The sequence below is a fragment of the Triticum aestivum genome, chromosome 2A (genome assembly GCF_018294505.1).
Source record: "Triticum aestivum cultivar Chinese Spring chromosome 2A, IWGSC CS RefSeq v2.1, whole genome shotgun sequence".
In the NCBI taxonomy this organism is placed as follows: domain Eukaryota; kingdom Viridiplantae; phylum Streptophyta; class Magnoliopsida; order Poales; family Poaceae; genus Triticum; species Triticum aestivum.
This window is the reverse complement of record NC_057797.1, coordinates 639,632,475-639,704,563: the sequence shown is the minus strand read 5'-3', so window position 1 is coordinate 639,704,563 and position 72,089 is coordinate 639,632,475. Positions and strand designations below refer to the sequence as shown.

At 45.5% G+C, this 72,089-nt stretch overlaps 1 protein-coding gene across 1 annotated transcript; it reads right to left on the bottom strand.

The window, feature by feature from the left end:
- Positions 1-24,712: 24,712 nt before the first annotated feature.
- On the bottom strand, positions 24,713-26,785 carry LOC123185784 (COBRA-like protein 7). Its single transcript, XM_044597608.1, has 6 exons — positions 26,516-26,785; positions 26,334-26,413; positions 25,762-26,221; positions 25,510-25,666; positions 25,126-25,406; positions 24,713-25,056 (listed from the first exon to the last, which is right to left on the bottom strand). The coding sequence occupies exons 1-6, from the start codon at positions 26,574-26,576 to the stop codon at positions 24,767-24,769; spliced, it is 1,329 nt and encodes a 442-aa protein (XP_044453543.1). The 5' UTR covers positions 26,577-26,785; the 3' UTR covers positions 24,713-24,766.
- Positions 26,786-72,089: the final 45,304 nt, after the last annotated feature.

Sequence of the window (72,089 nt, the reverse complement as noted above, 5' to 3'; positions counted from 1 at the left end):
CTAAGCCTGAGACTAAGTGCTTCTACTACAAAGGGACTGGTCACTGGAAGCGGAACTACCCCAAGTAATTGGCGGATAAGAAGGATGGCAAAGTGAACATAGGTATATTTGATATACATGTAATTGATGTGTACTTTACTAGTGTTTATAGCAACCCCTCAGTATTTGATACTGGTTCAGTTGCTAAGAGTAGTAACTCGAAACGGGAGTTGCAGAATGAACAGAGACTAGTTAAGGGCGAGGTGACGATGTGTGTTGGAAGTAGTTCCAAGATTGATATGATCATCATCGCACACTCCCTATACTTTCGGGGTTAGTGTTGAACCTAAATAAGTGTTATTTGGTGTTTGTGTTGAGCATGAATATGATTTGATCATGTTTATTGCAATACGGTTATTCACTTAAGTAAGAGAATAAATTGTTGTTCTGTTTACATGAATAAAACCTTATATGGTTACACCCCCAATGAAAATGGTTCGTTGGATCTCGATAGTAGTGATACACATATTCATAATGTTGAAGCCAAAAGATGCAGAGTTGATAATGATAGTGCGACTTATTTGTGGCACTGCCGTTTAGGTCATATCGGTGTAAAGCGCATGAAGAAACTCCATACTGATGGACTTTTGGAACCACTTGATTATGAATCACTTGGTACTTGCGAACCGTGCCTCATGGGCAAGATGACTAAAACGCCGTTCTCCGGTTCTATGGAGAGAGTAACAGATTTGTTGGAAATCATACATACTAATGTATGTGATCCAATGAATATTGAGGCTCGTGGCAGGTATCATTATTTTCTAATCTTCACGGATGATTTGAGCAGATATGAGTATATCTACTTGATGAAACACAAGTCTGAAATATTTGAAAAGTTCAAAGAATTTTAGAGTGAAGTGGAGAATCATCGTAACAAAAATAAAAGTTTCTACGATATGATCGCAGAAGTAAAATATTTGAGTTACGAGTTTGGCCTTCAGTTAAAACAATGTGAAATAGTTTCACTACTCACGCCAACTGGAACACCACAATGTAATGGTGTGTCCGAACGTCATAACCATACTTTATTAGATATGGTGCGATCTATGATGTCTCTTACTAATTTACCGCTATCGTTTTGGGGTTATGCTCTAGAGACGGCCGCATTCACGTTAAATAGGGCACCATCAAAATCCGTTGAGACGACGCCTTATGAACTGTGGTTTGGCAAAGAACAAAAGTTGTCGTTTCTGAAAGTTTGGGGTTGCGATGATTATGTGAAAAAACTTCAACCTGATAAGCTCGAACCCAAATCGGAGAAATGTGTCTTCATAGGATATCCAAAGGAAACTATTGGATACACCTTCTATCATAGATCCGAAGGCAAGACTTTTGTTGCTAAATTCGGAAACTTTCTAGAGAAGGAGTTTCTCTCGAAAGAAGTGAGTAGGAGGAAAGTAGAACTTGATGAGGTAACTGTACATGCTCCCTGATTGGAAAGTAGTACATCACAGAAACCAGTTTCTGTGACACCTACACCAATTAGTGAGGAAGCTAATGATGATGATCATGAAACTTTAGAACAAGATATTACTGAATCTCGTAGATCAACCGGAGTAAGATCTGCACCAGAGTGGTACGGTAATCCTGTTCTGGAAATCATGCTACTAGATCATGATGAACCTACGAACTATGGAGAAGCGATGGTGAGCCCAGATTCCGCAAAATGGCTTGAAGCCATGAAATCTGAGATGTGATCCATGTATGAGAACAAAGTATGGACTTTGGTTGACTTGCCCAATGATCGGCAAGCAATTGAGAATAAATGGATCTTCAAGAAGAAGACTGACGCTGACGGTAATATTACTGTCGACAAAGCTCGACTTGTCGCAAAAGGTTTTCGACAAGTTCAAGGTGTTGACTACGATGAGAGTTTCTCACTCGTATCTATGCTTAAGTCTGTCCGAATCATGTTAGCAATTGCTGCATTTTATGAAATCCGGCAAATGGATAAACAAAACTGCATTCCTTAATGGATTTATTAAAGAAGAGTTGTATATGATACAACCAGAAGGTTTTGTCAATCCTAAAGGTTCTAACAAAATGTGCAAGCTCCAACGATCCATCTATGGACTGGTGCAAGCATCTCGGAGTTGGAATATGTGCTTTGATGAGATGATCAAAGCATATAGTTTTATACAGACTTGTGGTGAAGCCTGTATTTACAAGAAAGTGAATGGGAGAACTACAACATTTTTGATAAGTATATATGAATAACATATTGTTGATCGAAAATAATGTAGAATTATTCTGCAAAGCATAAAGGAGTGTTTTGAAAGAAGTTTTTCAAAGAAAGACCTCGGTGAAGCTGCTTACATATTAAGCATCAAGATCTATAGAGATAGATCAAGACGCTTGATAAGTTTTTTCAATGAGTACATACCTTGACAATATTTTGAAGTAGTTCAAAATGGAACAGTCAAAGAAAGAGTTCTTGGCGTGGCTGTGTTACAAGGTGTGAAATTGAGTAAGACTCAAAGCCCGACCACGGCAGAAGATAGAAAGAGAATGAAAGTCATTCCCTATGCCTCAGCCATAGGTTCTATAAAGTATGCCATGCTGTGTACCAGATCTATTGTATACCCTACACTGTGTTAAGCAAGGGAGTACAATAGTGATCTAAGAGTAGATCACTGGACAGCGGTCAAAATTATCCTTAGTGGAATAAGGAAATATTTCTCAATTATGGAGGTGACAAAAGGTTCGTCGTAAAAAGTTATGTCGATGCAAGTTTTGACACAGATCTGGATGACTCTAAGTCTCTATCTAGATACATATTGAAAGTGGGAGCAATTAGCTAGAGTAGCTCCGTGCAGAGCATGGTAGACATAGAATTCGCAAAATAATTACGGATTTGTATGTGACAGACCCGTTGACTAAAATTATCTCACAAGCAAAACATGATCACACCTTAGTAATCTTTGGGTGTTAATCACATAAATGATGTGAACTAGATTACTGACTCTAGTAAACCCTTTGGGTATAGGTCACATGGTGATGTGAACTATTAGTGTTGAATCACATGGCGATGTGAACTAGATTATTGACTCTAGTGCAAGTGGGAGACTGAAGGAAATATGCCCTAGAGGCAATAATAAAGTTATTATTTATTTCCTTATATCATGATAAATGTTTATTATTCATGCTAGAATTGTATTAACCAGAAACATAATACATGTGTGAATACATAGACAAACAGAGTGTCACTAGTATGCCTCTACTTGACTAGCTCGTTAATCGAAGATGGTTATGTTTCCTAACCATAAACAAAAGAGTTGTTATTTGATTAACGGGATCACATCATTAGAAGAATGATGTGATTGACATGACCCATTCCATTAGCTTAGCACCCGATCGTTTAGTATGTTGCTATTGCTTTCTTCATGACTTATACATGTTCATATGACTATGAGATTATGCAACTCCCGTTTGCCGGAGGAACACTTTGTGTGCTACCAAACGTCACAACGTAACCGGGTGATTATAAAGGAGCTCTACAGGTGTCTCCAAAGGTACATGTTGGGTTGGCGTATTTCGAGATTAGGATTTGTCACTCCGATTGTCGGAGAGGTATCTCTGGGCCCTCTCGGTAATGCACATAACTTAAGCCTTGCAAGCATTGCAACTAATGAGTTAGTTGCAGGATGATGTATTATGGAACGAGTAAAGAGACTTGTTGGTAACGAGATTGAACTAGGTATTGAGATACCGACGATCGAATCTCGGGCAAGTAACATACTGATGACAAAGGGAACAACGTATGTTGTTATGCGGTCTGACCGATAAAGATCTTCGTAGAATATGTGGGAGCCAATATGAGCATCCAGGTTCCGCTATTGGTTATTGATCGGAGACATGTCTCGGTCATGTCTACATTGTTCTCGAACCCGTAGGGTCCGCACGCTTAAGGTTTCGATGACAGTTATATTATGATTTTATGAGTTTTGATATGCCGAAGTTAGTTCGGAGTCCCGGATGTGATCACAGACATAACGAGGAGTCTCAAAATGGTCGAGACATAAAGATTGATATATTGGACGGCTATATTCGGACACCGGAAGTGTTCCGGGTGATTCCAGAGAAAACCGGAGTGTCAGAGGGTTACCGGAACCCCCCCCCCCCCGGGAGAAGTAATGGGCCATATGGGCCTTAGTGGAGAGAGAGAAGGGCAGCCAGGGTGGGCCGTGCGCCTCTTCCCCCCTTGGTCCGAATTGGACTAGGAGAGGGGGGCGGCGCCCCCCTTTCCTTCTCCCTCCCCACTTCCTTTCCCCCTCCTAGTAGGATTCCTACTCCTACTAGGAGGAGGACTCCTCCTTGGCGCGCCAATAGGGCCGGCCGGCCTCCTCCCATTGCTCCTTTATATACGGGGGCAAGGGGCACCCCTAGACACACAAGTTGATCCACGTGATCCTTTTCTTAGCCGTGTGTGGTGCCCCCTTCCACCATAATCCTCGATAATATTGTAGCGGTGCTTAGGCGAAGCCCTGTGACGGTAGAACATCAAGATCGTCACCACGCCGTCGTGCTGACGGAACTCTTCCTGACACTTTGTTGGATCAGAGTCCGGGGATCGTCATCGAGCTGAACGTGTGCTAGAACTCGGAGGTGCCGTAGTTTCGGTGCTTGATCGGTCAGGCCGTGAAGACGTACGACTACATCAACTGTGTTGTCATAACGCTTCCGCTGTTGGTCTACGAGGGTACGTAGATCACACTCTCCCTTCTCGTTGCTATGCATCACCATGATCTTGCGTGTGCGTAGGAAATTTTTTGAAATTACTACGTTTCCCAACACTATACACACCTTAAGCCGGACAAAGCCGACTCCTCGCTCTAAGCAGCATAAGTCTTTAGGGACTCGAGACCTCTCGAACAGCGACCAGCTCTCGCCTTATCATGACAGTCAGTTTTAGCTTTCTCTACTGAGGTGCTTTGCCTAGATGAACCGGGGCACAATCGCAGTAGTTCTCCCAGTGCTACCTTAGCCGATATAGCGGAACGTAAGGTACCAAAACATGGGAGCCGGGCAAACCCAACTATTGACCCAAGACATGATTTGGAGCTGATGCATATAATGTTATAAGTTTGGGGTACCGCACTGTCGAAAGTGTTCGGACTTCTCACGCCGTATTATGGGGTACGCTTAAGCCCCTGGCGTATTGGCCATACCAGAGTGTATGGGTGTTGAATGTCATGAATGAACATATATATATATAAGAAAGAATAGAGAATGCGTTAATAGTCTAGTGATATGCATTGTTTATTCAAAAAGGTGCGTCAAAGCAGAATGATACAAGTAGTGCGATAAGCAAAAAGTAGGACTATTTGACATGTCCCCTCCTAGGGCAAGCTGAGGAATGGTATTTAAAGCAAGTATTTCACTCGTTATCGGAGACCACCTGGGAGTTCCGTGGTGCGACGTAGCTTTTTGCCTCCTTGGTTGTTGCATCGTGTGTCCGGCAATCGTACTGCCAGACGGGGTTTCCAGATATTAAAGTCCTGAAAGAGAAAAAAAATAACAAAGTGGGAAGCCCCTAGTGCGGTTGAGCCGCGTCTTGGGGCGTGCCGTAGTCGTGTCCCCCTCCCCACCTGTGCCCATGGTATTTTCAATGCGTAATTATGTACGCGTGGCACGGATTTCGCCGTTTGGCTGGTACTGGGGTGGGGGCTGCATTGCTATGCAAGCTCGGAACGTGCCAGGCGGTCTTGTTGCCGATTACTCCGGGCACGCTTGAAGGTGTCCGGGTCATTAATTGCCGAACTGGTGGATTGCCTTAAGAGGTTGCTTTGCGCTTCTGCTGCGAGGGCCACAGTGTGCTCCTCCATGCGGAGAGAGCGCTCCGTGTTTCCATTGACTGTGATGACCCCCCGAGGTCCTGGCATCTTGAGCTTGAGATGTGCATAGTGCGGTACCGCGTTGAATCTCGCAAATGTGGTTCGCCCGAGCAGTGCATGATAGCCGCTGCGTAACGGGACTATATGGAAGATTAACTCCTTGCTCCAGAAGTTATCCGGGGATCCGAAGACCACTTCCAGTGTGACTGAGCCTGTGCAATGGGCCTCTACACCTAGTATGACGCCTTTGAAGGTCGTTTTTGTGGGTTTGATCCTTGAGGGGTCTATACCCATTTTGCGCATTGTGTCCTGATAAAGCAGGTTCAGGCTGCTGCCGCCGTCCATAAGGACTCGAGTGAGGTGAAATCCGTCGATGATTGGGTCTAGGACCAGTGCGGCGAATCCGCCATGACGGATACTGGTGGGATGGTCCCTGCGATCGAAGGTGATCGGACAGGAGGACCATGGGTTGAACTTTGGGGCGACTGGCTCCAACGCACATACATCCCTTAACGCACGCTTCCGCTCCCTCTTGGAGATGTGGGTTGCGTATATCATGTTCACCGTCCGCACTTGTGGGGGGAACCTCTTCTGCCCTCCGGTGTTCGGCTGCCGGGGCTCCTCCTCGCCATCGCTATGTAGCCCCTTATCTTTGTTTTCGGCGTTTAACTTGTCGGCCTGCTTGAACACCCAACATTCCCTGTTGGTGTGGTTGGCTGGCTTGTCGGGGGTGCCATGTATTTGGCATGAGCGATCGAGTATTCGGTCCAAACTGGACAGGCCCGGAGTGCTTCTTTTGAATGGCTTTTTCCGCTGACCGGGTTTAGAGCCTCTGAATCCGGCATTAACTGACGTATCCTTGGTATTGTCGTTGTTGATGCGGCGCTTGTGTTTGTTGTGACGTGACCTGCCATTGCCATCCTTGGTATCCAAAGTACCATGGTTCTTTGATATATTATTGTTGCGAGCCAGCCAGCTGTCTTCTCCCACGCAAAAGCGGGTCATGAGTGTCGTGAGGGCTGCCATAGATTTCGGCTTTTCCTGGCCAAGGTGCCGGGTGAGCCACTCGTCGTGGATGTTGTGCTTAAAAGCTGCTAGGGCCTCTGCATCCGGACAGTCGACGATTTGATTTTTCTTTGTCAGGAACCGTGTCCAGAATTGCCTAGCCGATTCCTCTGGCTGCTGAATTATGTGGCTCAAGTCATCGACATCTGGTGGTCGCACATAAGTTCCCTGGAAGTTGTCGAGGAATGCGGCTTCCAGATCTTCCCAATAGCCGATGGATTCTGCTGGCAGGCTATTGAGCCAATGTCGAGCTGGTCCTTTGAGCTTGAGTGTGAGGTATTTGATGGCGTGTCGATCATCACCGCGGGCCATGTGGATGTGCAGGAGGAAGTCCTTGATCCATACCGCCGGATCTGTTGTGCCGTCGAATGATTCGATATTTACGGGTTTGAAACCCTTTGGAATTTGGTGATCCATTACTTTGTCTGTGAAGCATATGGGGTGTGTGGCGCCTCTGTAGTGGGCTATGTCGCGACGCAGATCAAATGAGTCTTGTCCGCTGTGTTCGGCCCGAACGGATTTACTTTTACTGTATCCGGCGTGACGGTTATCGTCTCGTGTAGTGGCGCGCCCTCGTGATCCGTAGATCAATCTTGCGTGTTTTGCTTTGTCCTCCAATACGTCTCGCAGGTCTAGCGTGTTTCCCCGTGCCTTGTCATTTTTATTTGAGTGGCGTCGAGGTGCGGGCTGGGTTTTTGGCTGAAATGCCTCTCTGTCGCGGCCACGAAGTGGCCGATCAGCCGCGTCATATGCTGGAGATGTAGGTTTTAATGCTTCCTCCTCCAGTCGGGGTAGCAACCTGCGCTTTGGGTAACTCTTGGAGGGGTGTTCGAGTTCATATTCCTCGGCCGCAAGGACTTCAGTCCATCTTTCAGCTAGCAAATCTTGATCAGCTTGAAGCTGCTGCTACTTTTTATTAAGGCTATTTGCCATGGTAAGTCGGCGCTTGAAGCGCTCTTGCTCAGTGGGATCCTCCGGCACGATGAATTCGTCGTCGTCGAGGCTTACCTCGTCTTCGGAGGGAGGCATGTAATTATCATCCTCCGCCTCTCCATCTGCCGCTCTCTCGAGAGGGCTGGCTTCTCCATCCTCCTGCTCTAAATCTTGCTGGAGGGGATTGTTGTCATCTTTGGCACTGTCTGGAGTGTTGTTATCTCCTGTGCCGGTGTCACTGCTTTTGCTTTGGTGAGACTTAGAGCGGCGCCGCTGACGCCGGCGCTTGGGTTGCTTCTTGGAGGGGTCATCCTTCGTTGTCTCGTCGCCATTGCCTTCTTTGGGTGTGTCCACCATGTATATATCACATGATGAGGTGGCTGTCTAGTGCCCTGTGGGCAGTGGTTCCTCTTTGTCTCCCGCATCGTCGTCCATACCGTCGATGTCTTTGGAGTCGAAGTCGAGCATGTCGGTCAAATTGTCGACAGTGGCTACTAAGTGGGTGGTGGGTGGGCGGCGAATTTCTTCGTCATCCACATCCCAATCCTGCTGAACATAGTTCGGCCAGGACTCTCCTGACAGGGAGAGAGACCTTAATGAGTTCAGTATGTCACTGAAGGGTGAGTGTTGAAAGATATCCGCGAAGGTGAACTCCATGATCGGCGCCCAGTCGGATTCGATAGGCACGGGCGTAGGCGGTTCGGAGTCCGTGGCTGGGGAAGAATCTGGCAGTTCGGCGTCATGGCTCCCGTGAAGGGTAAGGTCAATACTCGGCTCGATCGCCGCTGAGAATACGGCCTCCGTGGCGGGGTCTATCCACCTGTCCATGGATGGCGCAATTGGCTCCGAATTGAGGGTCGGAGCGGTTGCCGGTGCGGTCTCCTGAACACTATCCGATGGTAGAGCTAAATCATGCTCATCGTGACCGTGCGGCGCACTCGGCAGGGGCTCGAGTCCGTCGAAGATCAAGTCTCCGCGGATGTCGGACGTGTAGTTTAAGCTTCCAAACCTGACCTAGTGGCCAGGGGCGTAACTCTCGATCTGCTCCGGATGGCCAAGCGAGTTGGCCCGCAGTGTGAAGCCACCGAATACAAAGATCTGTCCGGGGAGAAAAGTCTCACCCTGGACTGCATCGCTATCGATGATCGAAGGAGCCATCAAGCCTAACGGTGAAGACATAGAGGAACTCTCAATGAAAGCACCAATGTCGGTGTCAAACCCGGCGGATCTCGGGTATGGGGTCCTGAACTGTGCGTCTAAGGCGGATGGTAACAGGAGGCAGGGGACACGATGTTTTACCCAGGTTCGGGCCCTCTTGATGGAGGTAAAACCCTACGTCCTGCTTGATTATTCTTGATAATATGAGTAGTACAAGAGTTGATCTACCACGAGATCAGAGAGGCTAAACCCTAGAAGCTAGCCTATGGTATGATTGTCTGTTGTCCTACGGACTAAAACCCTCCGGTTTATATAGACACCGGAGGAGGCTAGGGTTACACAAGGTCGGTTACAAAGGAGGAGATATGCATATACGTATTGCCTAGCTTGCCTTCCACGCCAAGTAGAGTCCCATCCGGACACGGGACGAAGTCTTCAATCTCGTATCTTCATAGTCCAACAGTCCGGCCAAAGGATATAGTCCGGCTGTCCGGAGACCCCCTAATCCAGGACTCCCTCAAGGGGTGCGCTCCCCAAGCCCAATCCGAATTGGGGAGGGGGGCCGGCCCCCCTTTCCTTCTTCCCCTCTTCCCTTTCCTTCCCCTCCTAGTTGGACTAGGAAAGGGGGGAACCTACTCCTAGTAGGAGTAGGATTCCCCCCCTTGGGGGCGCCCTATGAGGCCGGCCGGCCCCCTCCTCCACTCCTTTATATACGGGGGAGGGGGCACCCCATAGACACACAAGTTGATTTCTTTGCCATGTGTGGTGCCCCCTCCACAGATTTCCACCTCGGTCATATTGTTGTAGTGCTTAGGCGAAGCCCTGCGTCAGTAACTTCATCATCACCGTCAACACGCCGTCGTGCTAACGAAACTCTCCCTCGGCCTCAACTGGATCTAGAGTTCGAGGGACGTCACCGAGCTGAACGTGTGCAAATCGCGGAGGTGTCGTGTGTTCGGTACTTGATCGGTTGGATCGCAAAGACGTTCAACTACATCAACCGCGTTACTCAATGCTTCCACTTTCGGTCTATGAGGGTACGTAGACACACTCTCCCATCTCATTGCTATGCATCTCCTAGATAGATCTTGCGTGGTCGTAGGAATTTTTTGAAATACTGCGTTCCCTAACAGCCTCTACTAGACTAGCTCATTGATCAAAGATGGTTAAAGTTTCCTGACCATGGACATGTGTTGTCTATTTGATAACGAGATCACATCATTGGAGAATGATGTGATGGACAAGACTCATCTGTTAGCTTAGCATAATGATCGTTAAGTTTTATTGCTACTGTTTTCCTCATGACAAATACATATTCTTCGACTATGAGATTATGCAACTCCCGAATACCAGGGGAATGACTTGTAAGCTATCAAACATCACAACGTAACTGGGTGATTATAAATATGCTCTACGGGTATCTCTGAAGGTGTTTGTTGAGTTGGCATAGATCGAGATTAGGATTTTTCACCCCGAGTATCAGAGAGGTATCTCTGGGCCCTCTCGGTAGTACACATCATAAGCTTGCAAGCAAACGACTAAGGAGTTAGTCACGAGGTGATGTATTACGAAACGAGTAAAGAGACTTGCTAGTAACGAGATTGAACTAGGTATGAAGATACTGACGGTCGAATCTCAGGCAAGTAACATACCAATGGACAAAGGGAATTACGTATGTTGTCATAACGGTTCGACCGATAAAGATCTTCGTAGAATATGTAGGAGCCAATACAGGCATCTAGGTTCCACTACTGGTTATTGACCGGAGGTGTGTCTTGGTCATGTCTACATAGTTCTCGAACCCGTAGGGTCGGCAAGCTTAACGTTCGATGACGATATAGTATTATATGAGTTATGTGATTTCGTGACTGAATGTTGTTTGAAGTCCCAGATGAGATCACGAACATAATGAGGAGTCTCGAAATGGTTGAGAGGTAAAGATTGATATATAGGACGATGGTATTCGGAGACCGGAAGTGTTTCGGGGGGTACCGGGTACTTATCGGGTCACCGGAAGGGGTTCCGGGCACCCCGGCAAAAGATATGGGCCTTATGGGCCAAGAGGGGAAACACACCAGCCACAAGGGGCTGGTTCGCCCCCCCTCCCCCCCATATGGGCCGGCCTAGGAGGAGAAGGAAAGCGGGGAAGGGAAAGGAAAGTGCGGATTAGGATTCCCACTTCCTTCCCTCCCCCCCCCCTCTTTCCTTCCCCCTCGATTATATATGGCAGGGGGCGTGCCTTGGGAGGGACTCCAAGTAGGATTCCTCCTACTTGGGAACCTCCTATGGCTGCTCCTCCCTCCCTCCCACCTATATATATGTGGGAGGGGGGCTCCTAGCACCCCAGATAAATTGTTAGCCGTGTGCGGTGCCCCCCCTCCACCGTTTATAACCCCGATTATATTTTTGTAGTGCTTAGGCGAAAACTTGCGGAGATCACTTCACCATCACCGTCACCACGTCATCGTGCTGACGAAACTCATCTACTACCTCGACGTCTTGCTGGATCAAGAGGGCGAGGGACGTCACTAAGCTGAACGTGTGCAGAATGCGGAGGTGTCGTACGTTCGGCACTTGATCGGTTGAAGCGCGAAGAAGTTTGACTACATCAACCACGTTGTGCAATGCTTCCTCTTACGGTCTATGAGGGTACGTAGACACACTCTCCCCTTGTTGCTATGCATATCCATGGATAGATCATTGCATGTGCGTAGAATTTTTTTGTTTTCCATGCAACGATTCCCAACAGAGGAGACTTGACGTATACTCCAAGGCGTAGAGATAGTCCTCAATATGTTTATCCCTTGGATATGGCCAGCCATGTGTAATCTCTAGGTAGCCCCGGTATCTATATAAGCCGAGGTGCCAGGCCAGGGCCATAGAGGGTAGATTTATTCACATCCAATCTCGCGGTAGATCACATGTATTATGTGCCCCATCCACAATCGATACAAACAAATCATGACGTAGGGTTTTACCGCCTCGAGAGGGCCTGGACCTGGGTAAACCTCGTGTCCTTTGTGTCCTTACTTTTTGTCCATGTTACCATCTAGCCAAGACTACCAGATCGGGACCCCCTACCCGAGATCCGACGGATCTAGCTTTGACATCCACCGTCTGGAACCGCAGCTTCGACATCCACTGCGTCAGCATCCCACCACAAACACAAAAGCCACAAGCGCCAAACGAACATCGTCTCCAATAATGGCGCCTCCGAGAAAGATAAATGATGTCAGGAAAACGCCGGCTGGGTTTTCACCCGGAAGACAAGGTTGAAAGATCGTGGATGTTGCATAGAGGGGGGTGAATAGGCGTTTTAAAATAATTACGGTTTAGTCTTGAACAAATGCGGAATAAACCTAGCGGTTAATTTGTCAAGCACAAAACCTACAACAACTAGGCTTACCTATGTGCACCAACAACGTATGCTAAGCAAGATAGACTACTAGGTGATAGCAAGATATATGAGAAGAAACAATATGGATATCACAAAGTAAAGTGCATAAGTAAAGAGCTCGGGTAAGAGATAACCGAGGCACGTGGAGACGATGATGTATCCTGAAGTTCACACCCTTGCGGATGCTAATCTCCGTTTGGAGCGGTGTGGAGGCACAATGCTCCCCAAGAAGCCACTAGGGCCACCGTAATCTCCTCACGCCCTCGCACAATGCAAGATGTCGTGATTCCACTAAGGGACCCTTGAGGGCGGTCACCGAACCCGTACAAATGGCAACCCTTGGGGGCGGTCATCGAACCCGTACACTTTGGCAACCCTTGGGGGCGGTCACCGGTACCCGTCAAATTGCTCGGGGCGATCTCCACAACCTAATTGGAGACCCCGATGCTTGCCCGAAGCTTTACACCACAATGATTGAGCTCTGAACACCACCAAACGTCTAGGGCGCCAAGGCACCCAAGAGGAACAAGCTCGAGGGTGCCCAAACACCCAAGAGTAATAAGCTTCTCAAACTTCACTTCCACGTATCACCGTGGAGAACTCAAACCGATGCACCAAATGCAATGGCAAGGGCACACGGAGTTCCCAAGTCCTTCTATCCCAATCCCACCAAATCAACTAATGCTAGGGAAGAAAATGAGAGGAATAACGAAAGAGGAGCACGAAGAACTCCAAGATCTAGATCCAAGGGGTTCCCCTCACTTAGAGGAGAAAGTGATTGGTGGAAACGTGGATCTAGATCTCCTCTCTCTTTTCCCTCAAGAACTAGCAAGAATCATTGGAGGGATTGAGAGTTAGCAAGCTCGAAGAAGGTCAACAATGGGGGAAGAACACGAGCTAAAAAGATAAAGTTCATTGGGGAAGAAGACCCCCTTTTATAGGTGGGGAAAAATCCAACCGTTATGCTCACAGCCCGCACAGAGCAGTACTACCGCTCCAAGGAGCGGTACTACCTCTAGGGCCGAAGTACCCCTTTGAAAAACAATAGCGAGGAGGCAAAAGGCCAGAAGAACCGCCGGAGCGGTACTACCGCTCGTCCTCACGGTACTACCGCTCGACCTCACGGTACTACCGCAAATGGTAGCGGTACTACTGCTTGCGAGCGGTACTAAAAAAATACATCCAGGCCTACCACCGCAAGACTTGGGACGAGTTTTTGGTCCGAAGCGGTACTACCGCTGTAGGAGCCGCGGTAGTACTGCTCTGGAGCGGTAGTAAAAAATTACATCTGCTCCAATTCGCGGTAGTACCGCTGCAGCCTTTTCAGAACACCAAAACTGCCACAACTTTTGCAAACGGACTCCGAATTCGATGAAACCAAGTTTGTTGGAAAGCTAGAGACAAGGGCTAACACAATCTTTAAAGAAATATCAATAAGAAGCAAATGAGAAAAGGCCCATAAGAAAATGGTGAGAACCCTTCCTCGGAAAAGACCGGTAAAACCTCCAACATCGAAAACATCATAGAAGATGCATGTGAACTCCGTTTTCGATGAACTCAAGCTTGTCATCAAGATGACCATAAGCTCTAAGACTCACAAAGAGAACCAAACAAGAACCAAGAAAGATGATGCAAGGATGCAATGGTTTGAGCTCTCTACTAACGATACGATCAAGCTACCAACTTGAGAGCCCCCCTTGATAGTACGGAAACGATCCTATAACCCGGTCTCCAAACTACCACCATGAGACCGGTAAAATAGAAAACCTATCAAGGGCAAACCTTTGCCTTGCACATGGTCCACTTGAGCTAGATGATGACGATCTTGACTCCCTCAAGTTGGACCACCTTTCTTGATTGCGTTGGCTCGATGAAGACTAGATGATTGCTCCCCCATAGTCCACTATGGGTGAGCAACTCTTCGGCACATCTTCACAAGTCCATTGTCACCACAATGGACGGCAAGCTTCAAGCACTTGATCTCTTCGCGATGATCCACTTGAACTTGCACATGGCAATCTTGATGACGATCACCACTTGATGTCATCCTCTCCATGGGTTGAGTGATATCTTCCTCTTGACACAAGCCCATGAACACGTACCTAACCCCACGTAGAACTCTCACATAGACCATGGGTTAGTACATAAAGCACAATGGAAAATGCTTACCAAACCATGGGATCACTTGATCCCTCTCGGTACATCTTCTACGCTTTGTGAGTTGATCAACTTGATTCACTCTTGACTTAGTCTTGAACAACCTTAAATCTTTCCAACTCTCTTCATTTGGATGATGTCTTGAAGGTAAACATGAATGATCACACAATCTTCTTCTTCAAGACATGCTTGCAATAAGCTCAACTCTCACATGACCAAGCTTTGGATAATTCCTTAATAGCACCTTGGTCAACACAAACTCTCCTTCAAACCAACACATGTACTCCAAGAAAAGTCTATGGACAAAACCTTCAAATATAACGCAAGGCAATCATTAGTCCATAGAGATTGTCATCAATTACCAAAACCAAACATGGGGGCACCGCATGTTCTTTAAATCTCCCCCATTTTGGTAATTGATGACAATCACTTTCAAGAGAGTTTATACAAGGAATTATGCATCACCATGCACTGCAACAACCAATAATGCATGCGAATGAGATGCAAAAGCTAAGGAAACATAAACCAAAGCTTCTCCACAAAACTCTCTAAAACATCTCCCCCATTGGCATCGATTGCCAAAATGGGCGAAAAGCTTAGAGGGCCAATATAGCCAATCACTTTCAAGAGAGTTTATACAAGGAATTATGCATCACCATGCACTGCAACAACCAATAATGCATGTGAATGAGATGCAAAAGCTAAGGAAACATAAACCAAAGCTTCTCCACAAAACTCTCTGAAACTTCTCCCCCATTGGCATCGATTGCCAAAATGGGCGAAAAGCTTAGAGGGCCAATATAGATTGTGGTCCTCCATAAATTGTGTATTTCTCAACAAGAGAGTGGAATGCAATACACACATCCATCGGTAAATACTTGGAGGAAGACAAACTATATTGAGGCCCAAAGATTGCAAAAGGAAGATATGCCACAAAGACATAACAAAGAGAGAAACAAGCAATCAAGCAATCAAAAGATATCTATTGAAGCAAGCTATCAAAAGATACCAATTGAACCAACTAGGCCAATGATCCTACGAGCCACATGAATAAAAGATATTATGATATGAGCAAAGGAGTGTTCTAAAGAAACTAGAGAGGCTCCCCATGATTTGTGCACACATAAGAATATTTGAATTTGGAAACAAAGTGCACAAAATAGGATCATAGCTCCCCCAAAATCAATAGAAACTTACAACAAGTGCAAGTGAGCATATAGGAAACTAAGCCTAGTACATGTAACAAACATATGGTAGAGTAATAGGTGAAAGAGGCAACTTAAGAATGGGCTCAACCAAAATGATGTGTGTGAGTCAAGGCAATGCACTTGAGAGGACTAATGTATGGATGAGCATTAAGCATCAATAAAGTCTTGAAAGAATGAGGCAACACAGTGCAAGTCCTATCATTCCCACACACAACAAGCAAATGGGTTCACAAGCTTACTAATAAGCATATAGAGAACCTATGCTTGTGACAACCCGCGGTGAAGATAGAAGATGAAAGGCGCGTCAAGACGAGGGATGCCAATTAAGATGGCAAAAACCTCGTAAAGAAAAGCATGAGGAAAATAATGTTCACCACACAAGAGCGCATCAAGATGCAATGATAGAAGACACGCACTCAAGGCAAAAGCTTTCACGGAGCCACCAAAGAAATAACATAAGAAAGACAAGGTGGACGTGAAAGAAAGGATATCATCTAGAGATGTAATTTCTCTCAAGTGTATATGGTTCTAGGTAGACTAGATCATGATGATATATATCTACAAAGAAGGATGTACACCCGAAATAGTTACAACACGAAGGAACAAGATATCCAAAAGGAAGTCATACATATACCAATAAGATATTTGCTTGGAAGCATAGCACATGGCTAGATATGGTCTTATAGTATATAAATGAATTCCTACCACACACCCATCAAAGACATCACAACTAGCAACAAGACATCATTGTTGGGATGCTTTGAGAAAGGAAACAAGTATCACAAGAAAGAATGGATAACATGCCATGATACAACCTACACAAGGTTGATGCAAGAAATGTGTGCATGAAGTATATGAAGATACTTGTTACCGAGATAACATTGGAAGGATGTAGTAGATACCAATTGAAGGTACAAAGTAGTTCATTGATCATCCTAGCTTGACTCCAATAAGCACATGGTGACAACACCTTCCTTGTGAGTGAGCCGAGCATCCAATGCATCTCCACTTGTTCCTAGAACAATAACACAAACAAAATGGTACCCAAACTCATTGGGACCAAAGAGTTAGAGAACCAACAACACATAGGACAAACTCCACATAAATATGTGCATATAGATATGAAAATGAATTTCATGCACATCTCATCCAATTTGAGACTTGGTGGAGTTCCCCCTATATATTGGGTCAAAGAAAGAAAACATGCCAAAGAAACTACAAGAAGTAAATATGCATGCTCAAGACTTTCAAGAACCGAGACCAAAAGACAAAGAAATACCAAGTGAAGAAAAGATACCAAATGAATAAATCATCACCTGGAGGATATCCATAAAAGATACATCAAGGAATGAGATATCCATTGATACACTCAAAAAGAAAGATGTCAAACTCCCAAAAGAGAGAATGGTCCCAAAAAAACCAAGCCCTCTACAAAGTTTCATGATGGCACAAAGCACCAAAAAGAAACGGCTTGCCTTCCACAAACACACACTTGATAAGGATCACAAGATGAGTGTTTTATAGAGAATAGGATAGCTCCCCCAAGACTAGTGCATTATAGAGAATTTGCATTTGAATACAAAATGCACGAGGTGGGTTCACCACTTTCACTATATCTAGAAAACACTAGACAGGTCAAGAAATTAACAAGATCCACAACTGGTATGGAATACAATGGGAGTTGACACAATCCTAGGCAAGAGATAAAGCAAATAAAAGCAAAGGCCAATTTAAAGATGATCAATAATTTCTACCACACATAAGTGAGTACCAATTGTCAAAAGACAAGAAGTATTTGGAAATAATTCCCGGCAGTAGATAAAAAGGATATCCGACATCATCTTCACACCAAACAAAAAGCAAATTGCAACTTGTAGAGCTAACATGCCACCTAGGAATAAAATAATTTACAATATCAATTCTAGGTGACAATATCTCAAATGTACATATTTTCTAGGCTAGTAATATACACATAGCATATTACTCCCCCATAATGTGATACCAATTAAAGATAAACAAGAGGCAAAATAACGATCCAACACGAGATAATTAATGGACAGTATAGAATTTGAATTTCTCATGAGAAGACATACCACATGGCGACTAGATAATCTTGAAATATCAATACTAGATGGTATTACTCATGTACACACATATATAGGATTGTGAGGTGCACAAAGCACATCACTCCCCCATAATGGGATATTCCATTAATCTCTCACAAGAGCCAACTAAGAAAAGAACAAGATGCAAAAGGCTCAATGCATGACACACACGTAGATGATGTGCAAACCAACACACACATACTTGATTGCACAAGATAATCAAGTTGGAAGCACAACATATACAAACACATGCAAGGAACAAAACCAAACATGCAAAGGGGTAAGTAACTATCAATGTAAACACTTTAAGCACGAGTTACCGCATGGAGAAACATTGGATATAAGATAGAAACTTGATAATCCGAATAACTTGGCTTGAGACAATTAGAATGATGAAGTCCCCTTAATTCTTCATAAAGTAGCCAAGTCTCCAGTGCCCTCCAACAACACCTATTGATCAAGTTTGAGCTTGTTGGTCCCCAACCAAGTTGGGTCCTAAGAGGTTAGTCACAATAGGCTTGGCTACCCAAATGGTTCTCTTCTTGACACCACTTTGAGTACCAACAACTTTCGCAAACACATTGCCAACATTATCCTTCCCAAGAGAATAGATATCATCAATAATAATTGGGTTGGATAAGTTACCACTAGCTCATGAAGAGGCGAGGTGACCTTTCTCACGACATAAGTAGCAATGTCTACTCTTCACTTTCTTCTCACTTGATTTCTCAACTTGAGAAGCATTAGCTTGAGGATTCTTGGGAAGAGGACTTTCTTCAACTTGTGGTTGAGCATGAGATCGAACTTGTGGCCGCTTCCCTTGTTGCTTGTCACTAATGGCCTTCTTCTTCAATGGGCAAGATCTAACATGATGCCCTTCTACTTTGCACTTGAAGCAAACAATCTTGGCCGAATTCTTGACTTGTTCTTGGCCCTTCTTTTTGTTCACTTTGGACTTCTTCTTCTTGTTGGAGTTGAATCCAAGTCCACCTTTGTCATTGGGGGATTTTTGCACACTCAAGATATTGTTGAGTGTGAATTTTCCTTCATGACTCTTTTCCAAGTCTTTCTTCAAAGAAGTGACTTGGGCCTTGAGCTCTTTGATTTTCTCTGTATGGTTAGTCTCAACACAAGTACTAGAGGAAGTATAAGCTTCATCGTTAGAGCAACAAGGCAAGGAAAGCAATTCATCACAAGATGTACCAATGTTATGCATGGATGAATCGCGAGGACTAGCACAAGGCAATATAGCATTTTGACCAAAAGTAGTGCTAGTATCCACATGAGGCTCACTAGATGTTACCTTAGCAAGCATGGCCTCATGAGCTATCTTTAGCACATTATGGGATACTAGAAGATCATCATGAGAGCTTGTGAGGTTTACATGATTTTCTTCCAACATCCCATAATTGCTAGATAGCAACTCAAGTTGAGCCCTTAGCTCAACATTCTCCTTTAATATGGATGCTTCACAAGAGATAGAGTTAGTAGCACAAGCATCATCATTAGCAACAAGAGGAGAAGACAACTTGGCAAGCTCTTTTGAATATGAAGCTTTAAGTTGAGCATGAGACTCGGTGAGTTTGATGAGCTCACCCTTGATGACCCTTGAGCCATTTTCGAGGTGCTCAAAATCCTCAAGGAGTCTAGCATGAGCAACTTCAAGCTTAGCATTTTTAGTTTTGAAATCATTGGCCACCTCGAGTGCTCTATCATGAGATTCCTTTATTCTAGATAATTCTAGAGCAAAGGTCTCCTCAAGAGATTCGGATGTGGTTTGTTCATGTTCAAGAGATTGAGATAGCTCCGCGATCTCATTTGCGTAATCACGCTCATGAGCTTCCATTTTCTCAATGGTGACCTCATGCTCCTCTAGATGAGATTCCAACTCCTCAATGTATTTCTTGCCTTCAATGGCAAGAGACATGATTTCCATGAAGTTGGAATGAGCAAGTTTATTTTTGTGAAGAGCTTTAAAAATCATTTCCCCCTTAGTTTTTAAGGAGGCAACATTATCATTCTCTTCATCATAATCAACATCATCATCACTCTTTCCATCATCACAAGATATATTGGGATTCAAAGTGGGAGATACCTTTGAAGCCTTGGCCATAAGGCAAAATGCAATAGATGATGATGAAGGATCCGTTGAAGCACCATTCAAGACCACATCTTGTTCCATGGGGTGTTGGGTTTCCTCTACATTGTTAGCACAACAATTCGAGGACATATATGCATTTTTATCATGGCAACAAGACATAGTAAACATATCATCATGGGATTTAGTCAAGCATTTTCTACATGATATGCAAGGACTATCAACACAAGCATGTGAAACATTTGGAGTGCTCGAAGTGTTAAAGCCCAAAGAAGGAGCATTGCAATAAGATAGTGATGAAGGATCATCCACAATAAACATACTATCATCATTGCAATGACCAACACTACTCACCATATCATTACCTTGTGGCAAGCCACATGTAGGTGAAGTAGAAGAAGTTGAGAAGACTATACGGCCGGATGTGGAGGGAGAATAATCATCCCCACAAAACTTGGACACGCCATATTTATATTGAAGCTTTGTCCACAACTCATGAGCATCCCTGAACGGCATGAGTTGAAATATAACTACATTGCTCAAAGCATCGAAAAGCACATTAGAAGCTTGAGCATTGAGATAAGAGTTTTTCTCATCCTCTAAAGATAATCTTTGGGATCCTTTGGAGGAGAAAAACCCATATCTACAATTCGCTCTAAATTTGGGTCCATGACCCTAAAGAGATTAAGCATGCGAATTACCCAAACATCAAAATTTGTGCCATCGAAACTAAGAGTGTCAGAGAATCCTAATCCCCTAGTCGACATCCTTACTCTCTAGGCGGTTAAGCCCTATAAAGAGAAACCTCGCTCTGATACCAATTGAAAGATCGTGGATGTCGCCTAGAGGGGGGGGTGAATAGGCGTTTTAAAATAATTACGGTTTAGGCTTGAACAAATGCGGAATAAACCTAGCGGTTAATTTGTCAAGCACAAAACCTACAACAATTAGGCTCACCTATGTGCACCAACAACGTATGCTAAGCAAGATAGACTACTAGGTGATAGCAAGATATATGATAAGAAACAATATGGCTATCACAAAGTAAAGTGCATAAGTAAAGAGCTCGGGTAAGAGATAACCGAGGCACGCGGAGACGACGATGTATCCCGAAGTTCACACCCTTGCGGATGCTAATCTCCGTTTGGAGCGGTGTGGAGGCACAATGCTCCCCAAGAAGCCACTAGGGCCACCGTAATCTCCTCATGCCCTCGCACAATGCAAGATGATGTGATTCCACTAAGGGACCCTTGAGGGCGGTCACCGAACCCGTACAAATGGCAACCCTTGGGGGCGGTCACCGAACCCGTACACTTTGGCAACCCTTGGGGGCGGTCACCGGTACCCGTCAAATTGCTCGGGGCGATCTCCACAACCTAATTGGAGACCCCGATGCTTGCCCGGAGCTTTACACCACAATGATTGAGCTCTAAACACCACCAAACGTTTAGGGCGCCAAGGCACCCAAGAGGAACAAGCTCGAGGGTGCCCAAACACCCAAGAGTAATAAGCTTCTCAAACTTCACTTCCATGTATCACCGTGGAGAACTCAAACCGATGCACCAAATGCAATGGCAAGGGCACACAGAGTGCCCAAGTCCTTCTCTCCCAATCCCACCAAAGCAACTAATGCTAGGGAAGAAAATGAGAGGAAGAACGAAAGAAGAGCACGAAGAACTCCAAGATCTAGATCCAAGGGGTTCCCCTCACTTAGAGGAGAAAGTGATTGGTGGAAATGTGGATCTAGATCTCCTCTCTCTTTTTCCTCAAGAACTAGCAAGAATCATTGGAGGGATTGAGAGTTAGCAAGCTCGAAGAAGGTCAACAATGGAGGAAGAACACGAGCTAAAAGGATAAAGTTCATTGGGGAAGAAGACCCCCTTTTATAGGTGGGGAAAAATCCAACAGTTATGCTCACAGCCCGCACAGAGCGGTACTACCGCTCCAAGGAGCGGTACTACCGCTAGGGCGGAAGTACCCCTTTGAAAAACAACTGCGAGGAGGCAAAAGGCCAGAAGAACCGCCGGAGCGGTACTACCGCTCGTCCTCACGGTACTACCGCTCGACCTCACGGTACTACCACAAATGGTAGCGGTACTACTGCTTGCGAGCGGTACTAAAAAAATACATCCGGGCCTACCACCGCAAGACTTGGGATGAGTTTTTGGTCCGGAGTGGTACTACCATTGTAGGAGCCGCGGTAGTACTGCTCTGGAGCGGTAGTAAAAAATTACATCCGCTCCAATTCGCAGTAGTACCGCTGCAGCCTTTTCAGAACACCAAAACTGCCACAACTTTTGCAAACGGACTCCGAATCCGATGAAACCAAGTTTGTTGGAAAGCTAGAGACAAGGGCTAACACAATCTTCAAAGAAATATCTATAAGAAGCAAATGATAAAAGGCCCATAAGAAAATGGTGAGAACCCTTCCTCGGAAAAGACCGGTAAAACCTCCAACACCGAAAACATCATAGAAGATGCATGCGAACTCCGTTTTCGATGAACTCAAGCTTGTAATCAAGATGACCATAAGCTCTAAGACTCACAAAGAGAACCAAACAAGAACCAAGAAAGATGATGTAAGGATGCAATGGTTTGAGCTCTTTACTAACGATACGATCAAGCTACCAACTTGAGAGCCCCCCTTGATAGTACGGCAAACGATTCTATAACCCGGTCTCCAAACTACCACCATGATACCGGTAAAATACAAAACCTATCAAGGGCAAACCTTTGCCTTGCACATGGTCCACTTGAGCTAGATGATGACGATCTTGACTCCCTCAAGTTGGACCACCTTTCTTGATTGCGTTGGCTCAATGAAGACTAGATGATTGCTCCCCCATAGTCCACTATGGGTGAGCAACTCTTCGGCACATCTCCACAAGTCCATTGTCACCACAATGGACGACAAGCTTCAAGCACTTGATCTCTTCGCGATGATCCACTTGAACTTGCACACGGCAATCTTGATGACGATCACCACTTGATGTCATCCTCTCCATGGGTTGAGTGATATCTTCCTCTTGACACAAGCCCATGAACACGTACCTAACCCCATGTAGAACTCTCACATAGACCATGGGTTAGTACACAAAGCACAATGGACAATGCTTACCAAACCATGGGATCACTTGATCCCTCTCGGTACATCTTCTACGCTTTGTGAGTTGATCAACTTGATTCACTCTTGACTTAGTCTTGAACAACCTTAAATCTTTCCAACTCTCTTCATTTGAATGATGTCTTGAAGGTAAACATGAATGATCACACAATCTTTTTCTTCAAGACATGCTTGCAATAAGCTCAACTCTCAGATGACCAAGCTTTGGATAATTCCTTAATAGCACCTTGGTCAACACAAACTCTCCTTGAAACCAACACATGTACTCCAAGAAAAGTCTATGGACAAAACCTTCAAATATAACTCAAGGCAACCGTTAGTCCATAGAGATTGTCATCAATTACCAAAACCAAACATGGGGGCACTGCATGTCTTTCAAAGGTCCCATTGGTTGGAGGTGGGTCGGGGCTGCTCAACGGCACCATCAAGATGGAAATGGCGCAACAAAGCACCGCCGTTACCACCGACTAAGTCAGGAAAAACGTTCGCCTAGAACACCACAAAAACCACCGTCACTGGATTGTCGCAAGGACAGTCCACCGCGCCGCAGCTCTTGAAAAATCCAGGGAGCCGCCGCCTTCACTTGAAGCACCATCAACCATGCCACTGCCGCCCACATGGGCAGGGGCACGACACAGATCCACCTTGACCTGGAGTAGTCGCTCCAACAATCACGAGCAGACCACCGCCAAAAGCCCTGGCCACCACTCTGCCGCACGCACGATCGGAGTTGGCAGTGCACAGACCACACCAGAGGCCAGGGACCCTCCCCCCACGACAACCACAACACACCCACCTACGTGGCGTCACCGCGCCGTCGTCTAGGAGTTGCAGCACACCGCCACCACCACAGCTCGACTAGCCGGATGTGCAGCTGTCGCAGCCACATGCCTGGGCCCCCCACCGACGGATCCCGGATCCAGGTGCTAGATCTGCGGCGATCGGCCCCAACACCGCCCCTCACGACCCCCAGCGAGGGAGGAGGAGAGAAGCGGTGTTGCCGGCATGCTCGGGGCCGCCGCCCCTGCTTACCTGCGCCGGCGAGACGCCACCATCGGTAGTCGATTAGCTTTGTCCAGGGCCGCCGCTACGTGCCTCGTGAGGAGAAGTCCCTGCCGCCGTCGTACGTCTAGTGGGCTTCGCCCGTCGGTTTCACCTGGCGGCGGCGAGGGGAGCTGGGGTGGAGGTGGAGAATGGGGCGGCAGTGGTGGCTAGGTTTCGGCCGTGCCGCCCCCCGTGAGCGACACGAGCGCTTCAGCTTTCCCCAAGTGCAAGCATGTGAATGTCGTTATCAACAGAATCTAGATACAAGTTTTGGCTTTACCGACCAATTGCTTGACTGAATTAAGATTGGAGTGAGTAGAACATGTCCAGGGCAATGGTAAACAGAGCAGGGAAAGAAGCCATCTCCAAGCTTGCACTTCGTACTATTGTATTAAGCATCAAAGGACCATGTAATTGCTGGGAAGACATCCTACCCGAATATGAAGTTTTCTAGGATTTCCTTTTGCTGGGGGCATATGTCACTGAGCAATAGTTTAATCTATAGGCGCTCAAAGAGGAGGTATATGCTGGATTAGTTGTACTCTACGGGGAAGTTAAACTGAGATACTCAAACCCCATGTATTCAGGGCTAGTCATGTATCCTTTACACGAGAAACAACATAGACAACGAGAGCAGACAAGAGCCGGCGACCAGCCACCGCTGCACCGCCGAGACACGCACGTCCCAGGCCGCATTGGGCAGCGAAGGGTACTGATCCGGCGGCGGCATGACGCACTCGTGTCCATTGAAGTAGACCCTCCTCGGGAACGCCCAGCCCCCCGAGAAGGTGAAGTCGCTCGGGTCTTTCTCCAGTATCATCTCGGTCTGCACGTTCCCGTCACCCAGCAGCATCTCGTTGTAGTTCTTGATTCCCCAGAACATCCCCGTGTCATCTGCAAAAGACCACATTTCTTACCCATTCTTGCTTCGTATCATCTTCTTGTCAAAGATTATGCACTTACTGATCGTGCCGTACTGGATGAGGGGCTGGTAGTTGAAGCTGAAAAGTTGCGTCAGGCTCCGGAGGTTGGGGTGCTGCACCACCAGGTTCCAGTCGGTGTAGTTGCTGACGACGTCGTAGTTCGTCACCGCCACCTTCACCCTCCAGTACCCCCGGTAGCTCTGCTTCACGTGCCAGTGCACCCGGATCGGGCACATGTGCTCCGTGCACCGGATGACTGGCACGGGCGGAGCGCCGTCGGCGTCAGGCAGCGCCGCCAGGACCTTGGACTGCTCGCCGCCGCTGAAAAACCGGACGAACATGCACACGCAGACACGAATCAGAATGACGGCAGAAGAAAATCAGAAGAATGCAGAGTGTGTGGCAGGGTGTCAGGTGGCTTTGCCTGAGGCACTGATGCGCCGAGGGAGAGTTTGCACCGCCACAGCTGTCCCGCGGGCACCCTACGATCGTGCTGTTGTAGAAGGTCGTGAGGGAGACGCAGCAGGACGGCGACGGTGCGTCCCTGAACTGCGAGTACGAGCAGATGATCTGCCATGTCCCTGCACCCCACCAAGCCAAGAAATAGTCAGCGCTCGATGCACGGCGTGTCACAAGACGGTGGATGTTGGCAAGAAAGAAAGAACCAAATGCTTACGCAGAACTTGTACGTGCCGCTGCTCGTCGACCTTGGACCTCGTCGCCGGCACGTTGGTGGCGTTGCTGCAGGTGTAGCCCGGCACGCCGATGCTGAAGGTGGTCGGCATCTTGGGGTCGCCGTGCTCGTCGAGGGCGAAATTGGTGATATACATCTCGAACTGCGAGGTGGCCGTCCTGTTGTTCTGCGTGACGGACGACAGCACGCCGCCGCGGCAGCAGTTGGCGGACTGCCTGTTGTACGGCGCGCCCGGCAGCAGGTCCATCATGACCGGTTGCTTCTCGCAGCAATGCGGAGGGGCGCCGTTGGCGCCGTGGCGGCCGGTGCAGTTGCCCTGCTCCGTCGTCTCCGCGCCGATCACGGTCGAGATGAACTCGTGGCCGGCCCACACCCAGCTCAGCCGCCACCCCGGGCGCTCGATGTGGCGGTACAGCTGGTAATTGTGGATGCTCACCTTGACCTGCGCGCACAGGAAATCGATTGATTCGTACGCAGTTTCAGTGGCAGAAAATCGCGATTTCCGTCAGGAGCATTGCGTTTCAGGAGAAAAGAAAAATCCCAACTATGCGCACCGCGTACACATTGGGCTCGATGGACGGAAAATCCCAGTTGATGGTGATGTTCCCGTTTGGATCCACCGGATCATACGCATCTGCCAGAGAGACACGGCGAAACCAACAATCATCAATCGCAGAATCAAAGGAGACGCAGAAAGGAAGAATCATGACACATCAGGGGAAAACCAATGAATTACCAGCGAAGCGGGAGGACAGACAACACATGAAGATGAACAGGACGAACTGCTCCATCGCCATGGGTCTCGTCCTCTCGGGCTTCTTCACGCACCGGCGGCGCCCGACAAAACGACGCCTTCTGCAGGCACTTGGCACCCTCGGTCTGCGTAGGTAGGTAGGGGACGAGACGAGGGGAAGAGGGGGATGGCAAGACTGTGGGTACGAGGAAGAGGACAGGGATCGGCTTTGGCACGCATATAATCCTAGCACCGCTGATGTGACACGCGCGTCGTCATGACTCGTGGATATCTCAGCATTTAGCCTCGAATTAAACGCCCGGAGTGGAATGGAGGCGCGTCCGCGCACACACACACGGATTACTACTCGAGTCAGGCAGGAAACGGACACTGATTACTCTCCTTTTCTGCGCCTAGTCGACAGTGGGACTGTGGGAAGTCCAGTTGGCGTCTGCTCACCGTGCGGCGGCGTATATGGAAAGCCATCCCGGATTGGCACGCTAGCCGCGTTCGTTTCCTCTCTGCGCGTCTGTCACCTTGCCGTACACGTTCCTGCCTGATTTGGAGGGAAGTTTGAATCGGTGGGCCGACACGCGAGCCATGCAAACGGTGGTGATACTTGTTCATCGTTCACGGTGCCATTCAGCGAAATGACCAAAACTTGGCGTGTGTCCATGTGTAAGTTGTAATTGATGCTCTTGGTTGGAGGATGAATTCCCTATGGTAAAAAAAAAACATTTTTAGAGGGTTTGTGGTGAGCGCTCGATCAGGATCGATCCGACGGCTACACAGGTGGCGGCAATAGAGTAGGCCATTTTGAAGACTGAGCTCCATGAAGCCCTTTATTTTGAAACATTCAAAATTCATAACTTTCAGTTTTAAAAAATTTCCGAAAAGAAATATACATCTATACCAATATAAAAAGACCCAAATAGGCAGATCCAAACCATCTCCACCGTCAAATCATGTTATCTAGCGGTTCAAGTCGCTCCATTGTTGAGCACCAAACACGTTCAACGCTCTAATTACCCACCACCGCCATTGGTTATAAACATGTTTTGACTCAACGCTATCCCTTGAAATTTGCCATGTAATTAATATCCTACCATTCCCGTGAAAAAGTAATTGATATCTTACCAAATATCAAAGTGCAACAGATATATCTTACCTAATATAACGTGCAACTAATACCCTACCTAATATAAATGTGCAATGCCAATCCGTCATAATGTTTTTCGACTGAAATACCTTGAACCGCGAGCTGCACCAAAAAAACAAAATCAGGGACTTTAAAGATGAACACTATATATATGCTAAAAAGCCTCAAATTTGTCTTTTTTGTGTAGCTCACATCATAATGTATTTCGACTTGAAAATTTGCACATGTGTACATTATGTATCTAGGTATATGTGTATTTATTTTTAGAATTTTTTGAAACTAAAAAGTTTGAATTTTGAAGTTTTCAAATAAAGGCCTCCATAAAGCTCGGTCTTCGTTTGGCATTTTCGAAAAAAAATACAGCTTTTGCAACCGTCGAAATGGACATTTTCTCTCTTGCCCCACCAACAAATCTTGTGTAGCTCCGCCACTGGGTGGCGGATGCTGCACGGGCATCAGCCGGCTGAAGGGTAGCGTTTTCCTTTGTTCTAAGTCAAAGTTTTAGAATTTTGACCAACTATATAGAATAAAGTAGTAACATATATGACATCAACTTGATATATTATAAAAGTACATTCCAATACGGATCTAATGATACTAATTTATTGCCATAAATGCTGCTGCTTTTTTCTATAAAATTGGTCAAAGTTTTAAAACTTTGACTTAGGACAAAATTTAGAAGTACACTTATCTGCGGACGAAGGGAGTATGCTCCTACCTCTTGCCTTCTGAGCACGGATTTTATGCAATCGTGCATACGTGCTCTTAATGTTTTAAATACGGATTTGCTAATTCTCACCTAGATGAGAATTAACAAAGTCATATCTAACTCCTATACTATTTGATTAACCAAACAAAAAATAAAAGGAAACCCACGAATCTTCGTGTAAAATCAAACGGTGTAGGAGTTAGATGAGATAATTATTTTTCATATAGATAAGACTTTTAACTTGTAGTATTAAAAAGTAGTTTACATAATTCAGAAAAATGGAGAAAAATATACTAAAACGAACTATTTATTTCAAGTTCCTCGTGAAAAAATGTGTTAATCTAGAGCCTACGTGAAAAAGACATGAATGAGTAGTTACAAAGGTATCTTTTTTTTAGGGTAAAGTTACAAAGGTATCTTTGGATGCTTTAAGTTTGGCTTCTGTGCACAAGCCACGACAATGCACATATACCTTCTTCGCACCAAACTTTAGATCTCTACATAGACTGTTTCCAAATGTGCTGGAAGAATAAAAATATTTTTAGGAAAAGACGGCCGGTGTGTGCTCTTGGAAGCTCTCACTATCACACCATCACAGGAAGAAACGAGAACCCTGGCATAAACCTCTCGCTTAGAAAAAAAAAACTAGCACAACTTCCATATATCATCTCACCATCACATGAAATTTAAACTACAAAACTGATACATGCATGTATACACGGAGAATCAATAGAGACAAATCTTGCTGCGGATGGTATCGGCCGGTTCTATCCGCTTCAGAATTTGTCTTTGCCATATTTGAAGTAAAAAAGAATACATGTTGTGGTTTTCTGACGAGACAAGCTAATTGAAGCTCTTTCTAGTAAAAGTATTACACGTTGATTGGTTCAAACAGTGTGCCTCTTCAAAGTCACGACCAAGCAACATCTGAAATCACGTTAGTCATAAACTAACTGACGGTACGGCAAAAGCTACGGTGCACTGACAATTGGCACCATCGGCGGCCTGCATTGCTTACTTCATGTGACCGGCGGAAGAGAAATCTAAGTATAATTAGAAACCATTGGCATAAGCAGGTGGAAGATTCCAAAGCAACGTTCTCCAGAACCTTACAAAACGTTCGTTTTCAGAACAATTCCCCCTGTCCACATACCTGGCTGCCATGTAAATGAACATTATTATTCGTAAGGTGCTCTGGGCATCGGCCTGGTGGAGGCAGTGCCTTATCGGCCGCTTCCCCACCGCCTGATCACACATAAAATCAAAATCTGGAACGTCTGATCCATACAGAATTGAAATACCATGTGTAACATTGACATGTTTGTGCAGATACCCAAATTCATCGCCACCCATGTGTTTGCAACCAAAGACACACAATATTGCAGCGTGTTGAAACAAATGACGTACACAACATCGAGAATTTCTAAAATGATTAACCTCACACACATCATCCAAGGAGCTTGTCACAAATGTGACTAGTCAAAGCCGAATCGGGTGGGCCTGAATCCATTCCCCTTGGCCCAACACCTTCTTCCGACCTCGCCACCACATAGGCCTCGGTTTCGAGACCTCCTCATCAGCGCCTACAGCGAGCGGGAGCGGGCCATGACCCATCCAGATTCGCACCACTCGCTTCGTTATTCATTTGCTCGCTCAACTCGCCTTTCTCGCCTCTTGTTTTTTCTCGGTTGTACTACTGGTTCAGGAAATAGAACGACCACGTTTTTTTTTATTTTAAAAGGTTCATGGACTTGAAAAAAAATCACAAATTAAAATTAAATTCTGATGAAAAAGGTTCATCGATTTGAAAAACAAAAGTTCATGAATTTGGGAAAAATCGCAAAAATAAAAAAGCTTATTGATTTAAAAAAATCATTTTTAAAAAAAAATAACAAATTGAAAAAAGTTCATTTTATTTGAAAAAATTCACTCAATTTGAAGAAGAAAAAGTTAACGAATGTGAAAAAAAATGATTTGTGAAATTGAAAAAAGTTCATTGATTTCAAAGAAAGTTCACACATTTGACAAAAAAGTTTCCAGTTTTGAAAAAAAGTTTCCAAATTTCAAAAACTTTAATGGAATTGAAAATTTTCATGGATTTGATTTTTCAAGAATTTAAGAAAATGTTCATGAATTTGATAATGTTCAAGAATTTCAAAATTTTCCATGATTTTTTAAAAAGTTAACAAATTTAAGCAAATGGAAAAGAAAATAAAAAGCTAAGAAAAAAAGACCAAGCAAAAACAAAAAAATAATAAGAAAAAACAGACAGAGAAGGAGTACAACAAGAAGAAAAACGAAAGTGAATGCACAGCAGATTAGCTTTGTTGGTTTGGTTACTGCGGGTGAATGTAAACACGGAGGTTGAGAGTTCAAATCTCACTTCACGCAACTAATGGAGCGAAAGAGGGGAGCTCCTAACTGGCGCCTTCAGCGTTCTTCTACGGGATGTTCCTACGAAGGCCCATAGCCATTCGCTCGCTGATTCATAGACGTTCACTCGCTAATTCTATCACTGTTCTATTGCTTCGAGCTTTTCTTTTTAAAAACTCAAAGAATTTGAAAAAAATCCATCAATTTTCAAAATAAATCACAACAAATTGTAAAAAAATCATCAATTTTCGAAAAAAGTTCATCGATTTTGAAAAGAATTTACAGATATGAAAAATCTTCATCAATTTTAGAAAAAATTCCACCAATTTGCAAAAGCATTCACCGATTTGGAAATAAAGATCATGAGTTTGGAAAAAATCATGGATTTTTGAAAAAAAAATTTGACAAAAAAGTTTGCGAAGTTGAGAAAAGAAAGACAAAAGGACGGAGAAAAATAAATGATGAATTTTAAAATTCATCGCCTTTGAAAAATTCATTGATTTTGAAAAAAAGTTCATCGCCTTTAAAGAATTCACAATTAAAAAAATCATCAAGTTTGGAAAAAAGTTCATTCATTTTGAAAAAAATCACAAATTTGTTAGCAACCCAATTGATATTCAATCACAGACGAAGATTACAGAGCTACGAGGTGGCTAATGGAGTTACAGTGCAGCAGAAAGAGGAACAGAGGAGAGAGCCAGAGGTAGGAGAAGGAGCCGTCGTGCCGTTTGCCTGATCCAACCTAGATGGTTCGGTTGCTGCTCTCCCTTCGTGTATTTGTAGCCAACATCGGTGGTGCACAGCCGGGCCTGGCCCATGTGAAGCCCAGGTACACGTATGGGCTACAGGGGCTCCTAACATCCCTCCCTCCTTGAGACTCGGCTTGACCCCAAGCCGATGCTTCTGAGAGCTGCCCGGATCCCATTGCAACTGATGCTCCTCGACTTGGTCGGAGTTGTGGTGGTAGCCGAAGTTGGGGTAGACTTCAGCGAGTTGGGCATAGAAGTCGTGGCCCGTGGAGACCCAATCGAAGAAGGCGCCGAGGGCGTAGACGATGTCAGCGCTGTCGTGGTCGGAGCAGGAGTAGTATTCGTGGTCGACGGAGCCTTGAGTCAAGACGACAACGACAATGATGACACCCCTTCCTCCTTGAAAAGGAACTTGCTTGTAATCATAAGACAACTCCATGGGATCCACTGAATTTAGGCCACCACTCAACATTCCCCAACAGTGAGCAATCTCTTCCAATGAGTTAGAAAGCCAAAGTGACAAAGTGTTGTTGCCGGTGCCAGGATCCCAGAACTGCTCAAAGTGACTATAATTAGTTGACTTACTGCCATGCAATGGAGCAATCCAATCTTGAAACATCCATGAATAAATATTCAGTGTAGTCATAGATGCAGTAAAAGTCTTCATGTGAAATAGGGCCTGAATACTGGCAATGGCTGAAGCAGGGAATGGCCATGGGTGTTTTGGTCGGACCAATGGCAAGCAACAGGAGATCCAGGGTAACTTGCCCAAGATAAGGGCCCCGAATTGAGCCACCCATTTGATAGTTGCCACACTGGACATCTGATAACTCAATTCATGTACTGGGTGTTTCATCGAATAGGAACTTGCAAACCAAGTGAAACAATTGCTCCCCAGAATTACAGTCGAAGTCGACGCGTCTTCATTGCCGAGCGGCATCCAAATTACACACCTGCAGCCTTCCCGACCCCATACTGTCACATAACTTTTCGTTTCCACCACCGATTTATTTGAAGCAATGTTCTCCAATGTAAATTTGGGTATGGGATCCCAGAATTCTGGCACAATCTGTAGCACTTGTTTACGCACTCCGCAAACTGCTAATGCTGTAGCGGATATCCAATTGTGGTTCCTTGCATTCAGGTGCGCAGTATAGCACTTGGCACTGGAGTGGTATGTGTTCCATGCCTCCCTTATAATAGCATGAGTTTCCCAACAATTAGTACCTTCCAGCAGCTGCACCTTATAGCATGCACAAGTCAACAGATTCTCACAATTTACTTGCCTCCTCTGTGTTCCCCCTGAACCCATATTTCCATGTTCAGCCATACATGTTACTCGATCACAGAAATAGCAGCACCTTCCAATGGACGCCAAAACTGTGGATGTGCGCCTTGCAAATAACTGAAGGGTTGTTCACAATAACAAATAGGCCGAACGATCAAAATCGATAGAAGATCCCAAAGAGAACTGCATTTTGTAGAGAAATGGCCACTCCCTCGAATTTCGATGTGATTCAAAAATTGCTCACACACTGACATGCTCATTACCTTTAGATAAAGCCGACCACATAGGTATTGCTCGAACACCACATGTGCTGCTTGGCAATTACCTGGGAATAATTTTTGTTGTAGCTTCAACTGGATGGTCTCCTGATTGATCTCGAATAGTGGCCATGGTCTTGGTCGGAGCTTGGTTCCATCATAACCCTGTACCGCTCTGCCGTTGCCGGGAAAAGTATGCAATATTCCATTGCAAGGTATTTCCTGCACCACTATCTTGCCTAAACTCTCTGCACTAGTTGGTGACCACAGGAGCAACCTTGGGTCATCCGGTATATGTTGCAAAATCTCAACAGATTGGAAACTGACAGCCTCTTCCATCGGAATCATCTCACAACAAGAAACTTGAAGGAAAACCACATTTCTGAATAGCAACAGAACTAGCCAAGGAAGGAACCAGGAGACTTCATGTGCATGACTACTTATACCTGAAGATTGCTCCTCAGGATAGCATGCATCTGAATGATATCTGAGCGACGGCCACGGCCTTGGCCTGAATAGGTGTCCCATATATCCGATACACACTCGCAAAGGTGGCGGCCATGGTTGCTCGATCCCCTGCCACACTGGTGGCAGGCCCCAATTTTTGCTCTTGTCCATAAGGTGAGTGCCATATTCTGCTTGTGCAATCAGTGACAGGTGCCGCAGGGGTTCTGGATGATCAAGGTGAGTTAAGTTGGATGGTGCATAGGTTGCATAGAGCATACTCAGCGCGAACAGGGGCTTCACCAAGTTGCCAACGTGGACGGGGTATTCAGTCGAGCACTTGGTCGACGCCAGTGCAGTAAGGCTGCTGGAGACGATAAAGACCATGATGTGGTCCATCTCACTCGCTGCTGGGGTCGAGGTGTTGATGGAGGGCAGTGGTGAGTCATCCTGCTCCTGCAAGCTGACCTTGGGGTCGACACCGGTGATGGCCGCCATGGGAGGAACGACCTCGACAGTAGAGGGAGTGGCGGTGCGGATGGAGGTTGTTGCCTGCACAGGTGCGAGCTGCTCGACCTCTTGGTGGATGAGGTTGACCACGGGCTCGAGGCGGACGGTGGTGGCGGCTTCATGGGCCTCGTCGACCCTGACGATGGCATCAACTTGGGTCGAGCACTCCGTCGAACAGGTGACGGGCGCCGTCGCGATGCAGATCGGGGCTGCATCACGGGCGACCGCGGGGGGCTCCTGGGCATGGGTGGTGGCGGAGAAGGTGTCGGGGAAGGCCTCATGGATGGTGGTGTCGATGGAGAGGTCGCCATTAGAGGGCGCGGCCGTGGAGCGCGCTGACTTGGAAGTGGACTGGAACTTGCAGAAGAAGGCCTCCTGTTCGTGGAGCAGCCTGATGATGTCGTTCGTCTGCGCCTTAGTCTCCGCGTGGAGTTTGTCCAGATAATCCTTCAAGGAAGGATCCATGGTGGTGGAGGGGAGGTAAAGGTGGGAAAAATTTGGGCAGAATTTTGGACGAATTTCGGAAGGGTGGTGAGGAGGCTCTGATACCAGATGTTAGCAACCCAATTGATATTCAATCACAGACGAAGATTACAGAGCTACGAGGTGGCTAATGGAGTTACAGTGCAGTAGAAAGAGGAACAGAGGAGAGAGCCAGAGGTAGGAGAAGGAGCCGCCGTGCTGTTTGCCTGATCCAACCTGGATGGTTCGGTTGCTGCTCTCCCTTCGTGTATTTGTAGCCAACATCGGTGGTGCACAGCCGGGCCTGGCCCATGTGAAGCCCAGGTACACGTATGGGCTACAGGGGCTCCTAACAAAATTTGGAACAAGTTCATCAATTTTGAAAAAAGTTCACCAATTTGGAAAACAATTCATCAAGTTGGAAATAAAGTTCACGAGTTTGGAAAAAAGTTCATGGATTTAAAAAAATCTATTTGAAGAAAAAGTTCTGGAATTTGAAAAAAGAAAGACAAGAGGACACCGAAAAAAGAAAACAAAATAAAACAAGAAAAAAATGAAAGAAAGGAAAATGATGTGTTCGGGTGGCTATCGCTTGGGTCACTGAACTAGCTCGTCGTGGGTTTGAAGCCCATTTCTCACACATTTTTTTTCAGTTTACAAACACAAAAAAACGGTCGGCCCAACGTAAAAAAATGGTCGGCCCAATAATGAAGGAAATGATGCTTGGGCCGCCACTTAGGAAACACCGCAAAAGAGCTGCATGCTCATTATATCAAGTGCATGGGCCAGACAAGACCCATATAGCGCTTGCCTTTCGCTCCTCTTAGAAAATGACTAATAACCCACAGAAAAAAAGGAAATCACTAATAGTAACAATTGACGGATTTTGGCTCAAGTCAAATAACAGTTACTGGTTGCTGATGTATTAAAAAATCATTAATTCCAAGAAATGTTCTAGGAGGCAAGGATATAAAAATCGCCATGAGTTAAAAAAAATTCAAGAATTTATAAAATGTTTGCAGTTTCTTGTAAAAGATGTTCATGAGTTAAACATAATTTTTCACGGAATTTTAGAAAACTTCATGACTTTAAAAAATTATTAAAATTTTCGAAAAATGACATGAATTTGAAAAAGTGTTAACATATTTTAAAAATAGTGATGAGTTGTAGAAAATATCATAACTTTATTTTTTAATGATTTTAAAATATGTATATGAATTTTAAAAAATAAAAAGGAAAGACGAAGAAGGAAAATGAAAGATAGATAAAAACGAAACAAAAATGGAACAAAAGAAGAAATAAAAGGTGCAAACAAAAGGAAACCGGTAGGAAGAACAAAGGGGAAAAAGCAATAAAATTTGTAGAATCGTGCATGGAAATGGATAGAAAACCGGGTGGTTTTCCCAGTCTGTAAATTAGTGTTTTTAAATTAGATTGTGAACATTATTTCGCGGGCGAGGAGCTAAATAGGATCCTCCAGAGAGGGCGCCATGCAGATCCAAAATGCGGGAAGGAAGAAATAGCATTATTCTATGAAGGTTTATCCCTATTTGCCGCTCGCTGCGGCAGAGAATCGCTAAAACACATAGGGGAGAGGAAGCGGATGGATAAATGGGCTAGCCCATTTTAGCTAGGACACGTGACTACAAAACCTGGTTATGGGAACATTCTAGAAGGTTTCTTGGCCGGATTTTTTTTCTTGTTGATTTCTTTATTATTACTAGTAAGTGTGCACGTGCAACACACGTTTATTTGAACTAATAAGTGTGCACGTGCAACACACGCCTATTTGGATTAACACAGTATACTAAATTTAATATAAGATAATTTATTCATAAAATTGAAATTTCTCTATAAAATACACAATCTCTTATTGCCAACTCATACAAATAATTTGAAATATCGTTTTTCCTTAATCAACATGTCTCCTGTATTAAAAGACCACCCAGTGTTCCCAATGTATAAAACTCCAAATTATTTAAAAGATTCATCATGATTCTTCATATGCACACATTTATGCAAGTATAATCACATATGAAAATGTCACTTAGGACAAGCTAAGGAACCGTTTCAGTGCCAACAAACTCCAGTCAAGAATTATTATTACAATGGAGTGTCAACCACAATAGTGGGAAGAGATCTCTATGGTTTGTTGAAAAGAGGAAGCCATTGTCAGATAGAGAAGTGTAGAGATGTCTTGACTGCATAGAATCAGCTGTGAAACAAGGCAAAAAAATGCTAGTTGGACCATCCGATTCTACTATTGCACACAAGTGTCGTAATGACTGGAAGTAAGAAAAGTGACTTACTTTATTATGAAAATTGAACATGTAAACCAAATAAAAATTACAGTGATAAATTGCATAATTATACTTGTTATCCACTGGACAAAAACATTAATATGACAACTTGGAACAGTTACTTGAGTACTACACATTTTTTTAAGGGCTCAACATTCTAAAATTTTGACAATATAACAAATATCCTCTCAGTTTGTAGTAATAATGATACGAAGATAAATAATTTGGAAACGGTCTTCAACATGCGTAGGCTACCACCTGTAAGAATAACGGTGGCGAAAAAAAGGCCAATAAATGCCGGTTTAGAAATAAAAAACTGCAAACATGCTTTCAATTTTAGCAACTCTAGTGGATAAAACATACCTTACCTCTCAAGTCAGGAAATAGTCAAATGAAAAAATATACTTCTTATAAGTAGTAGAGATGAAGTCATAAGAATCATGATTCAAGATATTCGGAGAAACATGGTTGGTCTCTCAATATGATGTGAACTCGTCACCTCTACCAAAGTGGTCGTGCGTAGTATGTAATGTAGAGTGCAATAATGAAATAAAATAAATGATATCAGAATTTACCATGACCACAACATATCCTACATTCGTCATCATCATAATCAACATGCATTTTTTGCTTCTCTTGTATGTGGTCCAAGTTTTCTATCAGGAAAACATGTTAACTCAACTGTAGATAAGGATGGTATGAAAATGCTCATGTAAAATTACAATTGCCATGTATCTGCTGGAAAAACACATACACTTATGCAAACTTCAGGTTTTTTTAGTAAAACTTATGCGAACTTTAGTTTTTTTTACTAAAACTTATGCAAACTTCTCGGGGTTTTTTCAGTGAAACGTAATTTCATGACTGCAAGTAAGGTCTTGATTCAGCGAATTTGTCTATGAGTTCACTGCGTAGTCGTGAGTTGGCAAGGTAATAACCGGTAGTCAGTACTTGAAAAAATAGGGATGTCTATTGCAGATACGCGAAAATCAGTGAAAAAATAAAGAAAGAAAGAAGGCATTGGTTGCCTGAAACCCAAATGTGTGGTCTCGAGCGCGCCTCTGTTTCTCATTGCCTCATCTCTAGTTCCTGTACTTCTAGATGTGTCACCACCGGCGAGGTAGGGATGACAGTAAAAAAACAACACTCGGTACTTAACTGATTAGTGCGTGCGTGCGGCGCGTTCGCGTGAAGGCGAGCGTCTCCGTCATTCATCCATGCGAGCGGCCGCGGCGACCGTGTCCTCTTACCAGCTGGGCGGCGTTGTCGACGTAGGTGAATCAGTCGTCCAGTTTTGAGACGGCGGCCTCCACGCACCGAGGCGTGGGGAGTTCCAGCGTCCGATGAAGGTAGGATATCTTTGGACGACGTCGTCCACACATGAGTACTGGACAAGCGTGTCCAATGGAGCAGCACGCGTCAGAGCTCAGGGAGTCGGCGGTGGCTTCGGGTGAGTGAGATGGGGCCGTGATTAGCTTCACCTGCTGCGCAATGGCCGACACCTGCGTTGCCCTAGGGACGACGATGGTTGGCAACCAGGCGAATCTACATGCATGACCATGGGGGCGAATGCCCCCACTCAATTTTTTGGCCCGCTTATACTTGTCCAGGATACTCAGCGTTGCCCCCACTTGAAAGGTGTCGGCGGTGGGTGGTTGTGAGGGGGTGTTGTGGACGGAGCTGAAGTCAATGCGGATGCCAGTGGTTCCCGAAGAGCATGCCAGGACGTGGACGAAGTTGTTGCAGTCAGTAGAAAAGTGACCTAGTCTCCAGGTAGAAGACGAAAGCGGCGACGACACGTGTGTGTGTTCGGAGGAAGTCGCAACTCCTCCTCGCGTGTCTCCCACTGTGGCTCGCGTGGGTGGTGGGCTGGTGACCGCAGGCGACTCGCGATCGCGATTCCCAGATAGGAGACGATAGGATGCGCTCGTGATTAGTTTCCTAATAATTAGATGCGTTCGTGATTAGTTATCTAATAGGATGCGTCCATGATTAGTTTCCTAATAATTAGATGCATATGTGATTAATTTCCTAATAGGATGGGCGTGTGATTATTTTCCTAATCATAGGATGTGTCCGTGATTAATTTCCTAATAATAGGATTTATTTGTGATTAGTTTGTAATAATTAGATGCGCCCGTGATTAGTTTCTTAATAGGATGTGTCCGTGATTATAGTTTATTAATTGACCAGGCGTGGACTTTCATATTTTCCTCCACGGTGGAGTACGGTCAGTCAATGTAAATTGCTAAGTACACACAAAAAACAAATTAGGTTAAGCCTAGCCGTTAGATTGAGTTTAGTGAGACTAATCATGTGATGGTAATGTATCCACGTACATTTTGTGAGGTGCACTTAGAAAAGATAATGTTTGCTCTTTTATAAGTAGTATAGATTTTAGTCAATTGTTCAGTTTTTCATTTTTCCAGTTTGTTATTCTTTTCTTTTCCTTAAAAATTCACAAATTTAATAAAATGTTCACGATATTATAAGAAGTGTTAACAGTTTAAAATAATTTCTGTAATTGTTTTTAAAAAAACTTGTTTTCCAAAAATTTAAAACTTGGAAGAATATTCATGTTTTCAAAAACATGAGCAAATTTGAAAAATGTTTATGCTTTTAGAAAAAAACAAAATTTTGTAAAATGTTTGTGCTTTCAAAAAAAATCTCATTTGGAGTAAAATAATTCAAAGTCTAAAAATGTTCACATTTTCAAAATATGTCAAAAATATAAACATGTTCCTTTTCCCCGGAAAATCACGTTTTCAAAATTTTAATATAAACTTTCTAAATAGTGTTCTGAATTTTCAAAAAAAAAATTGTTCAGAATCATCAAAAAATGTTTTTTTTGTTAAAAAATTAAAGTTATAAAAAATGTTCATGTTTTCAAAAAGTGTTCATACACTCTTTTAAAAATCAATATAGTATCGATGTAGCCACGATTGTATCGGTCGCTACTGAACGGTCGGGACACTAGTCAAATTACTAGTATTTTTATGAGTAAATATTGTACTTTATTGATCAATGTTCATAGGAATGGTTACAACAACATGAGGCTAAACAAGCCAAGCGTGCCTACCCTGAGTTAAGGATAAAGAGAACTTAGCTAAAGTATCAACTTCGAAAAAATTGCTGACCTTATGGTCAGCAGCTAACGCTTGATCTTCTCTGCATGCAGGGAGTCCAAGCTTGCAACATCACTGATGGAAATAAAGTTGAGTGACGAGGACCCAAGATATGCCAAGTATAATCCCTGGACACTCTCGCAACAGCACCGCTCGTCCCATTCCTCGCCACAACACCATCCATGTTGAATTTGACAACTCCCAAGGGTTTGGCTTTATTAGGAATGACGAAGAATCTCGTGTCTACAAGAAGTCTAGTGGAACTTCAAAAGCATTTTTAGACGACACAGATTGATTGGCAATGACGTAAAATTTCTATGGGCATTAAAATCTATAGAGATAGATCACGACGCCCAAGGGTTTTTCAATGAAGAACTTAGGCGGAGTGGCGTATATAATAGGCATTAAAATCTAGAGATAGATCAGGATGCCAAATAGTGCTTAGCCAGAGTACGTACATTGTAAAGGTTTTAAATAGGTTTAAAATGGAGAATGCTAAGAAGGACTTACTCCTAATATCACATAGGCAATACTTAGCAAGAATGAATGTCAACGGACAGTTGATGAGTGAGTGCAAATGAGTGATGTTCCATATGCCTTGGCAATTGGTTTCATCATATATGCCATGCTATGTACAAGATTTTCTATGCCCTAAATGTTTGTAGCAGGTACCGAAGTGATCCAGGATTGGCCCACTAGGCAGTAGTTAAAAATATTCTTAAGTACCTCAGGAGGACTAATGATTTCCTCCTTGTCTATGAGGTGATGAAGAGCTCATTGTAAATGATTACACTTATACCAGCTTCATGACTGATAGAGATGACTATAAATCTCAATTGTGCTACATTTTCACACTCAAGGGTGGTGCAGTGTGCTGGAAGCATTCTAAGCGGAATGTTGTTGCGGATTCTACGACGGACGTGAGATATGTCACAGCTTCAAAAGTTTCGAAGGCGGTTTGGATCAAGATGTTTCTTGAAGAACTAGGTGTGTTTCCAAGCGCATTGAACCCAATGGAGATCTATCGTGATAATAGCGACGTCGTGGCTTTGGCAAAGGAGCCAAGCTCCCACCAAAAGTCCAGACATATTGAACGCAAGTATCATGTTATCTGGGATCATCTAGATAATGGTTTTGTGAAAGTACTCAAGATTCACACGAATTTGAACTTATCAGACCCAATGACGAAGCCTCTACCACGAGCAACACATGAAAAACACCCAATTATCATTGGTGTAAAATAATTTACGTAGAGTAGATTATTGACTCTAGTGCAAGTGGGGGGCTGTTAAAAATATGCTGTAGAGGTAATAATAATTGTTTTATTACTCATTCCCTAGTTTATAATTAATGTTAATGTTATATGTTATAGCTGTAATGGTTCTCGAGTCTGCAATAACCACGAGGCTCAGAGATAAACTCATGTGCACATGTAGAATAATAAACGGTAAAGTAGATTCCTAGTCTCGCCTCTAGGACTAGCTCAAGTGTTGCATGATAGTTCTATTTTCCTGATCATAGGCATGAGTTAAGTGTAACAACAATGTCGGTAACATTGAGGGCACGATGGTAGAAGAACACCTGCTTTGAATTGACCCATGTGAAAGGATCGATATAGTTGACTAGAGGGGGTGAATAGGCAACTAACAATTTTTAGCTTTTCTTTACCAATTTAAACTTTGCATCAAAGTAGGTTGTCTAGATATGCGACTAGGTGGGAAACCTATATGATGCAATAACAACAAGCACACGAGCAAGCAAGGAATACAACACAATAAGAGTTTGCACAAGTAAAGGTGAGAGATAATCACTAGTGGAGTCGGTGGAGACGAGGATGTGTTACCGAAATTCCTTCCCTTTGAGAGGAAGTACGTCTTCGTTGGAGCGGTGTGGAGGCATAATACTCCCCAAGAAGCCACTAGGACCACCGTATTCTCCTCATGCCCTCATACACTGCGAGATGTCGTGATTCCACTATTGGTGCCTTTGAAGGCGGCGACCAAACCTTTACAAACAAGGTTGGGGCTATCTCCACAACTCAATTGGAGGCTCCCAACGATACCACGGAGCTTCACCACAATGGAATATGGCTCTGAGATGACCTCAATCGTGTAGGGTGCTCAAACACCCCAGAGTAACAAGACCTGCAAGGGATTAGTTGGGGAATCAAATTTCTCTTGGTGGAAGTGTAGATCCGGACCTTCCCAACCAATCCCCAAAGAATCAACAAGTTTGATTGGCTAGGAAGAGAGATCGGGCGAAAATGAGCTTTGAAGCAACAATGGAGCTTGGGGGAAAAGAGGTAGGTCAACTTGGAGAAGAAGACCTCGTTTTATAAGGGGGAAACAATCCAACCGTTACCCCCATTCAGCCCCGCACAGAGCGGTACTACCGCTAGGGGCAGCGGTACTACCGCTCCCCCTCATGGTACTACCGTGCAGACTGAGGAAGGCCAGAGGCGGAGCAGGATCTGGACCCAGGGCGGTACTAGCCGTGGTGGTAGGACGGTACTACCGCTTACGAGCAGTACTACCGCTTACGAGCGGTACTACCGTCTCTACTGCCGCTACCAGTGTTGCAAAACCCGACACGAGAGGTGACACCCTCGAGTCGAGGCGGTAGGAGCTCAAAACAACAGCGGTACTACAGTTGAGAGCCCCAGGCGGTACTATCATTGTGGAGCAGTACTGTCGCTTGTGGCTCTTGAGCGGTACTACCGCCGGGGTCTGCAGTACTACCGCTGGGACCAAATTTCACACCGGAAGCAATGAGGGATCCTCCATCAAAGCGAGAAGGCTCAGTGGGTGCAAAGGGGATGTGTACGTGTTGATTCCACCCTAGCCTTTCCAATGCGGACCCCCTCTTGATAGTACGGTGACACCTACGAAACAAGTCCACCAAAACTGAAACGAAAGAGCTACACCGTGTTCGCTTGAAACTCTGAGGGGAAGGAATCGTCTCATGCCAAAGGATGAATCTCTGAAATGCTCAACGCACACGATTAGTCCGCAAAGGCGTTGTCATCAATCACCAAAACTACTTAGAGAGATACATGCCTTAACAATCTCCCCCTTTTTGGTGGATTGATGACAACACGGGTGCACAAAGGTAAGACAAGAAAGTACATGAATCCCAAAACTAAAAAATATAGACGGAGCTCCCCCTGAATGTGTGCACCTAATTAGAGGTTTCTTTGGAATGCAAGGCACACACATTAGGATCAACACTCCCTCTATATTTTATAGTCTGACAACATTAGCAACAAGTAATGGAACATATATAGCTCAGATGCAATAGAGTAGGAGTGAGCAAGGTATATAACAAGATAAACATGCAACTCACATACTACCAAGGTACTCGACAAACTAGATAATAAAAGTATAAGGTAGCATATGTCTCACACCATATGATAGGGTACCAGGTCTCACAAGCACAAACCAAACAAACGGAAAAGACGAGAAAAAAAGTTTGCGAGAAAGACAGGCAAGGCAAACAAGCCACACAAACACACGCTCACAACTCGACAACGACAAATCCCTAAGCTCTCTCCCCCTTTGGCATCGAGACACCAAAAAGGCAAAGAGCGCTACTACGGCTCCAGGTGATAGCAAACTGGGGATCTCCATCACCACATCCCAACGGGATCGTCCGCACTGCCATCATTAGTAGGAAACTGCTCGGTGTCTGAATCGGTCCACGGGCAGTGTTGCTGAACCCACTCCTCCTCATCGGTGATCTTGTCCTTAGGTCCGCTGGCAACGTCGCACCCAACTAACACATGAGCTCCTTGTGACGGCTCCTGGCCTTCTTCTCAGACACATGATTCAGGTAGTGACCATGAGACTCCATGTAGAAGAGTTTCTTCATCTTGCTCTTGAGCTTCTTTGCCCATGAGGGCTCTGCTCCAGAGGGCTCATAGTCATCGTCATCAGCCTCTGTCTCCATGTTAGCAGCTCCACATGAATCCCAGACCTCGGAGCCGAGGTGCCCCAATTCTCCTTCTTCCTCAGACGCTTGATCTCATGAGGTACTAACTCTCCAGTCTCCAGCACCACATTCTGATAAACATGAGCCCATTCCTTCTCAATAAGCAACATGATAAATGGTCCATATATAGGGCACTTGCGCTCGGAGATGGCGGAGACCAGTTCAGACCACATGACATGAGAGATATCCAAGGATTCTCCGGTGTTTTCTTCCTTCTCATGCTGGCAGAAAAGAAGCATGTCCACGAGAAATGAGTGAACCATATCCAAGTTCCCAATGCGAGGAAAGAGGGTCTCCCTGAAGATGCGATGGAGTATGTCTAGAAAAGGAGGAAGCTCATAGGTCTCCTTCTGAGTCTCAAGGTTAATCTTCAAAGTACAGTATGACCAAAGAGATTGCTTGTGAGTGGAAGTTGCATGGCGGTGAGGGTGAAAGCCAACTGGGTTCTCAAGATCGTGATCTTCAACTCCAAGTAACTCCATGAAGGCCTTCCACTTGACGAGAGCAGCTTGCCATTTGTCATCCATGTCAGAGTCCTTTCCTCATCTGTTCCAAGATGGACAGTGGCGTAAAACCGAGCCACCAAATCCTTTCCCAGAACTCCTTTGCATATATTTCAGTCACCGACTTGGCCCTAGGCTTGGGCTTGACTGCAATCTTCTTCTTCTGCTGAGGAGGAGGAGGAACACTTGATGAGGCAGTCGCTGTCTCAGAGGTGCGGTAGCGCTTTGAAGTTGAACGCTCGGGGTTGACACAACGCACATGTTGCTTAGAAGGGTCATCACCTGGAACCAGACACACAGGCACAAGGAACACCAAGAAATAACGATCATAAGCCACCAAACAAAACAACATGGATCGAAAATTTGCAGGAGTATGATGGAAGTGGGCATCCGGCGGTAGTATTGCGATCAGTAAGCGACAGTACCGCTCCAAGGGGGGCGGTAGTACCGCTCGAGTCGGGGGAACGGCGGTTCCCTACTGCCATGGTCAAATCCGGCACTACCGGGATGCCAAATTCAAAAATACTCCTACCAAGTATCAATCCAAATAGTCTAGACGCCTTCTCCAACCTACTCAAGCCATGATTTAGCCAAAAATCGAGAGATGCAACAAGTATTGCCCCTAAACACTAGATTTTAAATCTAGGCACAAAGAGAATGGGAACGGGGGAAATACCGGCATCCATGGCAAGAGGATGGGGTGGGGATCGATTCCACCGAAGGAAATGGAGAGGGATGGCCCGAAGACGGCGGCCCGCCGGAGCCCTCCCGCGGCGAGTTGGCGCTGGAGAAACGAGGGGAACGAGTGGGTTGCCCAAATGGGTATGGGGGAGCAGAAACCTCCCCCTGCCCCGACAAAACCCCCCAAGTCCCGCCCCGTAGCGGTTGTACCGCTTGTTACTCATAAGCGGTAGTACCGCGCACTCCCAGCGGAAGTACCGCCCAGCCAAGACTCAAAGGCTAGACACTCAAGAAGGGCTTAGCTCAAGAAGGAAAAAACTTCAAGAAGAGAGAGCAAACACAACAACACGAAGAACACCAGCAAGAGGACAAGAAGCACACACCTCTCTAAGAGAGGCCGGTGGCCGAGGCCACCTATGTTTGATTCAAGAGGTATGGCGCCGCGAAGATTTTAACCTTGGGCCCATGACCAAAACTCATCTTTGAAGCACAAGTACCATCAAAAATGGCTAATGTGAAATACTTGATCAATTTATGCATAATGGGTGGAGGGAGAGTTCATTGAGAGAACAACACTCCCCCTATGTCCTTGCCTACACCTAAACAAGACATCACAATGAGTATGGTGGGATGTGCAAGGGTTCAAGCCACATTGCTCGAATCAATGATATTTAGCTCATGCCTTAACTCGCGAAATCTTGCTTCATCCAAGGGCTTCATGAAGATATCTGCAAGGTTACCATGGGTGTTGACATAGTTGAGCTCGATCTCCCCTCACCTAATGTGATCCTGGATGAAATGATACAGAATCTCAATGTGCTTCATCTTGAAGTGTTGCACTGGGTTGAGAGAAATCTTGATGGCACTTCCATTGTCACACCAAAGAGGCACTTTGTCACAAATGACACTGTAATCCTTCCAAGTTTGCCTCATCCATAGAAGTTGTGCACAACAACTACTGGTCGCCACATATTCCACTTCGGTGGACGAGAGAGACACACAACTTTGCTTCTTGGAAGACCAAGTCACCAAAGAGCAACCAAGGAATTGGCACCCTTCGGAAGTGGACTTCCTATCCACTTTGTCTCCCACCCAGTCCGAGTCCAAAAAACCCACAAGATTGAAGTTAGCTCCTCTTGGGTACCATAAGCCAAAGTTTGGGGTTGAGCCAAATATCGAAAGATTCGCTTGACCGCCACAAAGTGACTTTCCTTAGGTGCGGCTTGAAACCGTGCACAAATTCCCACACTCAACATGATATCCGGTCTAGATGCACAAAGGTAAAGCAAGGAGACAATCATGGAGCGATATACCTTTTGATCCACCGCTTTACCATTGGGATCAATGTCAAGTTGGCATTTGACGGGCATTGGAGTGGAAGCCGGCTTGACATCACTTAACTTGAATATCTTGAGCATGTCTTGAGTATATTTGGCTTGGTTGATGAAAGGTTCCTTCTCTTCTTTGCTTTATTTCAAACCCGAGAAAGAACTTCAACTCTCCCATCATGGACATCTTGAACTTTGAGGTCATGAGAGCGGCAAATTTCTCATTGAAAGTTTTGTTAGGGGCCCCAAAGATAATATCATCAACATATAGTTGGCATACAAACAACTCCCCTTTGGCCTTCTTAGTAAAAAGAGTGGGGTCAATTTTCCTAATTTCAAATCCACGATCTTGCAACAACTCGGTAAGGTGCTCATACCATGCACGTGGGGCTTGTTTAAGGCCGTATAGTGCCTTATCGAGTTGGTACACATGATCTGGAAAATAGGGATCCTCGAACCCCGGGGGTTGCTTGACATATACCAACTCATTAATGGGACCATTAAGAAAAGCACTCTTCACATCCATTTGTTGCAACTTGAAGTTATGATGAGATGCATAAGCAATCAACAAACAAATAGATTCAATGCGAGCAACGGGAGCAAAGTTTTCACCGTAGTCGATACCCTCGACTTGGGAGTAGCCTTGTGCTACCAACCGAGCCTTATTGCGAACAATAATTCTATGAGCATCTTGATTGTTCTTGAATATCCACTTGGTTCCAATGACATTATGGTTCCCCGTTGTCCTTGGCACCAGTCTCCACACCTTGTTGTGCTCGAAGTTGTTGATTTCTTCATGCATGGCATTAAGCCAATTCGGACCCTCGAGCGCCTCATAGACCTTTTTGGGTTCAATACAAGAAACAAATGCGTGATGTTCACAATAGTTTGCCAATTGTCTATGAGTGCTTACCCCCTTTCTTAAGCTTCCAAGCACATTAGTCATGAGATGACCCTTGGTAGTGAGCTTGGATGCAAGCTTGGCGGCATGACGCTCCAATTCCTCCTTAGGAGTGAGTTGAGGAGCGGTAACTTGATCATCTTGAGCGTTGTCATGAGCTTGTTCTTGATCTTGATCTTGAGCTTGCTCTTGATCTTGAACTTGCTCGGTGGTGAGAACTTGACCTTGCGCATCACTTGGTGGTTCACCACCATCTTGTGGTTGATCTTGCCCTTGATCTTGTTCATTTGGTTGAGGGCCTTCACTTTGTTCTTCGGAAGCATGTCGGTCTTGTGTTGGTGATGGTTCCACTTGAGTAGAATATTGTCCTTATACTTCGGCCACAAGGGGTTCCTCAATGGGTAGGATGTGACAAATACCCATTCTTCTTATGGCTTGGGGAGGAATTTCATCACCTACATCACAAGTACCACTTTGCTCCACTTTGGAGCCATTATTCTCATCAAACTCCATGTTACACGTCTCCTCAATAAGTCCCGTGGACTTACTGAGAACACGGTAAGGATGAGAGTTTGTAGCATAACCAACAAATATGCCCTCATGAGCTCTAGCCTCGAATTTAGACAACTGAACACCTTTCTTGAGAATGAAACAGTTACACCCGAACACCCGAAAGTACTTGAGGTTGGGCTTGTTACCGATGAGTATCTCATATGGAGTCTTGTTCAAGCCTTTGCGGAGATAGAGCCGATTGGATGCATGACACGCGGTGTTGATGGCTTCGGCCCAAAAGTTGTATGGAGACTTGAGACTTGAACTCCGCCATCATGGTCCTTGCCGCATCCATCAACGTCCGGTTCTTCCTCTTTGGTACACCATTTTGTTGAGGGGTGTAAGGTGCAGAATATTGATGCTTGATCCCCTCATCACTAAGAAACTCATCCAAGGTGTAGTTCTTGAACTCGGTGCCATTGTCACTCCTTATCGTCAAGATCTTTGCATTGTGTTGGCATTGAGCTTCATTTGCAAAGTCGATGACGGTTTGTTGGGTCTCACTCTTCCTCTTGAAGAAGTACACACAAGTGTATCTTGAATACTTTCTACTCCCAAGACTATCAAAGGATGGAGACCCAAAGAGGTCCAAGTGAAGGATCTCCAAAGGCCTCTTTGAGTAAATGATAGTCGTGGGAGGGTGAGCCTTCTCATGTAACTGTCCTTCAATACAAGCACTGCAAGCACGATCTTTGGCAAAACTAACATTTGTTAGTCCACGGACATGGTCCCCCTTGAGAAGACTTTGCAAAGAGCTCATATTGACATGGGATAAACGGTGATGCCAAAGCCATCCCACATCAACTTTAGCCATTAGGCAAGTCGCGGTCTTACTGGGTCGCTCCAAAAAGTTAATCACATAGAGACCGTTCTCAACATGCCCAACAAAGGCTACTTTAAGAGTCTTGCTCCACAAGAGGGCCACAGTATCAATATCAAAGAAGGTAGCAAAGCCCATGAGTGCAAGTTGACAAATAGAAAGTAAATTGTATGCAAGGGACTCAACAAGCATGACCTTCTCGATCGTCAGATCATGAGAAATGACAACCTTGCCAAGTCCCAATACCTTATAGGACGAGGCATCACCCCACTCCACATTGGTGGGCATAGATGGAATCTTGTGCATGTCCACCACCAAGTCCTTGCTTCCGGTCATATGATTTGTGGCTCCACTATCGAGCAACCATGATCCCCCACTGGAAGCAAACACCTACAAGAGATCAATGCTTGGTTTTAGGTACCCATTTTGTAATGGGTCTGATGACCCACAAGTATAGGGGATCTATCGTAGTACTTTCGATAAGTAAGAGTGTCGAACCCAACGAGGAGCAGAAGGAAATGATAAGCGGTTTCTAGCAAGGTATTCTCTGCAAGTACTGAAATAAGTGGTAACAGATAGTTTTGTGATAGGATAATTTGTAACGAGCAACAAGTAACAAAAGTAAATAAAGTGCAGCAAGGTGGCCCAATCCTTTTTGTATCAAAGGACAAGCCTGGACAAACTCTTATATAGAGAAAAGCGCTCCCGGGGACACATGGGAATATCGTCAAGCTAGTTTTCATCACGCTCCTATCATGCGCGTTCGGTACTTTGATAATCTGATATGTGGGTGGGCCGGTGCTTGGGTACTGTCCTTACTTGGACAAGCATCCCACTTATGATTAACCTCTATTGCAAGCATCCGCAACTACAACAAAAGTATTAAGGTAAAACTAACCATAGCATGAAACATATGGATCCAAATCAGCCCCTTACGGAGCAACGCATAAACTAGGGTTTAAGCTTCTGTCACTCTAGCAACCCATCATCTACTTATTACTTCCCAATGCCTTCCTCTAGGCCCAAATAATGGTGAAGTGTCATGTAGTCAACGTTCACATAGCACCACTAGAGGAGAGACAACATAAATCTCATCAAAAAATCGAACGAATACCAAATTCGCATGACTACTAATAGCAAGACTTCTCCCATGTCCTCAGGAACAAACGTAACTACTCACAAAGCATATTCATGTTCATAATCAGAGGGGTATTAATATGCATATAGGATCTGAACATATGATCTTCCACCAAATAAACCAACTAGCATCAACTACAAGGAGTAATTAACACTACTAGCAACCCACAGGTACCAATCCCGGAGCTAGAGACAAGAATTGGATACAAGAGATGAACTAGGGTTTTGAGTGGAGATGGTGCTGGTGAAGATGTTGATGGAGATTGCCCTCTCCCGATGAGAGGAGCGTTGGTGATGACGATGGCGATGATTTCCCCCTCCCGGAGGGAAGTTTCCCCGGCACAACAGCTCCGCCAGAGCCCTAGATTGGTTCCGCCTCGTGGCGGCGGAGTTTCGTCCAAGAAGATGGCTTCTGATTTTTTTTCTCATCGAAAGACCTCATATAGCAGAAGATGGTCATCGGAGGGCCACCAGGGGGACCACGAGGTAGGGGGGCGCGCCCAGGGGGGTAGGGCACGCCCCCCACCCTCGTCGGCAGGGTGTGGCCCCCTTGGTGAACTTCTTGCGCTCGGTATTTTTTATATATTCTGAAAACGTCTTCCGTGAAGTTTCAGGACTTTTGGAGCTATGCAGAATAGGTCTCTAATATTTGCTCCTTTTCCAGCCTAGAATCCCAGCTGCTGGCATTCTCCCTCTTTATGGGAACCTTGTAAAATAAGAGAGAATAGGCATAAGTATTGTGACATAATGTGTAATAACAGCCCATAATGCAATAAATATCGATATAAAAGCATGATGCAAAATGGACGTATCAACTCCCCCAAGCTTAGACCTCGCTTGTCCTCAAGCGAAAGCCGAAATCGAAAAATATGTCCACATGTTTAGAGATAGAGGTGTCGATAAAAATAAAATACGGACATGAGGGCATCATGATCATTCTTAATGGCAACTTATATAATTCTTGTCATATAATTTCTTATGCTAGAGTAATAATTCAATCACGATTTCAAGTATGAATCATAAACTTCATTGACAACTAACAAACTATAATCTCAGTCATTGGAGCAATTGCAATTTATCATAACATAGGAAAGAGTCAATATATAAGAGCTTTTCAGCAAGTCCACATACTCAACTATCATATAGCCTTTCACAATTGCTGACGCTCATGCAATACTTATGGGTATGGAGTTTTAATCGGACACAGAGAAAGGTAGGGGCTTATAGTTTTGCCTCCCAACATTTTACCTCAAGGGTAATGTCAACAATAATGTTCATGAAAACTCACATCCAATTAGCCATATATAACAAGATCTTTCCAACATACCGTGCTTGCCAAAGGATAAAATGTAAAAAGGAAGGGTGAAGATCACCATGACTCTTGTGCAAGGTAGGAGATAAAAGTGAAAGATAGGCCCTTCGCAGAGGGAAGCAGAGGTTGTCATGCGCTTTTATGGTTGGATGCACAAAATCTTAATGCGAAATAAAGTCACTTTATATTGCCACTTGTGATATGGACCTTTATTATGCAGTCTGTCGCTTTTATTTCTTCCATATCACACGATCGTATAAAGTTTATTTTCTCCCACACTAATAAGTCATACATATTTAGAGAGCAATTTTTATTGCTTTGCACCGATGACAACTTACTTGGAGGATCTTACTCAATCCATAGGTAGGTATGGTGGACTCTCATGGCAAAACTGGTTTAAGGGTATTTGGAAGCACAAGTAGTATCTCTACTTGGTGTGATGAATTTGGCTAGAATGAGGGGGAAAGGCAAGCTCAACCATGTTGGATGATCCATGACAATATAATTTATCTCAGATGTAAGAAAACATAACCGATTACGTTGTCTTCCTTGTCCAACGTCAACTCTTTAGCATGTCATATTTTAATGAGTGCTGACAATCATAAAAGATGTCCAAGATAGTATATCTATATGTGAAGACCTTTCTTTCTTTATTACTTCCTATTAATTGCAATGATGACCAAAACTATGTTTGTCAACTCTCAACAACTTTTATTCATCATACTCTTTCTATGTGAGCTCATTACTCTCCATGAGATCCATATGATCTCTTTGTTTCTTTTTATTTCTTTCTCTTTTCTTTTATTCACTTAAGATCATGGTAAAAGAATAAAGCCCTTGACTCAACACTAATCTTTATTATATATAGCTCACGGACTCGATTACATAGAAGGATCATAAAGCAAAACTCACAACTAGATCATACTAAGAACTTTTATTCTACTAGATCAAGATATTACCAAAAGGATCGAACTAAGGAAAACGGTAAAGCTAAAAGTGATGGTGATACGATACCGGGGCACTCCCCCAAGCTTGGCAGTTGCCAAGGGGAGTGCACATACCCATGTGATTATGTCTCTCTTTTCGGGGGTGGTGATGTGATGTTCTTGGCGATGATGCCCCTCGGGATACGATTCTTCTCCTCGAGCTTATTGACTTGCTGCTTGAGGTCCATTATTTCCTTTTGGAGTTTTCCTGTAACAGCCAAAGCTCCCTGTACCCAAGGGTGCTGCATAGTTGCAGGAGAACCAGTGACACTCTTTTTCATATTCTCATAAGAAAGAAATCTAACATTGGAAGGGATAACCGAGTTTGGAATAGCCGAGCTCTGCAGTTCTCCCATTGTGAATCCAGCTCGGAAGCGGGAAGTGACTTCTTGATCCTCTTCCATGGCATCTATCCTCTTCCATTCGGCCTCCATCTCGTCCTTCGTTGCTGGCCCAAAGAGGTCAGCATTGTTGTTTGTCGCTGATCTTGGTGCCGGATGAGACACCAGGCTCTCCCCAACTGACTCTTGCAAAGACATCTTGCTCCAATCTGTAGTAGCAATAGCTCGAAACACAAACAGAGGGTAATTGCATGATACGGGAGTCAAAACCCCCGGGAGATTATATAATGAATTTTTACCGACCAAAATATGTGTCGTGTATGAAAACAGAGCCCGGAAAGCGCACGAGGTGCCCACGAGGTAGGGGGCGCGCCCAGGGGGGTAGGGCGCGCCCTCCACCCTCGTGGAGCCCTCGTGTCCTTCCCGGACTGCTTCTTATTTTTCTATTTTTCTAAATATTCCAAAACGGAGAAATATTGCCTTAAAAACTGTTTTGGAGTAGGTTTACTTACCGTACCACATACCTATTCCTTTTCGGAGTCTGAAACATTCCGGAAAGTGTTCCTTATGTATTCCTCTGGGGTTACAGTTTCAATAACATTGGTTTCAACATTTATGGGATTACCTGAGATATAATGTTTGATTCTTTGACCGTTCACCACCTTCGGATTTGTACCTTCGAAGTTGTTGATTTTTATGGCACCGGAACGATAGACCTCCTCGATAACGTAAGGACCTTCCCATTTAGAGAGAAGTTTTCCTGCAAAAAATCTTAAATGAGAGTTGTATAGCAATACATAATCACCTATATTAAACTCACGCTTTTGTATTCTTTTGTCATGCCATCTTTTAACTTTTTCTTTAAACAACTTGGCATTTTCATAGGCTTGGGTTCTCCATTCATCGAGTGAGCTAATATCAAATAACCTCTTCTCACCGGCAAGTTTAAAATCATAATTGAGTTCTTTAATAGCCCAATATGCCTTGTGTTCTAGTTCGAGAGGTAAGTGACATGCTTTTCCACAAACCATTTTATACGGAGACATACCTATCGGTGTCAAAACTGGGGGATCTCGGGTAGGGGGTCCCGAACTGTGCGTCTAAGGCGGATGGTAATAGGAGGCAGGGGACACGATGTTTTACCCAGGTTCGGGCCCTCTTGATGGAGGTAAAACCCTACGTCCTGCTTGATTAATATTGATGATATGGGTAATACAAGAGTAGATCCACCACGAGATCAGAGAGGCTAAACCCTAGAAGCTAGCCTATGGTATGATTGTATGTTGTAGTTGTTGTGTCCTACGGACTAAAACCCTCCGGTTTATATAGACACCGGAGAGGGTTAGGGTTACACAAGGTCGGTTGCAAAGGAGGAGATACACATATCCGTATTGCCTAGCTTGCCTTCCACGCCAAGTAGAGTCCCATCCGGACACGAGACAAAGTCTTCAATCTTGTATCTTCATAGTCTAACAGTCCGGCCAATGGAGATAGTCCGGCTGTCCGGAGACCCCCTAATCCAGGACTCCCACAGTAGCCCCTGAACCAGGCTTCAATGACGATGAGTCCGGCGCGCAGTATTGTCTTCGGCATTGCAAGGCGGGTTCCTCCTCCGAATACACCACGGAAGAATTTGAATATAAGGATAGTGTCCGACCCTGCAAAATAAGTTCCACATACCACCGTAGAGAGAATAATATTTCCACAAATCCAATTTGCTGACTTGTTTTGGCAACACGACATTATGTCATGGCCCGGTGATTATTCGAACCGTTTCCTTTAACTAGCCCCGCACATAACGCGAGGCAGTTTTTTGACACGTCTTGTCAAAGCAGAGATCGTGTCCCCTTATCACGGGATTCTCATCAATACGGGTGTGGGTAACCCAACCGCGCCATCGATTACGGCGCTTGGGGGATAAGCGAGTTTTACCAGGCTAGTGGGGACGCTTAGTTTCGTCCTCCCATATAAAGGGATAAGGATTCACCTTTTCATCCATGCCTTCTTCCTCCTTTGCTCATCCGTTTTCGCACACTCGAGCTCTAGCGCCCAAGTCCGCACTTCCCACCTCAACCTTCTCCAACCATGTCCGGAGCGGGAGGCAGGTGGATGGTCTCCTCCGTCACGGAGGGATACATCAAGAAGCTGAGGAGAGCCGGATACCTGCCCGACGACATCACGCACCGGCTCCCAGATGAGGGGCAGCTTATCGCCACCCCCAGGCCCCATGAGAGGGTAGTGTTCCTTACCCATTTCCTCCGCGGATTGGGATTCCCTCTCCACCCATTCGTCCGAGGGCTCATGTTCTACTACGTCCTGGATTTCCACGATCTGGCCCCGAACTTCATCCTCAACATCTCGGCGTTTATCGTCGTGTGCGAGGCCTTCCTCCGCATCAAGCCCCACTTCGGCTTATGGCTGAAGACCTTCAATGTCAAGCCGAAGGTTGTGGGCGGCCGCCAGGCGGAGTGCGGAGGCGCCATGGTGGGCAAGATGCCCAACGTTACATGGCTCGAGGGCTCCTTTGTGGAAACCATAAAGGGATGGCAATCGGGGTGGTTCTACATCACTGAGCCGCGTGACCCTGCATGGGCAGCGGCCCCCGAGTTCCTATCTGGCATCCCCACATGGCTCACCTCCTGGAAAGAGAAGGGCCTGTCCTAGGGTAGTTCAGGAGAGCTGACCAGACTCCAAACATGTATTCAAAACATGGTGAACAAGAAGCTCAAACTCGTCAACGTAGTCCAGGTCATGCTCCACCGCCGGATCCTCCCGTGCCAACAACGGGACTTCAACTTGTGGCAGTTCGACCCGGCGCAGCACCGAACTCTGAACAGGCTCTTCGACACAACTCACGAAGATGCATGGAGGGTGCTGTTCAAAAGTGCCAAGGTCCCCCCTCCCATTACTGAGGATCACGGATTCAGCGCGAAGCGCCAAGCCAGTGCGGTAAGCTGCTTTACCTTTCACGGGATACTTATTTTTTATAGATTGACTCCATGCGGGATCTAAACTCCCGTACCTTTGACAGGACTGGCAGGAGATGGCCGGACAGATCGACTGTCCGGCTCCTTTGCCCGAAGGCCCAGCAGACACTCTTCTGGTGAAGATGCCGACTCCGGCTCCTTATACGGTGCCGGAGAAGACCAAGAAGGCCAAGGGAACCCGAAAGAGTTCCCAACGCCAGGCGTCGTCGGACTCACCGTCCGAGGACTCTACGACGCAATCCTCCCCCGAAGACGAGGAGGCAGAAGAGGATGCTCCCCCTCCAGACGGGGGAGACAAGAAAAGGAAGGCCACCCCAACTGGGGAGGCTGAAGGGTCCAAGAAGGGGAGAACTCTCCTTCCGGACTACTCTACAACCGCCGCTGACAGCGAAGACGAGTGGCTGCCCAGGGCCAAACCCCCGGGGAAGTCGTAAGTATTCGGATACCAGAGTAAGTCATAGTAGTCCTTTGCCGCACTACTTCACCTAACGCTGAAATATGATTATGCAGGCCGCCTTGAGCCCGTATCGATGTATCATCGGACGGCTCCCTGGGCTCGTCGGACATGGATAGCGATCCAGTCTCGATCGCCACCTCCCCCTATCCTGTGGACGACGCCGAGGTGCTGTCTCACGAGGCACCGGGTCGAGGGGAGACAGTCCCGGAGGCGCCTCAAGGCGGCCTCCCGGACTCTGGGAGCCGAGGGGACAAGGCCCCTGAGAGCTCCGAGTTCGGCCCTCAGCCGAACACCGCGCCGGAACCTCTAGTGGTTCCGGGCTCAGGCAGGCGGCCTCCTTCTAAGAGGGGCAAGACGCCTGTGCCGGTGACCTCTGTCCATCCAGAGGTGCCGGACAATCTGCTGGAAGCGCTTCGCAGCGCTTCCATCGACGAGGAGCACCGTACTATTATGAGTGCGGTGGTCCAGAAGGTTCGGTCCGCCAAGAGCGATTGACTGAAGCCTATGCCAGCCTTCTAACAGGCTTTGAGGTAAGTGTTTTAAAATATAGGAAAAATATTACCGCATAGACAGTAGCCCCTGATGCTTTGTTCAGTGTTCACAAAGAAAAGCCGAACAGAGGATCAAATAATATTGCAGGAGTCTAATATAAGTATATCAATATGCGTATGCAGGCCTCGCTGCTGGCGTCCGCCGCACTGACTGCGTAGGTCGCTGTACTGAAGCAGGACCTCGAGGGGTCCAAGAAAGAGCTCGGCCTTGCCAAGAGGCAGCTCGAGGAGAACAAGGATAAGTAATACCTTGTCTGCAGATATGTATATATAAAAGAAGTTGCGATTGCAAAATGACAGGATCATCATATATTTGCCACGGGCCACAACCGAGGTGGCGACCCTAAAGCAAGCGCTAACCAAGGCCGAAGATAAAGCGTCCAAGGAGCGCACCGAGAGGGAAAAACAAGAGGCTTGTGTGGGCGAGGTGCAGCAAGAGCTCCAGGCTCTCATGATGAAGCACGAGGCGTTGGAGATTGACTCGAAGACGCGAGAGTCTGAGCTTGCCACGGCCCTCGAGAGCGCAAAGAGTGCCAAGGCCGAGGCCCAAAAGGCCCTCCAGGAGATTGACGCGATGAAGAAAATAGCGGCGGGTAAGGCATTCTATATGCAAAGCAAGCATGTGAAAGTAAATTACTGATTACTTACCCGAATTCGGAGCTCTCCAGGAGCATTCGTAGATTTGCCCCGCAGCTTGTCGGATGCCACACAATTTTACCAGGCCGAGGAGGGAAGCTCAACGGAGAAGCTGTTCTGGTCTTAGTATACTGAGACCGAACACCCGATGCCTCTTAGTGACCAGCTAAAGCAACTGGTCGAGCTGCACAAGGCGGCTGAACAGGCCATGAAGGGCCTTATAGTCCGGCTGTGGCCTGGCGACGCCCTTCCGAACAGCTACTTCGGCCTGGTGAGGCGGCTTCTAGATGCCTGCCCACGGCTAGAGGTCGTCAAGCGGTCCGTCTCCATCGAAGGTGCACGCCGGGCTTTTGCCCGTGTGAAGGTGCAGTGGGCCAAGCTAGACGTTGTGAAGCTGATCAAGGAAGGGCCACCGCAGGGCAAGGAGCATCGCACCCCCGACATTTATTATGAGGGTGTCCTGAAGGGTGCCCGTCTTGTAGTGGACGAATGTTCAAAGGATGTAATATTTGAGTAAACTTGCTCGTGTGATCCTGTATGATGAAAACTTGTTTCATATGCGCTATGCAACGCTTGTGTGAATTTAAAATATTACCTTCTGTTTGGCCGTTTATCCAATCTGAGAGATGGCTAGTCCTCGGCTTCTGCCCCCATGCCACGAGTGCTGGGGTGTTCGGGATAAACCTGAGCACTCTTGTTCCCATGTTTGGGTCCTTCGAGGGAGGTGCTCAGCACAACGAACAAGGCAACCAGACTAATAATGCTTTATCACTCTCACTTGGCCATAGAATTCTATAATTTTAAATTTCGACGAAGCCCCTGGTATTCGGAAGGCCGAATTCGGGGCGCGATACACGCCTTTAAGCCGGACAGGGCCGGCCCCTCGCCCTAAGCGGCATAAGTCTTTAGGGACTCGAAAACCTCGCCGAACAGCGACCAGTCTCTCGCCTTATCATGACAGTCAGTTTTAGCTTTCTCTACCGAGGTGCTAAGCCCGACAGAACCAGGGCACAATCACAGTAGTTCTCCTAGCGCTACCTTAGTCGATAGAGCGGAACGTAAGGTACCAAAACATAGGAGCCGGGCAAACCCAACATTTGACCAAAGACATGATTCGGAGCTGATGCATATAATGCTATAAGTTCGGGGTGCCGCACTTGTGAAAGTGTTCGGACTTTTCACACCATATTGTGGGGTACGTAAGCCCCTGGTGTATTGGCCGTACCAAAGTGTACGGTTGCAAGGCGTCATTAATGAACACACACACACACACACACATATATAAAGAGAATGCAATAATAGTCGTGATGTTATGCATTGTTTATTCAAAAAAGGTGCGTTAAAGCAGAATGATACAGATAGCACGATAAGCAAAGAGTGGGACTATGTCCCTTCCAAGGGCAAGCTGAGGAATAGTATTAAATCAAATATTTCGCTCGTTATTGTAATCCACCTGGGAATTCCGTGGTGTGACGTAGCTTTCTGCCTCCTTGTTTGCTGCATCATGTGTTCGGCAATAGTGCTGCCGGACAGGGTTTCCAGAGATTAAGGTCCTGAAAAAGAGAAAAATAACCAAACGGGAAGCCCCTAGTGCGGTTTAAGCCGCGTCTTGGGGCGTGCCGCAGTTGTGCCCCCCTCCCCACCTGTGCCCATGGTATTATGAATGCGTACCGTTTGGCTGGGACTGGGGTGGGGGCCGCATTGCTACGCGAGCTTAGATCGCGCCAGGCGGTCTATTTGCCGATTGCTCCGAGCGCGCTTGAAGGTGTGCGGGTCTTGAAACGCCGAACTGGTGGATTGCCTTGAGAGGCTGTTTTGCGCTTCTGCTGCGAGGGCCGCAGTGTGCTCCTCTGTTCGGAGAGAGCGCTCTGTGTTTCCATTGACTGTAATAACCCCGTGAGGTCCTGGCATCTTGAGCTTGAGGTATGCATGATGCGGTACTGCATTGAATCTCGCAAATGCGGTTCGCCCGAGCAGTGCATGATAACCACTATGGAACGGGACTATATCGAAGATTAACTCTTCGCTTCGGAAGTTATCTGGGGATCCGAAGACCACTTCCAGTGTAATTGAGCCTGTGCAATGGGCCTCTACGCCTGGAATGACGCCTTTGAAGGTCATTTTTGTGGGTTTGATCCTTGAGGGGTCTATACCCATTTTGCGCACTTTGTCCTGATAAAGCAGGTTCAGGCTACTGCCGCCGTCCATAAGGACTCGAGTGAGGTGAAATCCGTCAATGATTGGGTCCAGAACCAGTGCAGCGAATCCGCCATGACGGATACTAGTGGGATGGTCCCTGCAATCGAAAGTGATCGGATAGGAGGACCATGGGTGGAACTTTGGGGCGACTGGCTCCAACGCATATACGTCCCTGAGCGCACGCTTCCGCTCCCTCTTGGGGATGTGGGTTGCGTATATCATGTTCACCGTCCGCACTTGTGGGGGAAACCTCTTTTGTCCTCCGGTGTGTGGCTGCCGGGGTTCCTCCTCGTCATCGCTATGTGGCCCCTTGCCCTTGTTTTCGGCAATTAACTTGCCGGCCTACTTGAACACCCAACAATCCCTGTTGGTGTGATTGGCTGGCTTTTCTGGGGTGTCGTGTATTTGACACGAGCGATCGAGTATACGGTCCAAGCTGGACGGACCCGGCGTACTTTGTTTGAATGGCTTTTTCCGCTGACCGGGTTTAGAGCCTTTGAATCCGGCATTGACTGCCGTATCCTCGTTATTATCGCTGTTAATGCGGCGCTTATGTTTGTTGCGACGTGACCTGCTATTGCCGTCCTTGGTATCCGAAGTACCATGGTTCTTTGATATGTTATTACTGCGAGCCAGCCAGCTGTCTTCTCCCGCACAAAAGCGGGTCATGAGTGTCGTGAGGGCTGCCATAGATTTCGACTTTTCCTAACCAAGGTGCCGGGCTAGCCATTCGTCGCGGATGTTGTGTTTGAAAGCCGCTAGGGCCTCTGCATCCGGACAGTCGACGATTTGATTTTTCTTTGTTAGGAACCGAGTCCAGAATTGCCTGGCCGATTCTTCTGGCTGCTGAATTATGTGGCTCAAGTCATCGGCATCTGGTGGCCGCACATAAGTGCCCTGAAAGTTGTCGAGGAATGCGGCTTCCAGATCTTCCCAACAGCTGATGGACTCTGCTGGCAAGCTGTTAAGCCAATGCCGCGCTGGTCCCTTGAGCTTTAGTGGGAGGTATTTGATGGCGGGTAAGTCATCACCACGGGCCATGTGGATGTGGAGGAGGAAATCCTCGATCCATACTGCGGGATCTGTTGTGCCGTCGTATGATTCAATATTTACAGGTTTGAAACCTTCTGGGATTTGATGATCCATTACTTCGTCTGTGAAGCATAAGGGGTGTGCGGCGCCTTTGTATTGGGCTATATCGCGAAGCAGCTCGAATGGGTCTTGCCCGCTGTGTTCGGCCCGACCGGTTTTACTTTTACTGTATCCGGCACGACGTTTATTGTCTCACATAGTGGCGTGCCCTCGTGATCCGTAGATCGATCTTGCATGCTTTGCTTTATCCTCCAATATGTCTCGTAGGTCTGGTGTATCTCCCCATGCCTTTTTATTTGAATGGCGTCGGGGTGCAGGCTGAGTTTTTGGCTGGAATGCCTCTCTATCGCGGCCACGAGGTGGCCGATCAGCCGCATCATACGCTTCTTCCTCCAGTCGGGGTAGCGACCTGTACTTTGGGTAACTCTTGGAGGGGCGCTCGAGTTTATATTACTCGGCTGCGAGGACTTCAGTCCATCTGTCAGCTAGCAGATCCTGATCAGCTTGAAGCTGTTGCTGCTTTTTCTTAAGGCTATTTGCCGTGGCTATAAGCCGACGTTTGAAGCGCTCTTGTTCGACGGGATCCTCTGGCACAGCGAATTCGTCGTCGCCGAGGCTTGCCTCGTCTTCGGAGGGGGGCATGTAATTATCATCCTCCTCCTCTCCATCCTCCTCTCTCTCAGGAGGGCTGGCTCCTCCATCCTCCTGCTCTAAATCTTGCTGGAGGGTAGGGATGGCAGTTTTGCCCATGGGTATGGGTACCCGCGGTACCCTACCCGAAAACAATGGTATGGGCAAGACTTGAGAATTTATACCATGGGTAATGGGGTATCCATACTCGCAAAATATGGGTAGGATATGGGTATGAAATTGCGCCCATGGGTAACCCAATGGATACCCAGAAAACATTAATAAATGAAAATAACTCCTATGACATGTGGGGTCATCTTCCAACTCCTATGGCCTACCCTAAGTCTCAATTCCTTAAATCGGCCATAGCTTATAGGACCACAATCACCTACTCACCACTCCTCATACATCCCATTGAAATGATGAAATCTTGACTCTTTGCTACCAACCTCATCTTCAAAACTCGATCAAGCGATCGCCCATTCCGACCACCACCTCCCACTGTACTGGGCTTCCACCAACTGCCGCTCATACTCCCTTGATGCGTCCAAGAGGCCACCCACCGTAGCAGCCTATGTCAGTGCTATACTAATCGACCATGATCACTTCAAATTTAAACTCATTTATCTACCTTTTAAAATTCTAAATGTTGTATATTATACCCACTGGATACCCATTGGGTATAGGATACCCAATGGGTATGGGCATGGGTGTCAATTTATGCCCATGGGTCTTGAAATGGGTGGGTATAGAAAGTTTATATGGGTATGGATTTGGGCAGAAGGATGTTGTACCCGCCCATACCCTACCCATTGCCATCCCTACTTGAGGGGATTGTTGTTGTCTTCGGCACTATCCAGAGTGTTATTATCTCCTGTGCTGGTATCACCACTTTTGCTTTGGCGGGACTTAGAGCGGCGCCGCTGACGTTGGCGCTTGGGTTACTTCTTGGAGGGGTCATCCTCCGCTATCTCGTCGCCATTGCCTTCTTTGGGTGTATCCACCATGTATGTATCGTATGATGAGGTGGCTGTCCAGTGCCCTGTGGGTAGTGGATCCTCTTCGTCTCCTGCATCGTCGTCCATACCGTCGATGTCTTCGGAGTCAAAGTCGAGCATGTCGGTTTAGTCATCGGCAGTGGCTACTAAGTGGGTGGTGGGTGGGCCGCGAATTTCTTCGTCGTCCGCATCCCAGTCCTGTCGGACATAGTTCGGCCAGGATCCTCCTGACAAGGAGAGAGACCTTAATGAGTTCAGTATGTCACCAAAGGGCGAGTGCTGAAAAATATCCGCAGAGGTAAACTCCATGATCGGCGCCCAATCAGATTCGATGGGAATGGGCGCGGGTGGTTCGGAGTCTGTGGCCGGAGAAGGATCCGGCAGTTTAACAACACGACTCTTATGCAAGGTAAGGTCGATGTTTGGCTCGATCGCCGCTGAGGGTAAGGCCTTCATGGCAGGGTCCATCCACACGTCCATGGACGGCGCAACTGGCTCCGAATTGAGGGTCGGAGCGGCTGCCTGTGCGATCTCCTGGACACTGTCCGATGGTAGAGCTAAATCGTACTCATCATGACCGCGTGACGCACAAGGCAGAGGCTCGAATCCGTCGAAGATCAAGTCTCCACGGATATCGGCCGTGTAGTTTAAGATTCCAAACCTGACCTGGTCGCCAGGGGCGTAACTTTCAATCTGCTCCAGATGGCCAAGCGAATTGGACCGCAGTGCAAAGCCGCCGAAGACGAAGATCTATCCGGGGAGAAAAGTCTCACCCTGGACTTCATCGCTATCGTTGATAGTAGGATCTATCAAGCCTAACGACGACGACACAGAGGAACTCTCAATGAAAGCACCAATGTCGGTGTCAAAACCGGCGGATCTCGGGTAGGGTGTCCCGAACTGTGCGTCTAAGGCGGATGGTAACAGGAGGCAGGGGACACGATGTTTTACCTAGGTTCGGGCCCTCTTGATGGAGGTAAAACCCTACGTCCTGCTTGATTAATATTGATGATATGGGTAGTACAAGAGTAGATCTACCACGAGATCAGAGAGGCTAAACCCTAGAAGCTAGCCTATGGTATGATTGTCTATGTGTCCTACGGACTAAAACCCTCCGGTTTATATAGACACGGAGAGGGTTAGGGTTACACAAGGTCGGTTACAAAGGAGAGATACACATATCCGTATTGGCTAGCTTGCCTTCCACGCCAAGGAGAGTCCCATCCGGACACGAGACGAAGTCCTCAATCTTGTATCTTCATGGTCTAACAGTCCAGCCAATGGAGATAGTCCGGCTGTCCGGAGACCCCCTAATCCAGGACTCCCACAATACCCATAGGATTTTTATATGCAGTTCTATAGGCCCATAATGCAACATCAAGTTTCTTGGACCAATTCTTTCTAGATCTATTAATAGTCTTTTGCAAAATTAATTTGAGTTCTCTATTACTCAATTCTACTTGACCACTAGACTGAGGGTGATAAGGAGATGTAATTCTATGATTAACATCATATTTAGCAACCATTTTACGGAAAGCACCATGAATAAAATGTGAACCACCATCAGTCATTAAATATCTAGGGACTCCAAACCTCGGGAAAATAACTTCTTTAATCATTTTAATAGAAGTGTTATGATCAGCACTACTAGTTGTAATAGCTTCTACCCACTTAGTAACATAATCAACATCAACTAAAATATGTGTACATCCATTAGAGGAAGGAAAAGGTCCCATATAATCAAAGCCCCAAACATCAAATGGTTCAATAACAAGTGAATAATTCATAGGCATTTCTTGACATCTACTAATATTACCAATTCTTTGACATTCATCACAAGATAAGACAAACTTATGGGCATCCTTGAAAAGAGTGGGCCAATAAAAACCAGATTGCAATACCTTATGTGCAGTTCTATCTCCAGCATGGTGTCCCCCATAAGCTTCGGAGTGACACTTGTTCCTGTTCATGCTCAGGTACACAACGTCCAATAACACCATCTACTCCTTGTTTATAAAGATGTGGGTCATCCCAAAAGTAATGCCTCAGATCATAGAAGACCTTTTTCTTTTGCTGGTATGTGAAACTAGGTGGTATGAATTTAGCAACAATGTAATTAGCATAATCAGCATACCATGGAGCAGTATGAGAAGCATTTATGACATTTAGTTGCTCATCAGGAAAGCTATCATCAATAGGTAGTGGGTCATCAAGCACATTTTCTAACCTAGACAAGTTGTCTGCAACGGGGTTCTCAGCTCCCTTCCTATCAACAATATGTATATCAAATTCTTGTAGCAAGAGAACCCATCTAATGAGTCTAGGTTTAGCATATTTCTTTTCCATAAGATATTTAATAGTAGCATGATCAGTGTGAATAGTTACTTTAGAATCAACGATATAAGGTCTAAACTTATCACAAGCAAATACAACTACTAAGAATTCCTTTTCAGTAGTAGCATAATTTCTTTGAGCATTGTCTAGGGTTTTACTAGCATATTGAATAACATTTAATTTCTTATCAACTCTTTGCCCTAGAACATCACCTACAGCATAATCACTAGCATCACACATAATTTCAAAGGGTAAATTCCAATCAGGTGGCTGAACAATAGGTGCAGAGATCAATGCTTTCTTAAGTATTTCAAATGCTTCTACACAATCATCATCAAAGACAAATGGTATATATTTTTGTAATAAATTAGTCAGAGGCCGAGAAATTTTTGAGAAGTCCTTAATGAACCTCCTATAAAATCCGGCGTGACCAAGGAAACTTCTTATACCTTTGATGTCCTTGGGACATGGCATCTTTTCAATAGCATCAACCTTGGCTTTATCAACTTCAATACCTCTTTCAGAAACATTATGCTACAGAACAATACCTTCGTTAACCATAAAGTGGCACTTTTCCAAATTCAAGACAAGATTTCTTTCTTCACATCTCTGCAAAACTCGATCAAGGTTGCTCAAGCAATCATCAAAGGAAGATCCATAGACGGAGAAATCGTCCATGAAAACCTCACAAATCTTTTCACAAAAGTCATAGAATATAGCCATCATGCATCTTTGAAAGGTAGTAGGTGCATTACATAAACCAAAAGGCATACGTCTATAAGCAAAAGTACCAAAAGGGCAAGTAAAAGTAGTCTTTGATTGATCCTTGGCTGACACATGTATTTGAGAGAAACCAGAATAACCATCTAGAAAGCAAAAATGTGTATGTTTGGATAATCTTTCTAGCATTTGATCAATAAAAGGTAAGGGGTAATGATCCTTTTTAGTGGCCTTATTTAATTTGCGGAAATCAATTACCATCCTATAACCTGTAATAATTCTTTCAGGAATCAATTCATCTTTATCATTAGGAACGACAGTAATACCTCCCTTCTTAGGGACACAATGGACAGGACTTTCCCACTGACTATCAGCAACGGGATAGATTATACCTGCCTCTAGGAGCTTTAGTATTTCCTTTCTTACCACTTTCATTTTAGGGTTCAGCCGTCATTGATGATCACAAACTGGTTTAGCATCTTCTTCCAAATTTATTTTATGTTGACATAGAGTGGGACTAATGCCCTTAAGATCATCAAGAGTATACCCAATAGCAGCACGATGCTTCTTCAGAGTTTTGATAATCTCTCTCCCTCATGCTCTGAAAGGTTAGCACTAATAATAACATGATATATCTTTTTCTCATCAAGATAAGCATACTTAAGAGTATCAGGCAATGGTTTAAGCTCAAAGACGGGATCACCCTTGGGTGGAGGAGGATCCCCTAGGATTTCAACAGGCAAATTATTTTTCAGAATAGGTTCCTGTTTAAACAATACTTCATCTATTTCCCTTCTTTCATTCATAAACATATCATTTTCATGGTCTAGCAAATATTGTTCTAAAGGATCACTAGGAGGTACAGCAATAGAAGCAAGACCAATAATTTCATCCTTACTAGGTAATTCTTCTTCACGGTGTTGTCTACTAAATTTAGAGAAATTAAATTCATGAGACATATCATCTAAACCGATAGTAACAACATCCTTTTTGCAATCTATCTTAGCATTAACAGTGTTTAAGAAGGGTCTACCAAATATAATGGGACAAAATCTATCTTGTGGGGAACCAAGAACAAGAAAATCAGCAGGATATTTAGTTTTTCCACACAAGAGTTCAACATCTCTAACAATTCCCATTGGTGAAATAGTATCTCTATTGGCAAGTTTAATTGTGACATTATCTTCTAACTCAACAGGTGCAATATCATGCATAATTTCTCTATATAGGCCAATAGGTATTGCACTAGCACTGGCACCCATATCACATAAGCCATGATAACAATGATCTCCTATTTTAACAGAAATAACAGGCATGCCTACCACAAGTCTAGGTTTATCTTTAGCACAAGGTTTAGCAATTCTAGCAGTTTCATCACAGAAATAAATAACATGGCTATCAATATTATCAGACAAGAGATCTTTAACAATAGCAATATTAGGTTCAACTTTAACTTGATCAGGATGTGTATAAGTTTTCATATTGCTTTTACGAACCACAGTTGAAGCTTTACCATGATCCTTTATCCTAACAGGGAAAGGTGGTTTCTCAACATAAGAAGTAGGAACAATTGGATCATTATAAGTGATAGTCTTTTCTTCAACTTTAATAGGTGCAGCTACTTTTACTTCTATGGGAGGATGATATTTAAACCACTTCTCCTTGGGGAGATCAACATAAGTAGCAAAAGATTCACAGAAAGAAGCTACTATCTCAGGGTCAAGTCCATATTTAGTGCTAAATTTACGGAAAACATCGGTATGCATAAAAGATTTAACACAATCAAACTTAGGTGTCATACCTGACTCCTTACCTTGGTCGAGGTCCCAATCTTCAGAGTTGCGTTTAATTCTTTCCAATAAATCCCATTTGAATTCAATAGTCTTCATCATAAAAGAGCCAGCACAAGAAGTATCAAGCATGGTGTGATTGTTATTAGAAAGCCGAGCATATAAATTTTGAATAATCATTTCTCTTGAGAGCTCATGATTGGGGCATGAATATAATATTGATTTAAGCCTCCCCAAAGCTTGAGCGATGCTTTCTCCTTCGCGAGGCCAAAAATTATATATATAATTGCGATCACGATGAACAAGATGCATAGGATAAAATTTCTGATGAAATTCCAATTTCAATCGTTTGTAGTTCCATGACCCCATATCATCACATAGCCTATACCACGTCGATGCATCACCCTTCAAAGATAAAGGGAAGACCTTCTTCTTAACAACATCTTCGGGTACACCTGCAAGCTTAAATAGTCCACAAACTTCATCAACATATATTAGGTGCTCATCAGGATGCATTGTTCCGTCTCCTGCAAAAGGATTATCTAGCAATTTTTCTATCATACCCGGAGGAATTTCAAAGCAGACATTTTCATTTTCAGTAGGTTCAGTAGGTTGAGGAGCAACTCTTTGCTCTACTGGTCGGGGTGAAGATACCCCGAACAAGCCCCTCAGAGGATTACTTTCCATAGTAACAAGTGACAGTAAATTTCAGCACACTATATAAATTTTTCCTTACCAAATTCCACCTACCAAAGGCGCTTCACTCCCCGGCAATGGCGCCAGAAAAGAGTCTTGATGACCCACAAGTATGGGGGATCTATCGTAGTCCTTTCGATAAGAGTGTCGAACCCAACGAGGAGCAGAAGGAAATGATAAGTGGTTTCCAGCAAGGTATTCTCTGCAAGTACTGAAATAAGTGGTAATAGATAGTTTTATGATAGGATAATTTGTAACGAGCACCAAGTAACAAAAGTAAATAAAGTGCAGCAAGGTGGCCCAATCCTTTTTGTAGCAAAGGACAAGCCTGGACAAACCCTTATATAGATAAAAGCGCTCCCGAGGACACATGGGAATATCGTCAAGCTAGTTTTCATCACGCTCCTATGATTCGCGTTCGGTACTTTGATAATATGATATGTGGGTGGACCGGCGCTTGGGTACTGTCCTTACTTGGACAAGCATCGCACTTATGATTAACCTCTATTGCAAGCATCCGCAACTACAACAAAAATATTAAGGTAAACCTAACCATAGCATGAAACATATGGATCCAAATCAGCCCCTTACGAAGCAACTCATAAACTAGGGATTAAGCTTTTGTCACTCTAGCAACCCATCATCTACTTATTACTTCCCAATGCCTTCCTCTAGGCCCAAATAATGGTGAAGTTTCATGTAGTCGACGTTCACATAACACCACTAGAGGAGAGACAACATACATCTCATCAAAATATTGAACGAAGACCAAATTCACATGACTACCAATAGCAAGACTTCTCCCATGTCCTCAGGAACAAATGTAACTACTCACAAAGCATATTCATGTTCATAATCAGAGGGGTATTAATATGCATATAGGATCTGAACATATGATCTTCCACCAAATAAACCAACTAGCATCAACTACAAGGAGTAATTAACACTACTAGCAACCCACAGGTACCAATCCCGGACTTAGAGACAAGAATTGGATACAAGAGATGAACTAGGGTTTTGGGAGCAGATGGTGCTGGTGAAGATGTTGATGGAGATTGCCCTCTCCCGATGAGAGGAGCGTTGGTGATGACGATGGCGATGATTTCCCCCTCCCGGAGGGATGTTTCCCCGGCAGAACAGCTCCACCAGAGCCCTAGATTGGTTCCGCCAAGGTTCCGCCTCGTGGCGGCGGAGTTTCGTCCGAGAAGATGGCTTCTGATTTTTTTCTCATCGAAAGACCTCATATAGCAGAAGATGGTCATCGGAGGGCCACCAGGAGCCCCACGAGGTAGGGGGCGCGCCCCACCCTCGTGGGCAGGGCGTGCCCCCCTGGTGAACTTCTTGCACTCGGTAATTTTTATATATTCTGAAAACGTCTTCCGTGAAGTTTTAGGACTTTTGGAGTTGTGCAGAATAGGTCTTTAATATTTGCTCCTTTTCCAGCCCAGAATCCCAGCTGCCGACATTCTCCCTCTTTATGGAAACCTTGTAAAATAAGAGAGAATAGGCATAAGTATTGTGACATAATGTGTAATAACAACCCATAATGCAATAAATATCAATATAAAAGCATGATGCAAAATGGACGTATCAGGATCCTTTGATGTTAGTGACAAGGGTCTTAGGAACCCAAATAGACCATTCAATGTACTCGTAAGGTGAACCAAAAAGTTTAGCATAAACATGTCCATCACTAGCACGGCATAACACATAGGAAGGGTTAAAGTCGCCGGCTTTGTTGGAAGGGGTGGCATTGCCCTTCTTGACACCACCACCCTCCACATTGTTCTTCTTCTCCTTAGAAGCACCCTCCCCCTCTTTCACAAAAGTTTGCTTGAGAGGAGGAGGTTGTTTGGCCTTGTCATTTTTCTTCTTGTTCTTGGACATGGGTGCGAACCCAATTCCCTCCTTGGCCACAACTTCCTTTTGATTTCTCAAAAGATCGTTTAGGTTCTTCTCACCTTGTATGCACGACACAAGGCCTTTATCAAGTTGCTCCTTCAACTTTGCATTCTCCTCAACAAGATGCACATGCTCACAACAAGGGTTAGTAGCATTTGCATTATCAATTAGAGCCATATGAGGAAAAGTGGCTTTCTCCTTGGTTAGCTTCACTTGGAGTTGATCATGAGACTCTTTAAGGCTAGCATGAGTAACCTTCAAGGTCTTGTGACCCTTGTCAAGTATATAAAACTCCTTCTTGAGGCTAGCAAGATCGACCCCAAGTTTTGCCTTCTCGGAATTTAGCACATGAGATACAACAAGATCATGATCAAGATCTTTCTTCAATTTAGCTTGGTCATCGTTGTGTGACTCCTCAAGAGACAAATGATGACTGTGCTCCTCCTCAAGCGTATTAGAGAGATCTGATATATCATCGGCATAGTCACGACTATGCCCCTCCATCTTAGAGATGGTTTCTTCATGAGCCTCGATCATGTCATTGGCTTCACCAAGTTGTTCCAAGAGAGCAACAAAGTGCTTCTTGGATTTACCCTTGAGCTTACTCATAGAAGACTCAAATTCATTTTCCTCCTCATTAGACTCCTCATTTTCATCAATGCAATCCGTCAAAGAAGGATTAGTAATGATGGTAGTTTTGATGTTGGGGGTTACCTTATTGGTGGCTTTAGCCATGAGGCACTTGGCGGTGATGTTCTCATTGGGTGAGTCAAAGAGAGACACCCATGGAGTTGTCGCAATGGAAACGGAGGCCATGGCAACCGACTCACCGTCTTCATCATCATCCTCATCCTCATTGTACTCTTCTTGTGCCACCAACCCCTTGGGAGGAGTCTTCTTGGTGAAGTTGCTCTTGTTAGGGAAGGACTTGGCCTTGTCTTTTCAGATGAGCTTGCCACCATTGTCTTCCCTCTTCTCATATGGGCACTCCGCAACAAAGTGGCTCACATTGCCACAATTATATCAAGTCCTCACTCGTTGCTTGCCCTTCACGCCACTTGTGTTGTTCTTGTTGAAGTTGGGCCTCGTGTTCTTCTTGCTCCAAAATTTCCTTGAAGCGAGAGCCATGTGCTCATGATAAGCATATTTTGTATCTTCAGGTTGCTCTCCTCTTCTTAATCTTCATCCTCTTCTTCCACACTAACCTTGGCCTTCAAGGCAAGGTTGGGCTTCTTTGCCCTTTGAGAATGCAACACCGCATTGTCGGCGGTTGAGGGAGTCCTGGATTAGGGGGTGTTCGGGTTGCCGGACTATACCTTCAGCCGGACTCCTGGACTATGAAGATACAAGATTGAAGACTTCGTCCCATGTCCGGATGGGACTTTCCTTGGCGTGGAAGGCAAGCTTGGCGATGCGGATATTCAAGATCTCCTACCATTGTAACCGACTCTATGTAACCCTAACCCTATCCGGTGTCTATATAAACCGAAGGGTTGTAGTCCGTAGGCAATCAACTCCATATACAACAATCATACCATAGGCTAGCTTCTAGGGTTTAGCCTCCTTGATCTCGTGGTAGATCTACTCTTGTACTACCCATATCATCAATATTAATCAAGCAGGACGTAGGGCTTTACCTCCATCAAGAGGGCTCGAACCTGGGTAAAACATCGTGGTCCTTGCCTCCTGTTACCATCCGGCCTAGACACACAGTTCGGGACCCACTACCCGAGATCCGCCGGTTTTGACACCGACATTGGTGCTTTCATTGAGAGTTCCTCTGTGTCGTCGCCTTTAGGCCCGATGGCTCCTTTGATCATCAACAACGATGCGGTCCAGGGTGAGACTTTTCTCCCCGGACAGATCTTCGTCTTTGGTGGCTTCGCTCTGCGGGCCAATTCGCTCGGCCACCTGGAGCAGATCGAAAGCTACGCCTCTGGCCATCAAGTCAGGTTTGGAAGCTTAAACTACATGGCTGACATCCGCGGAGACTTGATCTTCGATGGGCTCGAGCCACGGCCAAGCGCGCTGCACTATCTCGAGGGGCATGATCTAGCTCTGCCCCCGGACAGTGTCCTGGAGGCCGCACATGCATCGGTTCCGACCCCTAACTCGGAGCCTATTGTGCCAATCGAGGATGAGCGATTGGACGTCACCTCGGGGGCTACGATCCCGAAAGCGATCGAGCCGAACGCTAGCCCCGCACTCTGCACGACCCGTGATTTCAAGGATCCGGACTCCTTCCCGGACCTCGAACCCCCCGTGCCCCTGCCAATCGAATCCGATTGGGCGCCGATAATGGAGTTCACCGCCGCAGACATCTTTCAGCATTCGCCTTTTGGCGACATCCTGAATTCTCTTAAGTCTCTCTCTTTATCAGGAGAGCCCTGTCCGGACTACAGTCAGCGAGGGTGGGATACGGACGATGAGGAAATTCAAAGCCCACCCACCACCCACTTGGTAGCCACTGTCGACAATTTAAATGACTTGCTCAACTTCGACTCCGGAGACATCGACAGCATGGATGACGATGCAGGAGATACCGACGAACCAACGCCGATAGGGCATTGGACAGCCACCTCATCTCATGATGTGTACATGGTGGACACCCCTAAAGGAAGCGACAACGAGGAAAAAGGGGATGGGACGGGAGATCGACCC

What these genes read in the sequence shown, in the direction of transcription:
- LOC123185784 (XM_044597608.1), bottom strand. Translation starts at nt 26,576, where the DNA reads ATGGCGATGGAGCAGTTCGTCCTGTTCATCTTCATGTGTTGTCTGTCC. An exon ending in TCTGTCCTCCCGCTTCGCTG is followed by an intron (nt 26,414 to 26,515) that starts GTAATTCATTGG and finishes TCTCTCTGGCAG; the next exon opens with ATGCGTATGATCCGGTGGAT. An exon ending in CATCCAGTACGGCACGATCA is followed by an intron (nt 25,057 to 25,125) that starts GTAAGTGCATAA and finishes GGTCTTTTGCAG; the next exon opens with ATGACACGGGGATGTTCTGG.